We start from the raw sequence: 69,989 nt of genomic DNA on the forward strand, positions 1-69,989 counted from the left end.
TTATCTGAAGAGATATTGCAAAACAAGGCTTTTAGTTTCATTGATAGCAGCAACCTAAAGTCACTCCATGGATTGGCTCTTGTCTCCCTCCCTCCACTTTCACCTTCACTGTCATCCCACTTTATTAGCCTATATTTTTAAAAATTTCTGTGGCATGATGAATGAAACCTTTACTGATAACAGACACACAGAGAACCTGCCTGCCACCATGTGGTAACTCAAGGCCTGGAAGCAGAGAATAAGAGGGGCCAATCCTGACGGATTCCAGAACAACTCCTCCTGTAAATGCGAATTGTCTTATTCCTGCTGAATCAGATCTGGCTTCTCCCAAATGACTCCACTTTGTGGGGCAGCCCCCCAGGCCTCCCTGTAAAGCACAGTCCTGTTCAAAAGGCCCAACCACCACCCTGAGTTTCCTGCCTTCTTCTAGTTCTCATTTGAAACATCACTTTGGAAGGAAGCAGAGAGTTTCAGTCACAGATCAAAAAAAATATCTGTTGATACAACTGGAAACATTACACCATAGAAGATAAAAGGCAGACCTATTCTAACTTTCTTGAATTGTAACACAACACCATCCTGTTTGTTCTATTCCATTCCTCTGCACCCCTGAAAACACTCCTTTCTAATAACCTCAGGTTGACCCTCTGTCTCGATGTGGAGCCACATAGCAGCAGCTACTCATTTGAAATTTAAATACAAACACATCCATTTTAATATTTTCTTCTGGATTTAAATCTCACATGTAAGTCACCTGTAGTTATTTCCATTGAAAATCCCAGAGTCAATGGAAGACTCTAACTATCCCAGCTGGTTTTCAGAAAAATTTCATTTCAATTGGGCCTAAGCAAGGGGCAAGCCAGCCCATGAAATCATATAACCCCCCTCTCCAGCATCAGAGTTGTTTCCTGGTCCTCGGGCCCTCTGTGATCCTGAACTTCTGTCCTGCCTCCAAGCACTTCTCCCTGAATGATCCCTACCTATCGTGTTATGTTACAAGAACAGGGTATCCCATTTTTGTGTTCTGTTGCCCAACCAGAACAGAGAAGAATTTTCAGAAGTTCCTTCAGAGCATTAAGCACTTACGTGAAGCAAACTTTTCTCCTTCCAGTTCTCATTAGAACGAAGGGAATCAACCCATGGTGTGAGTCCCTGCTTTGTGTTGGGCGCGATACAAGCGCTACACTAAAAAATTACTGAAGACGCAGTCCCTGCTCTCAGGCAACTTACGGTTTAGTGGTGGAGACAGATATTTAAACAAGCAGTTAAGAGTTCAGTTGGTAAGTACTCATCAACGAAAAAGTCAAATCCTACGGGCACAGATTTAAAATAGGCACATTTAAATTAGCCTGGAAGGTGGAGGAATGTTGGTCAGGATAAACCAAATCTCAGTGGCTTAACACACATTTATTTCTAACTCAAGCTTTATGTCCCGTGTTGGTTAACAGAAACCTGGCTTTTTGGAGGCTGTCAGAGACTTAGACTGATGGAGGGCTCCAAGCGGGCACCTGCTCTGAGTTATCACAGAGGTTGGAAGCAGATGAGGTGGCCACTCACACACTGGCTCCTAAAGCTTCTGCCTGGAAAGTTTGTGTGATTTCTACTCCCATTTCAATGGCCAAAGCAAGTCACAAAGGCTACCCTTAAGTTCAAGAGGGTTGTGAAGCTTCCCCCAAAAGAAAACAATCAGAAATCTTTGGTGATTATCACTAATGATTTGCAGAGGGGTATCAGCCTTGGCCTCCCAGAGTTACCATGTTTCCCCGAAAATAAGACCTGACCGGAAAATAAGCCCTAGCATGATTTTTCAGTATGCTCATAATATAAAATGAGCTCTACCATATTTCCCTGAAAATAAGACCGGGTCTTATATTAATTTTTACCAGCATCCTGAAAAATCATGCTAGTGCTTATTTTCCGGTTAGGTCTTATTTTTGGGGAAACATGGTAGTAACTTCTGAGCTTACCTTGGAAGATAATAGGCTTTAGGCAGGCCGAGGGTGCTGGAGCAAAGCATTCCAGAGGGAACAGCAAGTACAAAAGTACAAAAGCATGAAGATAAAAGAGAACATGGTGCTTGTGGATAATTTATATTTATACATTTATATAACGTTGGTCTGTTCAAGGTAGGTGCTTTAGAAAGAGTGGCTTACTTCTCATGACAACCCAGTGAAGGACGGTTCATTTATCAGAGGAGGCACTGTGGGGACAGAGCCCCAGAAAGTAGTTTCCAGGCTCTCGGCCTCAGTGGAGGAGTGCTGGCTCGGGTAGTAGATGGCCGTCAGCTGTGGCTGATTGGCCGTCGGCTGTAGCCAGTTAGCCAATTAGCCGCCAATATAACTGCTGCGGCTACGGAGGAGAGGAGAGGAGAGGAAGAATGGGGGCTAGCAAGAAGATGGTGGCTGGGCTGGCAAATGTGGATGGCGGTTTGCGGACAGTGTGGATCCAGCCTCCAGTGAGAGTATAGTGCCGCCAGAGAGAATACAGTGGTATGACTCCCCTACCTATGGCTCCGTGGGTGTTCCTTTTTGGCCTCACCATATCCTGCGTTCTTGTATGGGGAGTGGGAGCAGAGACCCGGCAGGCCGCCCCGCACGACAGGCACTGAGGCACAGGAGACCAGTTCTTTGTGGCAGAGCCAGGATCTGAACCCAAGCAACCTGACTCCAGCATCTATGTGGTTCCCTGGGGGATTCAGAAACGCTGGAACCTAGTGTTCTGTGGGTCCCAGGGCAGGGGTCAGGTGATGAAGGATTTTGTATGCAGGAAGGGGTTGTCTTTTTCCTGAAGGCTAAGAACCCATTAATTGTATTTAAGCAGGGGAGTGACATGAGCAAATGTGCACATTAGAAAAATCACTGGCTCAATGTCAATTCTTTCCGTCTCCCCAACCATCCATCTGAACCCACTTAATCCCTATTTATCAGTGTGGCTCATTGCTCAAGCTAATCCTGCTGCTAAAGGATAAGGCATGTGCAATTTCGGTACGAAATCCAGGCTCCAGGTGTTTTCTTAAGCTCTTAAGTGGCTTTACCGGCAGATTCATGTCCGTATACATTGGTGTCAGCCACTCCACCCATCCCATCAGTGAAATAACTTCACAATTTTTTCTTGAGTCCCAGAAGCTATTGTCTTCTGAACTGGAAATGCCTTAATCCAGTTGCTCAACCTTCAACAATAAATACAAATGAGTTCCTCTAATACTTTTTCGGGAACTGCTCCTACCAGTATCACATTTTTTTTTAATTATTATTATTTTTTAAGCCCTTGTCGGGACAGAGCCAGGAGTGCAGTTTCCAGGCTCTCGGCCTCCCGTGGAAAGGTGCTGGCTCAGGTAGTAAATGGCCATCAACTGTGATCGGATGGCCATCAGCTGTGACTAGTTGGCCGTCAGCTGTAACCAGTGAGCCTTTGGCCACTAATATAACTGTAGTGGCTACGCTAGCAGTGAATGGTGGCTGAGCTAGCAAGCGTGGATTGCAGTTAGCAAGTGGGGTTAGTTGGTTGGCAGAGAAGCCGACGGCCGTTTGCAGATCGTGTGGATCCTGTTTCCTGTGTCTCCAACCCAGCTGCCAGCGAGACTATAGTGGTATGACTCCCCTACCTATGACTCCGTGGGTGTTCCTTTTTGGCCTCACCATATCCTACATTCTTGTGCGGGGAGCGGGACTAGAGACCCCGCATGCCACCCTGCATGACAGCCCTTACTGATGCTACTGTACAAACCCGTCACTAGTATACTAATTTCTCAACATTGGTGTGGCCACTGTGTCTCTGAGGTGATAGGGCAACCACTTTTCTTCGTTGCTTGAAGGCAGCCGTTGTGACAGCTTTCTCTTCTTGGCCCATGTTGGAATTAGTTAGGAGCAGATGGGGACTGAGGAACCAGATCTCCTGTGGCATGGGTCTATTCCTCTCAGTGGCCTTCCCTGCTTTCTGGGCCAGTAAGATCGTTCGTTTTGGAGAACTGTTAAGTGGATTTTCACAGAAAAGGTTGGAACATGTGATTTGTCTGTTATCTAAATACATTTCACCTGCAGACTTACGCTTTTTAAACCTCTCCCTTCCAGTTACCATGTTGCTGTCTTCTGTCATCAGTCTTTCCCAGGATTCTTTTCTCAGAGGACTAGAGGGCCGATTTCCTGTTTCCTTGCCTTCTTCCCTGTGGTGAACAGTCTAAGATAATCCCACCTTCCAGTACTCACACCCTTGGGAAATCCTCTCCCTTGAGTGTGGGCAGGACCAGTGACTTACTTCTAATGGAACACAGGAAAGGTGAAGGGATGTCATTTCCATTACATTACATAGGACTGTAGTGTCCCTCTTTCCAGGAGACTCTCCCCCTTACTGGTTTTGATGAAGCAAGAGGCCCCCCTTTGCAAGGAACTGAGGATGGCCTCCAGCTGACAGCCAGTAAGAACCTGAAGCCCTCTATCCAACAGGTCATAGCAACTGAATTCTATCCACAGTCATGTGACCTTAGAAGCAGCCCCTTCTCCAACTGAGCCTTGAGATGAGACTGTAGCGCTGGCTGACACTGACCACAGCTTTCAGGTGAGACCCTGAAGCAGCAGACCCTGTACAGCTGTGCCCAGACTCCTAATCCACAGAACTGTGAGCTAATGTGTGTGGGTTTAGACTGCTAAATTGGTGGTAATATTGTTACACAGTGACAATGAAAAAAACATCCAGCCTAAGAAAAAGCTTATAAGAGTTTATCTGAGCCAAACTGATGACAATTGCCGGGAGCAAAGTCTTAACGAATTGAGAAAATTCTCTGGAAAATGGCTGTTTTGCTACTTATTTTCCTTTCTTTTTTTTTTTGCACCCCTCCCCCCACCCCTCCCTGTTTTTAAGCTGTTGTTTGTCAGTCTAGTTGTAGGACACAGCTCCCTGGCCCCTGCCAGTATTATGAGTCTTGCGCTCCCCCCCACCCAGGCAGTCAGTCGTTGGTCAGCCGCTCACAGCGGCTCACGGCAGCTCTCAGCGGCTGCTGGCCACTCACGCCCGCTGCCAGCCAGCCCGGCCACCAGCTGCTCATGGTAGCACACGTCTGCACACAGCAGTGCACGGCAGCGCACACCGACCTCCAACTGTTCATGGCAGTGCAGCTCCAGGGACACAGCTCACTGGCCCGTGTGGGAATTGAACCTGAGGCCTTCGACAGCAGGAGCACCACGCTCCAACCACCTGAGCCACCAGGACACCCTTGCTATTTATTTTATACATTAGAATCAAAGGAGGAAGGTTACATGAAATCCATTGGTTGTAGATTAAGGGGGTGGGAGAAAGCAAAGTGGAGGGGTGAGGGGAATCTCTGGGATTGGATAAAAAGCAAGATGGATAGTTAATAGCATTTTACAGCACATAGAGATGGTATTTGGGGAACAAGATAACAATGAGGGATTTTGTAGTTTCCTGGTGTGGCAGGCTGTACCCTGGGGGGGTCCGAAAAAAGGGATTACTCTGACATTGCAAAGGTATGTTATCTTAGATGCAGAAAGGTGACAGACAGGCTCATTTAAGGTAAAGATGAACCTTTGTCAAGGAAGCTACAGGCCAAAGATGTGACTTCCCACCTTAGGAATTTTTATGTTCACACTATCCTATGTGGTTATTTTCACTCTTCTGAGCTTGTCAGGTTTAACATGTAGCCCCTTTTCCATCCACAACAGCGATCAATAAATATTCCCTTTCCGGTCATATCCTCTATCTAGTTAGAGGTATCCTCAACTTCTCTGCCTCCCCTAAATCCACAAGGCTTTCCCTTATGGCACACTTCACTCTATGGAAATTACTCACACTGTGGAAAGTCTGTCAAGAATTATCAGATGGCAGAGAAACTCCTAGCTGTACACCTCTTCTGGCCAAAGGCTCCCCATATCCGAGACATTGGCCTGGATATCTAACTACTGCCGCCAGGGGAGGCGAAAGGTGGCAGTTGAACTGTCTGCTTAATAGCTTGTGCCTGTATCACTCCCTCCTGAGGCAGCGCCCTGACATCACGGGGTTTCCTGGCTCCTAGTCCACAGGGGACAGCAATTTGGCCCTCAGGTCACTGTCTTAAGCTGGGAACTCCTCAAAGAATTTGCTTTCCAAATAGAGTGGTGCCAGTTCAATCTCCATAGATGTATGTTTCCCTTAAGTTTGCTTTCTTTTCTGAAAACTAGCTTCTATCACACAGTAATACATGAATCCATTCCCCGAGTTAAAAAAGAAAAAAATAAATCCTTAGCTTATTTCCCAAGTCTTTAACTTCCATCCGGGAGCCTGTGTCTTTCTCCCATTTGCCAGATAAACTTTGTTATCAGTTTGGTGTGTCAGACCTTTTTCTATGCATTTCACATACATAAATGCATCTGTAGAAAATGCTTATTACCTCATGGTTTCCCTTCTTAAAGCATAACAGGTATCGTAATGTATATGCTAATTTTCAACCTAATTTTAAAAATTCAACAATGTGTCTTGGGGACCTTCCCATTAGCTCATATAATTCAATCACATATTTTGGCGGGGGGAGGGGGACAGGACTTTATTGGGGAAGAGTGTGTACTTCCAGGATTTTTTTCCAAGTCAAGTTGTTGTCCTTTCAGTCTTAGTTGTGGAGGGTGCAGCTCAGCTCCAGGTCCAGTTGCCGTTGCTAGTTGCAGGGGGCGACAGCCCCACCATCCCTTGCGGGAGTTGAACCGGCAACCTTGTGGTTGAGAGCCCACTGGCCCATGTGGGAATCGAACCGGTAGCCTTCTGAGTTAGGAGCCTAGAGCTCCAAACGCCTGAGCCACTGGGCCGCCCCTCAGTCTCATTTTTTAATTGCCTTGTGGTATTCCATAGTATCGATGGGCATGTACATGATTTCCACTTATTCGTTACTATAAACAATACTAGTCTTACCTTAGGTATGTTTTTTTTGGTTTTGTTTTTAAAGATTTTATTGAGGAAGGGGAACAGGACTTTATTGGGGAACAGTGTGTACTTCCGGGACTTTTCCCAAGTCGTTGTCCTTTCAATCTTAGTTGTGGAGGGCGCTATTCAGCTCCCCTCCAGGTCGTTGCCTGTGGTTAGTTGCAGGGGGCGCAGCCCACCATCCCTTGCGGGAGTTGAGGAGTTGAACCAGCAACTTTGTGGCTGAGAGCTCGCACTCCAACCAACTGAGCCATCTGGCCACCTGGGAGCTGAGCGGCAGCTCATTGACTTCATGCTAGTTGTGGAGGGCGCAGCTCACTGGCCCATGTGGGAATCGAACCGGCAGCCCTGTTGCCCAGAGCTCGTGTTCTAACCAACTGAGCCACCCGTCTGCCCTGAGTTTTTAATAGGATAGAATTGCTGGGCCACACGATATGATTGGAATTTGAGAAGATATTGACAAATTGTCCTCCAAAGTAGGTATACCAATTAATAAGTTCAGCAGCGGGAAATGCATATCACTTTCTCAAGCCTTGCCAATATTTATAAACTTAATTTTTATTCATCTGATAGATGGAAAAATGGTCTCTTGTAATTTGCAGTTACTTGGATTATAAAGTTTTATCCTTTTTTTTGGCCATCAGTATTTTTATTTCTGTAAATTGTTTAGATTTTTGTCCATTTTTAAAAGCTGAGTTAATGATTTATAGTTCTTTATAGTTTTTATGTTGATCCTTTTTTATCTCACTTGTCATTTAATTTTGCTTATTTGTGCATTATCATACAAAGTTTTAAAATTTTGATACTGTTCAATTTGCAAATCTTTCCTTTTATGGCTTTTTCATGTCTTATTGAAACTTTTCCTACCCTATGATCACAAACATTCTTATATTTTAATTAATACTTCTCCAGCTTTGTGTTTAACATTTGGCCTTAAATTCCAGAATAATTAATTGTAGTGAGTACTTCGAGGTAGCATTCTATTACTTTTAATTGGTAGGTAATTGTCCCAAACCTATTTATTGGTTAGCCCGCCAGTTTGAAAGACCATTTTTATCACACTAAATTCCCATAGATGAGAGTCTGTTTCTGAACTCCAGTTAAGTACACAGAACCACAGTATTATTTGATGTCTTTACCAGGTCTTCATAGGGGCTCCAGTCCCATGTAACGCACCTGTTCTCTACAACTGTGCAATCTCACCTTTATTTCTAGTTCTTAATCTCAAGGCTTGAGCAAGGCCTGCTAGCCACTGAAAGCGGTTGGGAGGTGGGGGGGTGTCAATGTTGCAGGGACTGAATTCACATCTTGGTAATTCTCCACATACCCTTATTCTCCTCCAGCCTTTACTCCCAAGAGAAATCCAGCTGGACACCAGTCGCCTAAGTGCTATTTATTGAAGAGAAAAGAGCAAAGAGAGAATACAGGCCCCCTACGGGTAGGATGGAATAGTACTGGCCGCGCAAGTCGGCCTCCTATTCAGCACAATTTCTTTTGGCCCCACTGGGCCATCTTGTTGTTGATTGGCATTTTGAAGAAGCGGTCAGACTGCATGTAGGAAGCTATTTTCTCCAAAGCCTGAAGGAAAAGCACACCAAACATGACACTCTAAGGGAGTCCAACAGACCTATGTCAAAACAGCAACATTCACATGCTGCCTGCTTTCCCCTCCCCCTCCCCATTTCTTGTAGATAGTACCTTCAGGGTATAGGAGCCAGGCCCTTCCCAAGACTTAAAGGTTTGGAGGTGTCTAACTATTGATCCCTTTAGGCAAAAGTTGGTGTTAACCACAGTGGGGTCCCTTGGGGCCCAGGGGAGCCTGAGTGTTTTTATAAGAGAAAGGTGCAGGGAACCTCACCTCAAAACGGCACATGAAATTCTTCAGATTTGGAAATTCCTCCAGGCACTTGGGCTCAAACATACGGTTCTGATCTAAGACATCATAGCTGAGGAAATCCACAAAGGTGAGCTAGAGGGACAATAAGACGGTCAGCTCTAGGGAGTTCATGAGCATCTGAATAGACAGAAAGGTATCCCCTCTCCTTCCTTTCCTCCTACCTTTTCCCCTGCAAACCATGAGCATTTCCCTAGGAACAAGGAGAACTGTTTCAGTTGTACAGGTAGCTGTTCCAAGTACTGAGGCTTCAACTTCTCCTGGGAGAGGGAAAAAGAGTGAGAATAGCTGTCATCATCTTCATAGCTAATCAGGGCACATGCCAGTGAGGACACTTAGTGGCCCCTTCTCCAGGCGTCTTCTTCTCACTGCCTTCAGGGCGGCAGGATGGAACGAAAGGGTTTGGAGAGGAAGAGGAGCCAACACCAGATTTATACGACAGACAACTCCCCCAAAAACAAAGGGCTCTGTTTCCGACTCTGACTGACTGGGTTGGCGGGAAGGTAGCGGGAGCAGAATGGAGAATTGACCCGTAGGTTCCTATCTGCTCCCTTCCCTCGATGCCTGGCTGCTAAGGAAGCTCACATAGTCAGAGTTGTAGCAAATCCGTGTCAGCTGCGTGCGGAAATCCATTATTTGGTTCTCCAGGATGTCCACTCGAATCTTTTCTTCTTCAGTCTCACCGCCTGCAGACCAAATGACAAGCACTCACCTTTGGCATCATCCACTCCCAGCCGCGCAGCCAGCTGGTCTCCCTCACCAACCCGATCCCACTCACACATGTTGTGCTTGCGAGCGATGTAGCGCAAGATGGCATTGCTCTGGGTGATCTTGTTCTTACCGTCCACGAGGTAGGGCAGCTGGAAGGGAAAGGACAGGTCAAATGAACAACCCGACTCTCTGGCTTTCCTGCTTCTCACTCCTGGGGAAGGTGAGACTTGCAGGGAAGTGAACAGTAGAGAGACGATGCTGTGTTAGGAGGAAGAAGAAAATTAGTTGAAGGTAGCAATTGGGTCCCCACCTGAATCTAGACAGGGGTTCTTAATCTGTGTGCATGTGCAGGCCACGGACCCTTTCTCAGAATAAGCTTTTCAAATGCATAAAGCAAATTACATATATTTATGTGAGTTATGAAAACATTAAGAAACAAAACTGTAATAGAGGAATATGAGCTTATTAATGAATTAAATAACTCACAATTTCAAAGTCTGATGAATATTTATTTAAAATATCTGCAACATGTGATATGAAAATACCCAAATTCTACTAGAAATTAGACAAAGTCACAGACACGGCTAATAACCAGTGTCACTTATTGCCTATATTCACAATAGAAGGAACTGTTAACTTTAGTTAGTGGAAATGAAAATGGGATTTTTCTGCATTCAAGTTCAAGGATCCCTGAATGCTACGAATTCTATCCAGGTTAAGAACCCTATTCTAGATCCCCCTAGACGAGAGAGAAAGAAGCAAGGATACACTTGTTGGCAGCCTTCCCTTCTGCCCTTCTCCTAAAGCCACCTACGTTAGGAAAGTCCAGGTCTAGCTTGAATTTCACATCCAGCCATTGGCTTTTATCATACTCAGGAGCTGTAAGAGACAGAATGAAGTGGGACCCAACCTCCTTAATCCCACCTGAGGACGGTGGAAAGATCTAACGAAATAACCTAGTCCCAATACCTTACATTCCCAGGCCCCAAAGTTTAACCATTTAATCTCTGGGGCCTATTTGGTTAAGTGTTAAGACGGAGTTGGGTTATGGCACAGGGAGAATCCCAGCTCCAGCCAGATAAAGGATGTCTCCCTCCCAACACAGGACACAGCGGAGGGCTCCCGGGTGACTGGGACACTAGTCCCCCTCCACTTTGGGGTGATGCCATCCTTGGGACACAAGAGACAGGGACCGTTGTGGGGCCAGCTTGACTGAGCGCGGCGGCGCACTGGCAACCCAGAGCGGTCTTACCTTCCCCGCACGTGTACCGTTTCTCCTGGTAGGCTGTATCGGTGAACTCCAGGAGCAGGCGGATCGCGTGCGCCAGCTGGAGGCAAGAGTTCCAAGTCAGCGCTTGCGCAGCTCCCACCGGCCCCCACCCCCAGCCCGCTAACGTCCCCCGCCAGGGGCTCCCGAGACCAAGCACCCTGCCGAGTAGGTCGTTAAACCCCCGAGACCGGCACCAGCGGCTGGCTGTCCTCAGTCCCTGTCTGCGGGGGCCCGGGATCCCAGGGAGCGGGCAGGGGTCGGCCTCCGCGGCCGGGGAACTCGGCGGCGGCTGGTCGCGCAGCGAGGGAGGCTTGGCTCGGAGGAAAGCCCTTTCTCTGGGAGCCCGCTGACCCTGAGCCCCCGGCCGCTTCCGCGTCAGTCTTTCTGACCCAGCGGCCTGGCCGTTGAGAACTCACTCACCCCGCGAATATCCCAGTAACCCAAAACCACACCCGACTTGCACGACGACATGGTGACACCGCTTCCGTGCCTTCGAGGACTGGAGGAAGACGCCGGAACGTCTGGAAATTTATAGCCAACGCAAGTGGGCGGGGCCAACGTGTCCTGACTCCGCCCCCTCCCATCCCTGTTCCCTCGCTTCGCGTAACCACAGGACTGCGCGCGGCGTGACTTCTGCAGTCACTGGGGTTCGGGGCCTGCAATCCCGAGGCTAGAGCGAGGAGGGACTCTGCGCGCGAGATGGGGGACCTGGGGTTGGGACTCTGGTCCGTTAATAGTGCCAGTCAGGGCGGGAAGAGCGCCCACAGCCCAGGCAGTGAGGGCTCTGATTATTCCTGTAGTGTCAGACTAGTGTTGTAAATCCTTTCACTGCGTTAATTGATTTGAAGTATTTTTTTCAAAATGTGTCAAAAATCCACAAAAAATAAAAAGTTGATATTTGGACTATTTTATGCATTTAATAATAACATTTTGAGCTGCTTTGTATATAAGTGACATTATTCTTATTTTAAACCTTTGTTATATATGGTAATACATTTACCATTATGTTGAATTTTAGCAAAAAATACTCAAAACAAATTAAATGGCATCAATTAGATTTAAGTATAGATAAATTAGAATTTAATGGTATTGATGTCATAAAAAATTTATTACAAATCTTACACAATATGGCATACAAAACATCTTTGTTGTTGACAGTGCAAGCCACAGGGAAAACATTAAAAAATCTTGTAAATGGAGAAAAGTCCTTAAAACAGTTTCACACTGAATAACAATTTTACAATAATTACAGTATCTGTATTTTTTAGTAAATACAGTTAAGGTGGTACATTTTATTAAAATGAATGATTAAAGTATAAAAATTTCCTATTATTCATTCTTGAAAAACACAAAAATATAGAAAAATGTACATCTGTCTTCCTAAACTTCCTTCCTGGAACACTGACAGGATTGTTTATATTTTTCTTTTGAGTGATAATTCTCAAAACAAGGAACAACACACATTGCTGGATTTCCAGGGCACATAGCACAATAATACGTGGTTTGTTTTCGTTTGCAAACACCTTTCCCTTTTTTTGCACATTGTGAGGACATAGTGCTGCACACACAGCAATCAGGCAGCTTTTCCTTGTCCTCAAATTGCCTAGGAGAATAGCGCTTTGTCAGCCTAATTTCTTTTGATGCAGACATCCTACAACCCCTCTTATTTCCATCTTTTCTTGAAAAATCCATCTAATAAGCCCTCTATAACTTTTCCCCTGAATTTCCACTGGCTCAGTTTATTGTTAGGGTTTTGAATGTTGTAACATATGCAGCCATTTACTAGAGCCACTTCAATGAGAAAATGCCATATGGCTTGATACCACTTCTTAGACTTCCTATCGAAAGGACAAGTGGCACAGAGTTGATCAAAAGAATCAACTCCACCCATAAATGAATTGTGCAGAATTTGAATATTTGGCTTTGACACATTTCTCATACCCTTTTTTTATTTTACATGCACTTCCCTGACACCACCATTCCCAACAGTGGAGATCATTTTAACTCTCCCTGTGAGCACTGATCGATCATGATTTTCCCGTATCACCGGGACGTCCCCATGCTTCAGCTTGCAAATCCTTATATCTGAAGGTAGTCCTCTCCTATTGGCACACACTGTACCACATGCTCCAATTTATTTCAATCTTAGACTCTCAAAAAGTTCTACACTTGAATAAAAATTGTCTGTATAAACTACCTGTCCCTTGCCTTCAAATCCATTTAGCAAGCTGGACATCACCCTTGCTCCCAACCCAGCTTGACTATCTTGAGATGAGTGTTTGCCTGTATATACATCAAACCACAACAGAAATCCTGCTCGTGAATCACAGAGTGACCACACCTTTATGCCCCACTTTGTACTTGGTTTACTGGGAAGATATTGATTAAAAAATAGACATCCCTTGAATTTCAATATGGGTTCATCCACACACAATTCCTTATTGCTATTTATAGGCGGAAATATATGTATCCTTCACTAAATCTATTATGGGCTTGATTTTTGAAAGTCGATCAGTCTTTGAAGATTCATCATCATTGTTGGAAAAATGAAGGAAGGACTAATTAGTTGATATTTATCCCTTTTAAAAATAGTGTTAAAACCAGGAGTTTGAGTCAACCAACATGTATCCTGACAGTGTGACTCTAATGCTGCCTTGTGCACCAACCCATCCCAATTTCAACAGCTACAAATGCCTTAATAATTTGGTCATTAACATCTTGCCACTTGTTATACCTAGACCTAGGCGAGAGTTTTTCAATCTGAGATAGAATGCTTTCAGCATATCTGTTTGTTTCATAGGTAACAAACAAAAACAGACAAAGGAAAAAAACTTAGTAAAACACCCATATGGTTCTAAATTGTCGAAACCAAGAACACTGTATTTTCCGGTAAAGTCTAGAATAGAATCTAATTCAGGTAAAGAATTATCTTTCATGGGGTGGCTGGATGGCTTAGTTGGTTAGAGCGCGAGCTCTCAACAACAACGTTGCCGGTTCAATTCCCACATGGGATGGTGGGCTGCACCCCCTGCAACTAAAGATTGAAAACGGCGACTGGACTTGGAGCTGAGCTGCGCCCTCCACAACTAGATTGAAGGACAACGACTTGGAGCTGATGAGCCCTGGAGAAACACACTGTTCCCCAATATTTCCCAATAAAATAAAAAAAAAACCCCCCAAAACAGCAATTACTTAAAAAAGAAAAAGAAAAAAGAATTATCTTGCATGTTTCTAAACCTTATGCCAAGATGTCAGGAATGTGATGCTCTGCTTGTAGATGGAGATGGCTCAGCTGCTGTTACATCGTCAGTGGTCTCCTCTGCTTCGTCTTCCTTGTCATTGTTGTCTTCAGAGTTACGTTCGCTATCTTCTTGCAAGCCCCTTTCTATTGCTTCATCATCAAGTTTTCTTTTTCTCTTCATTCCACTCATTTCTGAACTTAGAGGAAAAAATAATTTGGATACGAAATACTTCGTTACTACTGCTACTGAACTGTATATACAGGTTGGACCATTAAGTTCACGAACTCACGCTAGGAAAAGTGCTACATACTTCATTGCTGAATATCACTATGGTCACCTCAAAGTACTCCCCTTGGGAAGCTATGCACCGACGCCAGCGCCTAGTCCACCCTTCAAAGCAATGTTGGAACTCTTTGTCTGGAATGGCCATCAGAGCTGTTGTCGTATTACCCCTTGATATCCTGAATGTCATCAAAATGTCTTCCTTTCAATATTTACTTTATCTTTGGGTAAAGAAAGAAGTCATTGGGGGCCAGATCAGGTGAGTAGGGAGGGTGTTCCAATACAATTATTTGTTTACTGGCTAAAAACTCCCTCACAGACAGTGCCATGTGAGCTGGTGTATTGCTGTGATGCAAGAGCCATGAATTGTTGGCGAAAAATTCAGGTCATCTAACTTTTTCACTCAGCCTTTTCAGCACTTCCAAATAGTAAACTTGGTTAAGTGTTTGTCCAGTTGGTACAAATTCATAATGAATAATCCCTCTCAGATCAACAAAGGCTTAGCAACATCATTGCAAGTTTGCAAACTTAATTGTCAGACCTTGTATATCTTTTGGTAATGGGATGTATTATTACTTCAGTATGCTATGAAATACACATAAAATAAAAACTTACCTAATAAGCAGCAGAGAAAACTAATGTAATGATAAAGAAACTCCAATCTGTCATAAAAATGCAAAATAACTACACCAGCCACCTGGCACCAGAGCACAAAATGCACGCTGCGAGGGTGGACAGGTGACAAACATAAACATGAGTTTCCTGTTCTTATGTGTTGATAGTAGCACTCACAGAGTTCTGGCACTGGATTCAAGTGCTTGGGGATATACTCGAACTCCGCAGTAGAGGGAAAAGCTTTTTGAGTTGTGGGATAAACTTGAACTCTGCAGTCAGCGGATGAAAATATTCATTTGGATATATCCGAATGTTGTCGCAGCAAAAGGGGGGTAAATATTTAGCTAGTGGGGTGGGGGTGGGGGACAGGGGGGCAAGCACCGAAAATTAGACCGTGACTCTGACCAACAGGGAATTGCCACCCCTGGTGTGTGCATTGAGAGTGGGTGGGTAGGAGTCCAGAGCTACTCAGAAGGTTTCTGGTCCAGGGACTCCACAGCATGGCCACTTAGGACCCTGAGTACCCCCACCAACCAGCCTGGGTGTAGGAAATCACATTTCCCCATTAGTCTGGCTGAAGCAAGGGTGGGACTTTTTCAAAGGACATTTCACTAAAAGGAAAAAAGGAAAACAATGCAAATGCACATGGACAGATTAACAATGGCTGGATCTCTCCTCCCAAGATGACCAAAGTCCAGTCACCAATTCACTGGAAGTATAAGACTAACATTTACTGAACACCTATGATATGCCAGGCAAGAGCCTGGGTATTTCATATGTTAGCTCATTTAGTCCAATTAATAATTAAGCTTCGCCACTTTGTGAAGTAGGTTTTATGCCCATCTTATAGGAGATAAACAAGGCCGGATAAGCGAATTGCCTTTTCAAGAGCGAGTACCCATGGTAAGTCACTTAACCTCTCTGTGCTTCAGTTTCTGCAGCTACAAAATGCGGGCAATAATATGATCCCCAACATGGGGTTGCATAGTAGCACGGTAAGTACCCCATAAGGTTAGCTGTTCCCACCTAGGAACCTGATGGCTTGCAAAGCTCTCGCCCTCTCTCAACTGACTTCCTTTGATCCTCACCTGCCTGCCACACATTCCCTTGCAGTTAAACTGTGGACTGTCCCGCTACCTGTGTACCTCATGAATCTGCCTCAATCTTGAAACCCTGCTTCCGTCAGGAGAGCGATGCTCGCCTGGGTGCATGAGCCTGAAGGCTCGGCATGGGCTTCAAGAGGAGAGAGGTGTGGACTTGGCTGAGTTGCCCTGCTGGGCCCTGGAGGCGTGGCATGAGCTGAGTTCCCCACCCCCTGGGCATCCAGGGCAGCGCCTCTGATTAGGGAACCTATGACAGTTACGAGATTGAAGAAGGCTATGGATGCTAAATCCTAGAAGCCACAGATGGTCCAAACTCTTCACTTAACCTTTGAGAAAATAGGAGCCCAGAGAATGAAATGCCTTGCCAGAGTTCACACAGCCAGTTGGTGGATTTTGGACTTCCCGTCCAGTGTTTCCTGTGCTCTGCCACTAGAGACAAGCCAGGGAGGAAGCTCAAGGTTGGCTTACCCAACAGAAGGGGACAAAAGTTGTATTAAAAGAGGAAGTTGCCAAGTATAGAGCCTGGAGCAACAGACGTGCTTATTCGTGTTTCTCTAGCTCACCAGCCAGTGTGGTGATCAAAACCTACCACTGTCAGCCCCAATACTCTTTGCTCCTGGGAGATGTTGGCCCTCCACTCTGCTGGGTGCCTTGGAATATACTGGGAGAAATGGACACAGAAGGATAAAGATGGTGAGCATAACCTTATTTGGGAGTTTGTTTAGAAAGAGAGTAAGCCGAGCTTGGGCCATAATTCTTAAATTCTGACACTCCGCTCCAGGTTGCAGTGGGAACTCGCACTCACATTCATTCTGGTCCAGTGATGGATGTAGAGCTGCTTCTGTTTCATGCCCAGTGTCCCAGCTCTTCCTTCTTCCCTGCCTTTGGCCCAGAAGGAGCTCAAGAGAGGCACATGACAGCTTAAAGATGCTTTTATTGGGGAGGGAAGGGACTAAACAGAGTCCTGACAAACGTAAGCATATGTGCTCAGGCTCAGGAGAGAGACAATAAATAGGTGGTAACTGGGGAGGGATCCCAACACAGCAAGAGGGGGCACTACTTGCTCCAATCTCTGGGCTTCCTCGTCCTCTTTGCTGTGTGAGCTGGGTGTGACGCTTGCTGCAAACTGGGGACATGAAAGAGGAGTTCTCGGGACTCTAAAGAGTATCAGATCCTCTATCTTGCTGGTGAGAAGGCATTGGTCTTGGAGGTATCTGAATTCGTGCCTACAGGCTCATCTGAGGACAGCAAAGGATTGAGATGAGGCTGGTGCTAGGGGAGGACCCCTCCTTCCACCCAGAGCTCATGTCAGTACTTAGCTTGGAGCCTCCCGGCATGCCTGAGGACATGAAATCAAGCCCCTAGGGGAATAGCTTGTGCCCAGTACCTACCACACTCAGTTCCACCCCAGGGTTGGGCCTGCTGGCTTATCTACCCGGCACACCCTCTATCACCCAGGGAGCACCCCACATTTCCAATGGGGTTCAGGAACACAGGGCGTCCTCACCCCCAGCGTCCTTCTGACTGCCTCTAGCCGTGCCAGGACCCGTGGGGCCTCCTGTGGACACAACATCTGTAGCTCCCTGGGTTTCATATGAAGCAGCTGGGTTCCCATCATGGACCCGAGGGTCTTCACAGTGCTGGGAACAAAAACAGAGAAGCTGTCAGTGGTGGGGCAGAAGGACCTGGGCCTGAGTAATTGGGCGGAAAAGGGGCTGTTTGGGCCTGGAGGCTGGGGTCACAGGAGAATTCATGGAATAGGGTATCTGGAGGTGAAGGAGGAAGATACACATTTTGGCTTAATCCAATTTCAGAACTCATGGGTTTGAAGGGAGAAGTGCCCTGGAAGAGACTCTTGTGGTGGGGAGGGGTGGCTGGCAGCCAACGTTCTTCCTGAGTTCCCCTGATCCTGCTGCCTTCCCCATGGCAGGGGCTCCCCACTTAGTGCTCTAATGGAGGCATGAACACATCTCTTCTGCTCTCTTTAACTCAGCGGCGGCAGCACTGTGACAGGGCAGCACCTATGGGTCTGTTGTGCAGGTGAGGCTGTACGTTCTGGGGCTCTGGGGCTCCTGGATTATTGTCTGAACCCTTTGCAGAGGTTCTAGGCACTCACAAAGTGGAGAATTTCTCTGCTTGCAGCCAGGCTGTAACCTCCTCAGGCCTGGAGCTAAGTCGAAGCATTGGAGTCTGGAATTGAGGGAACTGGAAGTCAGAGGCCATCTCATCTCAGAGCCACCCACAGCCCCCATGATGTGGGACCCTTCTCGGCTGCCATCACATCACTTGTCTCACACCATGCTTTGCTTGCCTGGCAGGGACCAGCCTTGTCCTCTGCTCTGGCCCCATGATAAACTTGGCACACAGTAAGCATGTGATAATACTGATGAAATCAAGCCAGGACCACCTCCTCCACTTGTCATTGAAGCCTCCCCCCACTCCCCGCGACCCAGGCCTTAGAGTTTCTGGTTAGTCTAGGCTGCATAGTACCCGAGGGGGTGACTCTTGCTGGTTCCCGGGGGACCGCGACTGTAGGGGCTCCAGGATGTTGCTGGGAATGTAGCCGCTTTGTCCTGTCTCATTCTTCACCAGCCACCACCGCTTGCTCTGGTCCAGAACCTGCCAAGAGCCACTAACTTAGTCACAGGAGCCTCTGTGCAGCCAGCCTCCTCCTCTCCCACAAGGCTTTCTCCCTTCCCACGTTCCTTTTCTCTCTCTAGACCAGCCACCCCAGTAGCCACATACCCACCCACACCACCCACCCCAGGCTGCCTATAACTCCCACCATCCACAACCTCTTTTTCTAGGCTCGAACCCATGCCTCACCTCCAGCACCTCTCCCTGCATCACCGTCAGTTCCTGTGGGTTCCTGGCTTCAAACTCATACAGAACTTGCATTCTCATCAGGGCTGGCTTGACAGGTCTGGGGCTGAGGGGCACGAGGTTGGGGTCCCCAGCAGGAGGGCCATGGTTGTGTGTCTCCTCTTGAGCCAAGTGTGAGGTGCTGCCTGATCTAGAACTTCCCCCCCACCACCCGGCAGAAACAGAGTTAGGATGGCTGGAAAACGGGCCTCCAAGATTGAGTCCCTGTCTCAGCCCCAAAGCCTCATATATCTCCTGCCTAGAGTCTGGAGGTGAATTTCGTGTTTCCACGGAGTTTAATGGCAGGTCAGTGTTAGGTGGGGCTTGAGGTAGGGGTTTCTGCAGGCAGGAGGGTCTGAAATGTAGCTGATTTCTGAAGACTCTTCCAACAGTGGCCTTTCCTACACCTGAGCTCTCCTCTGAGCACTTCATACCTGAGCTCAGGGAATTAGAGGCGTGTGTGTAGCATCGCGAGAAGAAGGGATTGGAGCTTGGGAAGGAAAAGACCTGCTTTCCACCCAAGGCAGGGGAGGGATGTGCTTGTACACATATGTGTCGGGCTAAAAGAGAGCCCAGAGTGTCTCTGAGACGTGGCACCCACAGATCCACAGCACCAGCCCCACTCCTCCCTCCCCACAACCATTCAGTCCCGACTAAGCCCAGGGCTTACTGGAGGGGAGTAGAGTCCTGGTATCCTGAGGGTGCCTGTGGGGGCAGAAGGAAGCGAGTGAGAGCTGCGAGTCAACCAGCATGGAGGTAGGAAACTGGTATCAGACCACAGACCCACTCGCACACAGCTGCCTCATGTCCCATCCCCTGCCTGCCCCCCACCCAGATATGGGTACCTGCATGAACCCACCTGCTACTCAGTTGCCATGTGACCATGGACTGGACCGAGAAGGCAGAAACTAGCCAGAAGCCAGGGCTAGGAGTAGGATTCTGTACTGAGCTCCCCTTACCTGGTTGGAAGGTTCTGGGGGCTGCCAACCATCATAGAACGTGGGTTGGTAGGGCGGAGGCTCATTGCCTGTCCAGTCGTCCCTGGGAAGAGAACAAAGCTGAGTCCACTCTGTGCCAAGCTGTGGGGTACGGGGAGGGAGGAGATGGCAGAGCCTAGCCTCACGGTCCTGTGGGTAATGGAGGGCATGGCCCATGTGCACAGATGGAAGGCCCCTGAACACCCCCCAAGGAGCAAAGAGTTAGGCATGAACAGACCCCACAGTGCGGGTATCCGTGGCCAGCCTCACCTGTGTCCCTGAAGTGCAGATATGTCAACTCCATAAGAACACGCTGGATACTTTATTGCACTGATTGGGGCTTCATATTAAAGTGGTGAGGACAAAGGTGAGTGTTTCCTTCTTTGCTCTGTCGCTGAACTTTAGACACCCTGGATTATTGCTCCGCTCACACTGGACTGCGCATGACTCTTATGTGTCTGTGTTTCTGACAATATTGAGCTCCTTGAGACCTTGTTATCCCGAGGACAGTGGAGGGCACGTAGGCGGCAATTAATAAATATTTATTCAGTGGGAACAAATATATTATTCCCTCTTCTGACGCTTTTTAACTGATTCCTTCTCTTTTCCCCTAAAAAAACATACTCATCTTCCCTTGATCCTGTTTCTACTTCTTTTAAGCAGTCATTCCATTACCTTCTCTTTACCAAATTTTTGAGAAAGTGTCTATATCCCCTGCCTATGTTCTCTGTCTTCTGGTTCTTTCATTATTTCTTGCAACTGGATTTTTACCTCTGCCATTACTCTATTGAAACCAGTTCTTCTAAAGTCTTGATAATCTCCTGATTGCCAAATCCAATGGCCTTGGATGGTCTCTGTCTTTCTGGACTATAGCATTTGGTGTTATTTACAGCTTTGGGCCAATTTGCCTAAAATCAAGTCACCTAAGTATAATTTGCCTGAAATTCAACTTTTCTGCATGTTTTTACATCTCTTTAGTCTATTTTCTGTATTCTTGTCTTTTCATCCATTTACGCACTAATTTTTTGTTGTTTTAAGAAATTAGAAAACATTTTAGGGCACCTCTGACCTAATTCTGTATTTAAAATAATAAACAGACAGATAGTAGCGTAGAAATCACTAAGGACTGGGGAGAGGGAGGAATTGGCACAGAGTTTTGTTAAATGATGTACGGGTACAGAGTTTCTGTTTGGAATGATGAAAAAGTTCTGGAAATGGATAGTGGTAATGGTTGCCCAACCTTATTAATGTACTTAATGCCATTGAATTATCCTCTTAAAAATGTTAAAATGGTAAATTTCCTACCACAATTAAAGAGATAGTTTACATTGAATTATAATTTATGTCTTCAGATGAGTTGGACAACAAATCCTTTAATGGGGCTGAATTGAAAAGAACTGCTCTCTGGACAAACAACGCACTAGAACAACTGGCTTATTTCCTGGTGGACTTCTTTTTCTGAAACCCTCTTCTCTCTTGGTTTTTTTATGCCTCTGCTTTTTTGTTTCTTCTTTTTAACTCTTAGGAATTTCTCTTTGCCTCCTTAAAACTTTTTTCCTTTCTCCACCTACGCATAGAAGTTTCCCTTCTTCTCTCATAGGCTAGAGCAGATCTTGCTCGTTCCGGTGAGTTCTGGGGCTCACCACGGGACATCTCACCTCAGGGCTGGGCCAGCCTGTCTCTGTGGAATGTTCCACTGACACCTCAGCTCAGCGCATCCAAGCTGGTTGCAACCCCCACTCCCCATGGCTCTCATCGGTTTGGCTTTGTCGTCCAATGGCCCGTTTCAAGGTTACACAGACATGCAATCTCTCTTTCTCTTAGCTCCTCGGCTAGTTGGTCGCCAGGTCTTACTGGTGTTAGACTTCTAGCATATTTTACGTCAGTAATTCTTAAATTCTGGGCTAGATTGTGAAAACTTTGTCCTTGACAACGATGAGAAAATATTTTGATAGAAGGTTGCCAACTCTACTTTCTCGTGAATTCTCCTCCTCTTCCTCCTCCTCCTCCTCCTCTTCCTCCTCCTCCTCCTCCTCCTCTTCCTCCTCCTCTTCCTCCTCCTCCTCCTCCTCCTCCTCCTCCTCCTCCTCCTCCTCTTCCTCCTCCTCCTCCTCCTCTTCCTCCTCCTCCTCCTCCTCCTCCTCCTCCTCCTCCTCCTCCTCCTCCTCCTCCTCTTCTTCCTCCTCCTCCTCCTCCTCCTCCTCCTCCTCCTCCTCCTCCTCCTCCTCTTCCTTCTCTTTCTCCTTCTCCTTTTCTGAGAGAATGCCTTTCCTTCAGTGGTGGGTGATGGCAAGTGGTGATTTTACAAAGAAATTATTCGCACTTAGCCTAATAAAAAGTTGGGAACTCCATGTAGAGTCCCACAATTTGTTTTGAGATATTCTGGTTGGTCACAATGTACAGCCGGCCACATCCAGTGTCCTGCCCTGTGCCCCCAATCCAGTTCAGGCCTGATGTTCACTCACCGACTGGTGGTCCAGGCCACACCCAGCTCCTTCCAGAGGTTACCCTCGGGAGGGCTTAGAGAGGACTGCAGCAGGTCGATGGCTTTGGGGGTGAGGAGGGGTGAGATCACTTGGGCCGCTAGGCCCTGGTAAGGGCACTGGGACAGGATCTAGAGGAGGGATGGAAGGTGTCAGGAAGCCTAGGATCCCACAGAGCCCGACTGGAGTGGGAAAGGGCCTGGAGTCCATGGCTGTGTCCACTTCTGCAATGCCCACTTCTGCGATGCCACGTGGCCTCAGGCCTGCTGCTCCTTCCCGGCACCCTCAGAGCCCTGGTGTCCTTGGCTCCGACCCCAGCCCCCCTAGTCTGCCCAGGGGTGTTGTACACAGTAGGGATGGTGCCTTGGGGTAGAGGAGGGTGTGTTGGGGGTGAGCGAGAGGCAGACCCCCCCTTCTGCCCCCTGCCTGCCCCCTGCCCTCTGCTCTGTCTACACTTCAGCCTGTACCTCTTCACCACCCTGTTCTCCCCCAACTCACGTAGTCCAGCTTTTCGAAGATGAGGTGCACATACTGAGGGGCACTCGTCTCCTGCAGGTGCATGGACAACTTCCCCTGGGGACACAGGGCGATGGCATCATCATCCTTCATCCCACCCCACCATCACCAGAGAACCCCAGGGCCTGTAATTGTTCTGGGGCTTGGTTGGGAGCCTGGCACTCTCCAAATGTCCGAAGAGAGGGCAGGGAAATTTCCAGGGGGGAGAAGCTAGAGAAACTTGGGATATCTATGAGACCAGAGTGGGGGTGGGGGATTGCTGGGGACAGGAGGGCTTGGGAACTTGTGGGGAGCCACATACCAGAAGGTTGAAGCTACACTTGATCTTCTGGAAGCAATCGATGTACTGCGCCTGGGTCACCCCTATGGGGGGGGAAGGGGAGAAGGCGGTGGGTCACAGACTATCCCGAGGCCCCCCTGCCCTTCTCCCCTGTTCCTCAGCACTCACCTCTCTGACCCTTGTCCTTTTTCTTCCCCAGTTTCTTCTTCTTACGATGGGTGTTTGCCTTGGCTTCCTTCAGCTGTCCCACGAATAACCCAATGTCCCTTAGGACATGGTTCAGCATCTCCTGGACCACAAACAGTTTGTGGCTCTGAGTGGGCAGTTAGGCTCACCCTGGAACTCCCCAAACTGGCCCTGCCCAAGCCTCCCTGACTGTCTTCAGCCCAGGGCCTGTCTTGGCCATCCTGGGACCTGGTCTCCTGGAGGGAGGGGGAGGGTTGGTGTCCTCCCTTCCACCAGGCTCAGAAAGCCTCAGCAAAAGCCCGGACATTCTGCAGTTACCTCATCCCTGACTGGATCCTCAGGAGATGGGGGCCGCCTTGGAGGAGGTGGATGGAAGGCACTTGGTTCTCGGGTACTGGAGTGACGTGACAGGTTCCTCGGGGAAGGTGGTACATCTGCAATATAAGGGGAACATGGCCTCTTTGATCTTTGATCTAAACCTTTTCTTTTTACCTGTCCCCATGCCCCAAACTTACTGCGCTCTGGTGCCATCCAGCGGGGCTGTTCTGGAGGGGGACCCTGCACCGAGGGGGGTGCCTGCTCCTTAGGTCTTTCCAGAGGAGGACTCCTCCATCTGTCCTGGCCTTGGTGAAGGGCTCCAAATCGGGATCGGCTGAGCACATGTTGGGGACACAGCTTTGACAGGGTTCTTGGGACAGAGGCTCTCCCCACACTTCTCTGGATCTCCACCTGGACCCTTCCCTGACTCCTTCCTGCCTCATCTGTCTACCTCTGGGCCCTTTCAAGCCCCATGTCAGGCTCTGGGGATAACCTCTAATGTTCCCTGGGCCCAGCCCTGGCGCCTTCCTCATGCCCATCTATGCCTTGATCCCAGCCTGGCCCCTCCCCAGCTCCAGGCCCAGGGTCATTGGGCCACAGGCTCCTGGGCTCCCCCAGATGTCAGGCCAGTGTCTGGCCCACCTGGGCCTGAGCTCCGAGGTCCTGCAGCTGGGCTGGGGCAGAGGCTGCCTACCTCTGCTCCAGTTCCTCCTCCAGGGCCTTCTGCAGGCTGGTCCTCAGTCGCTCTGCCTGGAGGAAGCAGCAATTAGGCAGGTTGTATGTGTGTGTTTGGGGGGGTGCAGGGAGAGAGTGATTGTTGTTGGGCCTCAGACCCACTCTATCCTCAATCCCACCCATGGCTACTCACCCCCACTTCTTGGCACTGGAAAAGCATAGTGCTGTTGCCTGGCAGGCCCGACTCCTGCACGGTGATGGACAGGACGGAGTTGTAGGAGCAGGAGTTAAGCGCCACGTCCATGGCCTGGATACTGTCCAGGCGGTAAGAGTCCAGCTCCTCCTGGGCCAGGTGGAGAGGTCGGCTGTGAGGTCACCGAGAGCCAGGGTAGCTCCTGGGAGCTTCTGACCTGGGTTGCCCAGCCCTCCAGTGACCTGGGGCTGGGTGTCATCACCCCTGACCCCTGGACCTCTGTTCCCTGTCTCTTCCTAGGCCTGGGTGTGTTTTGTATATGGGGAGGGGTGGCTGCTGTTTGGGGCGTGGAGGGGTGGAGTGCATGCCTGGTGCTGGCTTTTCCACAGCCTGGGTTAGCTATGACCCATTGCGGGGCACGGTGGGAGCGCTGACCTTGGTCTCGATGTCCAGTAGCTGGAGCCAGCCATCTTTGACCTGCAGGAGCAAGTCCTGGCTCCATACCCGGCCCTGAGCATCCATTTCCTGTAGCTTCTGCATGGCGTCCTTGGGCTCCCGGACTCTCTGAGTGCCCAGCTTACATGTCATCAGGTGCTGAGGAGAGAAGAGGAAGCCCAGGAAAGGGAGCAGGTTTGGCGAGGGGGATCACAGGTGGTGGTGGGCAGGGTGGGGGGAAGGCAGCAGCAGAAGAACACATGGCCCCAGCCTCCTGTGGGGGAGTCCCAAGCAATCCCAGTAAAGTAGCCTTCAAGGGCCAGTGTAAGGGCCAGAAGCAGTCGAGCGAGGATAGGGCCCCCAACTTGGGGTCTGATGGGCTGTGTCTAGGACTCTGGAGGAAGGACCTGGCCTTTAACTGTCCAGGCCAGCTGAGGGGGCTGGGTAGTGGCTTCAACCACCACCAGGTAAAGTCTGAACTCCTCTGGATGGGATAGAGCACCCTCAAATTTTGTCCCTGGCTTCCTTTGCCCCCTTCGGGAATCTACCATCCCAGCTTGGTCCTTCTGCTCACTGACCTAGAATTCCTGACTCCATGCCATTGCTCATGCTGGCCAGCCTACCCAGAATGCCTTTCCTACATCTGCTCATCTATCACCTCCCACTGTTTCAGGAAGAAGACCAAGCCCCCCCTTCTCCCTGATTCTTGCCCGGTGAGGTCCATAGTGATCTTAGCTCCACTGAGGCCTTTGCCCACGGCCAGTCTGCTCATCCCAACAGGTTTTTGCTGTTATTGTCCTTTCTCGAGGCGACCCCTCCCTTCTCCCATCCAACTTCACAAGTCACAGTCCTACCCCTCCCTGTCCCCTCCACGCCCTCGTTGGGGGAACTGTCTGCCTCCTGCCTCAATCCCACCACCCTGCTTTCCGTATAGCTCCTCTCCAGGAGCAGCTGCCATATTCAGGGGCCCCTGACATCATGAGGAAATGCCCAGGCACCCTGGACATGCCTCTTCTTGCTCTCTCGCCGGCTGGGCCTAAATGAAGCCAGTTCCCAAACTCTACCCCCGCCACGAAGCCCAATACCCCTGGCCCCAACCCACTGGCTCGGGGACCCCTATCTCTGCTGCCCTGTGGAACCTCCAGACTATCAGCCCAGGTCCCTTCTGGCTTCTTCTCCATGACAGCCCTACGTCTGCTGCTGCCCGGGACAGTGTCTACCCGGATGCCCCAGCCTGGTCAGCTGTACCCTCTCCCTGCCACACCCTCCACTCTGTGCTTTCACCGCCATTCTGTTGACAGCCCTGCAGGCAGCTAGATGTCACAGTGCCAGTGTCCTCCTCCTAGGTAGGGCCAGAGCCCCATTCTAGCTTCCAAGCAGCTCATGCCAGCCTTGGGTGCTCATGCCCAGACAACTCCCCTCTCCTCCCTCCTCCTGCCCTGCCAGATCCTTGGCAAAGAGCAGTACCCTGGGGACTAGGGTGCAGGGGCTGGGTCAGGACATAGGTGGGAATGGGGGGGGTGCAGTTGCCTGCGGACCCATCGCTCTACTACTTGTCCCTGCCTGGGGATAGGACGTCCACCTCTAGCCCGCCCTCCCTGCCGATGCCCAGCTACCCAAGAAGTGCTAAGTACTTCTTGGCACTTAGCAGATACTCAGCTCGGCTTGTTGGACCCAAGCCCATCTGATTTAGCTGGGTCAGGCTTTTGGCTTCCCTGGCAGGGCCTTGCCTGGGATGTCTGCTTTTCGGCAGGGTGCTGGGCACATGGAAAATCTTGGGTTGAATCAGGGCTGTCTGGGGCCCCAGATTACTTACCTCCACCCTGTGCTGTAGGTGGGTGGGCTCTGAGGTGAGGCTGTGTGAGTACTCCTTCCGGTGCACTGCGGGGGTACAATGCAAAGGCAGGGGAGGCAGAGAACCAGGTGAGACATTGGCAACTGCAGGGCATGGTCAGCATCGGGAGGGAGAGACCAGAGAGCTGGGGTTCAGGAAGCCCAGGGGGAGGGAAGAGAGAGGGGGCCAGAGAGAGAGCTTACTGTAAATGGCTCTGCTGCTGGGCCGGGACATGGTGACACTGCCGAGAGGAATCCCTAGAAGCCAAAGGGACGGTCAGGGCTGGGAGAGGAATTCCAGGGCAGAGCGGGGTACCATGTTGCTATTGCAGCTTGTCCCTAACCCAGCCTGAGACTGGGACCAAGCTCTCCCCTGGGGCTTCCAGGACAAGAACCAAAGCTCTGGCTCTAGGTGCCTTTCCGGAACCATCCCCAGCCATGCTTTCCACTGAGGAGCCGTCCGTCTTGGCTGGGACTGTGAAGCCCCAAGGCAGACTCCTGGCCTCCCATTATTTGGTCATTTCCTTGAGCTCAGGAGAGCTGTGTGGACAGGAAAAGATGCCAGCCGGATGGGCTGCACCCAGCTTCTGTCAGTAGTAAAGGCATTAGATTCAGCAGCCTTTCCTGCCAAGGCAAACCGCTGTCCAAGCCTGTTTCAATTCTGCATATTGGGAGGAGGCTAATGTTGGCGCCTAAGCTGGGGACCCATTCAGGAGGAGTGTGTGAGTGCACACAAGTGCATGCATGTTTATGATGGGGCTATATAGGATTTATCAGTGATCTGCACTCCCCTAAATGTCTTACTAAGTCTCCTGTCTCTTTCTTTGCCTTTCCATACTCTGAAACCTCTGCTCAGAGCCCTTCCCAACCAACCCTAAATTCCAACTCAAGCATCACCTCCTCAGTGAAGCCCTCCTTGATTGTCCCACTCCATCCTGACCAGAGTGCCCTCCTAATGCCACACCAAACCTTGTCAGTTCCTCTCTAACAACGACAGCCACCCTGGTTTGGGCTGTGAGCCTGGTGCCAAGCCCCTGATGCACATGTCATTGAATCTTCACTTCCATCTTCTTGTACTTCCTTGGCGCTGTGTGCCCAGTACTGTTCTACAGACTTTACCATCAAAACCTCCTCGCCAGGTGATACTGTTATTATCCCATATACCAGATGAGGACACTGAGGCTCAAAGAGGGCAACAGGCCTGAGGTCACAGTGAGTGTTTAACAGAGAACAGACCAGCCCTGTCTGGCTGCCAACTCCATGCTTCAATTGTTTATATATGTGCCTCTGTCACTGGGCTGTGAGCTCCTAAGGACAGACTTTTGCCACAGCTGTTTTCTCAGTGCCTTCCTGGCACAGAGGAGTCTGGAAGACATAGATATTGAAATGAGATGGAGGCAAATGAGGTGCGTGTGTTCGTGTGGGGCGGGGTGGGGGTTAGTTGAGTCTGTGGGTCAAGGGTATGTGTTATTTGAATGAGGTGTGTGTGCGTCATGGGTAGGTGTCAGTTTTGTGGATGGCCATTCATTTCCATGGTATTCCTGCATCATACAGAAAATCTGTAATATCCTGGGCAAAGTGTCAGAGAGCAACCCACACCCATATTTATTAGGACTGTTATGAAAACAGCCAAGGACCTGATAAGACGACACAGTGATGAGCAAATGAGTTGCTAGTAAACAATTCAGGGATGGTGGAGGAGGTGCTAGGCCTGTGTTTTCCTTGTCTGGGAGGACCCCTTTCCTCTCCCAGGGTGAGGGATGCTAGAAGCCTGTTCCTCCGTGCCCCAGCCCCTCCAGTAAACCCCCCCCCAGCTGTAGTACTTCCTGTTTTTAGTTACAGAAGAGAACATGAGCTCTGCCTCAGTCAGCACCGCTCCCCACTCCCTCCTATGGCAGGATGGTTCCTGCTGCAGCTTTTGCTGCTTTGGCCTGTCTTGCCAGGGGTGTAGGTGCTGTAGCAGTCTAGTTTCCCCCACTCACCCCTAAATAGGGACTCAGAACAGGGGCTCGCAGTGTCTACATCACGGCCACTGGGACAAAGCCCAGAGACGCTTCTGGAGCCCTGGCTCCGTGCCCAGCTCCCCGGCCAGCTAGCCCACAGCTGAGTCCCAAGCCCTTCTTGGGGCTGCTCCTCCTGGCTACAGCTCAGGGTGGGCTGGAGACCCTGGCCGGGGAAGCCACTGAGCTGCTCCCACCCCCTTGGGGGTCCCCTGCTGCTAGCTGGGCGCTGACATTCTGAGGGCCAGGACTTACCTGGAGTCCTGTGAGGCCTGGTGGCTGGTCTTCCCAAGGGGTCTGGTGTGTGGGTTGGTGACCGGGAGCTGGTGGTGAGAGGGCAGTGGCTTCTCTGCTAGTGGCCACAGGCAGAGGCCTTGTGATCAGGCGGGTCCTGGGTGAGCAGGAGGGCCTTATGGTGATGACGCCAGACGGCCACACCTGTGCTCTTTGGACTCTGATGGGTGGGGAGGCCTCCTAGGCCACCACCTAACAACACCGAAGCCTGCACCTGTGGCAGAGCATGTGCCAACAGGTGTCCCAAGCTTAGCCAGACCCCTGCTTCCCAGCTCCCTCCTCTGCTTGCCTCTGGTGTTAGGGTGTGGCCCCCTTTCCTCTGCCTTTTGGGTACCTCTTCTGAGACCCCAGGTCAGCCTCAGGCAGCAGGACTGGGATGAGAAGGAGAGGGTACCCATGTCCCAGGGGAGTCTGGCTTCTGTGGTCAGGGGACGCGCAGCTGGAGGTGGACCCCTCGCTTTGGGGAAGCTGTGGGCTGGTCTGTGTGCCCATGTGTGCACATATTACACATGCTGCACATGGGAGTGTATGACTGTGTGTGCCCAGCTGTTGTCTGGGGGCAGGACATGGATCTTGTAAGAGCAGGTGGGGACCGGGCACTGGGACCGCCATGGGCATTACGTGGAGGGCTGAGATTCCTTTCTGGGTAGGGCCCACCTCATTCTGTCCTTTATTCTGTCCCCTCCCAGCTGGCAGGGAGCCCCCCAACCCTCAATTCTAGTTCTTCCTCTCTCTTTCCTTCCCCAACCTACCCTATGCTCTCTGAACCCCTGGCGGATGTCTGCCTGGCTTGGGCAAAGATGGGAAACTGAGGCCTGTCTCTGTTCCTCTTCATGAACCTACCCAGCCCCTGTGCTTCATTTTATGTAAGAACCTTCCTTGGCACCCAAGGTGGGCCAGGCTGCCTGTCCTCTGGGAGTTCACATTCTAACAAGGGAGGCAGGATGTAAAATCAGAAACCAAGGGAGCCAGGCAGGAAGGAGATGCCAGCGTGATGGTGGCCTCGTTGGCACAGGGTCAGGGCCCTGGTGGGTGTGAGGAGTGTCCTGTGGTCTGAGAGCACAGCCCTGTGCCCACCCCCATCATTGGCTTCTCTGGGGCCATCCCAGGAGACTGCAGCCTCCTCCCCGGCCCCTACCCCAGCCAACTCTGCCCTGGATGGCCTTGATGCTAGGGGTTGGAGTCTGGCCACAGGCCTTTCCCACTTGTGAGTCCATTGGGCAGCTGCTGAGGGGCCCAGGGGTAGGTGCCTGCTGGGCCAGCCCCTGGCCGCAGCCTCATGGGAACCAGCCCTTCTCACCTCCCGGGTGGTTCTGTTGTCTGGGTCTCTGCTCTTGGTCCTTCAGCCCCTATCAGGACAGGACAGTCTGTCCCTTCGTTTTCTCCCCCAGTCCCAGCCCCAACTTCCTCAAGGCTGTAGCTGCATTTCTCCCCCAATCCTGGCCCAAGTGTCCAGCCAAGACCGTGCCCCTGCCCAGCTCAGGCCAGGCCCCCTCCTTGCCACAGGCCTCTCCTCCGTCAGTGCGAGCACAGCGGGCACTCTCACGGAGGGCTGGTGTTGGGGCACATCTTCCCAGGGGCACATGAAAGCTTTGGGCATACCCCTTGCATTGTCAGCATCTTGCCCTTTGCAGTGCCCCTGGGAGTGGGTCTCCTCAGACAGGAACCCTTTGCAGCCTGGGGCTTCTTCAGTGCCAGACATGGTGGACACCTGCTGGCGTGGAACCACTCCAGGGCAGAGGGGCATTAGGCGGGATGGAGAGGCCAAGCCACCTACCCCTGGGGATTTGGGGGCCATAACTGATGCTTCTGCACAAAGGAAGCTTCAGGTGTCATGCTTTGACAAAGTCATCCTAGCTGGGGCAGCAGGAGCCGGGGCTCAGGTGGGAAGGGAAGGAGGTGGGGACTCAGAGGGCATCTCCTTGAACTGTGAGCCTCTGAAGGCTGTTGGACCTCATTCATTCATTCATTCATTCATTCATTCATTCATTCATTCATTCATCCATCTACTCCACAGCTGTATATTGAGGGCTTTCTGTCTGCCAGGCACTGTGTTAAATGTTAGGGGACACCTTGGAACTCAGCCTGAGTTCAGTATCTCCTTCCAAACAACCCAGCCTCTTCTCCCACGTTCCCAGCTCAGTGAAGGCACCAACACCAAGCCAAGTGTCCAAGCAGGGGACTGGGACCTTCCCCAGGCCCTTCCTCAGCCCCCATGCCCAGCCCATCACCCATCCTGAGTCCCACGTCCTCAGTCAGTCCCTACAGATCCACCTTCCTCTCCCCCCTGCTCTGGCCTGAGCTCAGACCTTTGCCAATTGTCTGCCTGTGACCCTGCGGCAGTCTCCCAACCTGCCTGCCTCCAGTCTTGTTCTCATTGGTCCTCCCTCCTCCTTATGGCAGGGGATCTTCCGGAACTGGAAATCTGATCATTCACACCTGTGTAAAACCCATCACTGATGCACATGTTTATTAAAACTTTGAAGATATTTATAATTTATTAAATTCTTATTAACTCTAGAAAACCGAGGAGTTCCAGACATTGGATTTCAAAGGATTTAGAAAGAATTCCTTAAAAAGCTCCCATATTACATTCCTTGCTAATTGGGACTTGGGCTACTTTTGGCATCATTTCGCCCCTGAACCATCGCCTTGATAAATTGGTCAGCAGTGGCACATGAACTCATGGATAGACGAGAGACTTCTATTCACTCTTATATCTCAATGTCACGAACGGCGCCGTATTTCCTATTGAATGAACCAGGAATTTCATGAATTTGCGGCTCCTGCCTCTGAGTCTTGCCTTATCTCCCTCAGCTTCCTGCCCCTTGTACTTTATACTCCATCTTATGATTCCGAGGAGAGTCATGCCTCAGTACCTGGGTACCTGCTGTTCTCTCTGTCCCTTCCTTGCCCATGGGAAACACCTAAGATGCCTGCCTGTCTACATGGAAGCCCTGCATCCTCTGGGAGCCTTCCCACTGCCCAGGCCTGGTGGGTTCTCTGGCCCTTGGCTCCTAGACAACGTGTACACGTGTCCCTCCATTGCTGCACGTGTTACATTGAGGGGCATGTCCCCATCAGACTCAGATCCCTGAGGACCCAGGGTAGTTGTTTTTGCCACAGTCTAGAGGAGAGAAGCACTTGTAAGCAAATACGTGTACTGTGGCGTTCCAGGCACAAAGGATCATACTCAGCTCAGAAAAGACTTCCCACCGGAGGGAATGCAGGGGCCAGCGTGGCAAAAATCACACAGGTGTCCCGCCAAGAGATAGCGTGCAGAGGGAAGCCCAGGTGGAGGGAGCAGCAGTCCTGCTGGATGGATGGGTGAAATCACACGGTGAGAAACTGGGTATGGCCCCAGAGCGTGAAGTGTGTGTGCGTGTGTGTGTGTGTGTGTGTGTGTGTGTGTGTGTGTGTAGTGGGGAGGTGGTGGCAGGTGACAAGCAAGGGATATGCGTGTCTCCATCATCTGGCGGTGAGTGGAGTCACTGAACGGTTTTACACAAAAGTATGACGAGGATGTGGCTAGTCTCCTGCCTCTTGGGAACGGCCCTGACACTTGCTGGTTCTCAGGGCAGAGAGAGAGGTGGCTAAGGATTGGGGTGGAGGGGCAGACCCAGCTGCACAGGTTTGGGGCTGAAGGGGCCAAGGCGCCCATCCAGGCGACCCTGGCCTGGCCCAGGAAGCAGGCCTGGGCCCCTTGGAAGCTCCAGAGCAGGCCCTGGTCAGTGCTGGGGAAAGAAAGCCCTGCTTCCATGAAGGGCAGCGAGGGAGGCAGGGCAGGGCAGAGCTCTGGTATTTGTAGAAAAAGACCTGCTTGTGGCTGAAAGGCCTCCAGGGATGGGCAGCTAGGGCCAGTTAGGAGCACCTCAGGTTCATGGAACCAGATGCCAGCGCAGGGTCCAGCCAGAGCTTGTCCTGCTGCACCGCATGGGCGAGGCACAGCCTCTGTGTCAGAGCAGAGGCTGGGGCCTGAGTGGTGGTGGTCACGGCCAGGGGCTGACACTTGGCCCCGGGGCTGCTGGGCAGGCACAGAAGCAGATCCCATCTGTGCCGCTGCTGCCCCCGGTCCTGGCATATGGCTGCAAGTTGTTTCTGCGAGCCAGGCAGAGGAGTCAGCAAGAGAGATGATGTGTCTGCACGTGAAGCTTACATCCTACAGGTAGAAAAACACAAATGTGAAGATAAAGGTAATCGAAGCCCTGATAAGTGACAGGAAGGAAACCAAGAGGGTGATGTGATTGGGGAGATACTTTGGATTTGAGGAGGGGCTGTTTGGACCGATGGAGGATGGGAAGGAGCCAGTGTGTGAAATGTCACCAGCAGGGGAGCAGCGAGACAAAGGTCCTACCGCTGGGAAGGAAGCCAGGGAGATTGGAATGGAATGAGGGGGGGAGGAGGGAGAGGTGGCAGGGATGGGCAGCGGCCATGGCACATAGGCTCTGCTGACCACAGGGCCAGGATTTTATTCCAAATGCAATGGATTGGAAGATACTGGGGGTTCTAAGGTAAGAAATGGCAGGATCTGACTTGTGTTTTAGACACATCCTCCTGCTGTGGAGGGGAGAATAGGTTGTAGAGGGAGTGGGGTTGACCCGGGGGACCGAGGAGCACCTACTGTAGTGATTTGGGAGGACGACGGGCCTGGGCGATGGGAGGGCAGTGGGATGGAGACTCCCACCTCGGCAGAGCAGGTGGGAGGCACTGTGGACTGCAATGGGGGTGAGGGGAGAGAGGATTTCAGGAGGACTCAAGGTTGGGCTTTCTGCATCCCACCCCTCATCCAGGGACGTAGGTGGTCCCAGGGGTCCAGATTCGCCCAGCCCCATTTGCCCAGACAGCCCTGGAGAAAAGACCCTCAGGGACATCAGGAGAGCCCTTCACCAGAAGCCTGGACCTTGGACTATGATTCAGGGTGAGCTCATAGGCAAATCAGGCTAAAGAGGACGGTTGGCCAAGCTGGGAAGGGCTGTAGGAAGGGGCCATCCCTGGGAAGGGCTTGCACTCAGTGATCTCAAGGGAGGGGCCCGACCTGGGCTCAGCTCACATCTGTTCCATCTCCACAAGGGCCAGTACTCCGGGTCGCCTTCTCTGGGCCTGACCTGCCAGACTGCCATGGCTGTGCAGGGGCTGGGGCTTGACCAGCACCCGCCCATGCACATATGCTCCTGACTACATTTCAAACCACTGCAGCAAGGCAACCACGATGCAGCCATTCAAAACCTTGTGTCAGAGACTATTCAGTGATGTAGGGCAAAGTTCACCATGCAGCATTAGCTGGGAAAGGCAGGCTACAACATGGTAGTTAGTTACCATCAGATCCTAGCTTTGTGAAATAAACAAATAAGAAAATTGAAATCATTTAAATGGAAACATAAAAAAATCTAAACAAAACTCGTAATCACATGAATCTAAACAGAAATACATCGCAGTCAGGTAAATCTAAGTACAGAAAATGGTCATGATGTAGTAGTCAGTGAAAGCAGCTTGTTACAAAATGGTAATCCTCAATTTTGTAAGAAAAAGTGCAATCACGAAAATCTAAAAATAGGAAAAAAGTCACCGTGTGTGTCTATTTATTCAGCTCCTGTTCTATGACAGTCACTCATCTAAGTGCGCGGAATAATCACCGCAGCCCTTTGAAGTAGGTTCTGTTATTTTCATCTCCAAGTTACATACGAAGAAACTAAGGCACAAAGAGACAGAGAATTTAAATAATTTGTCCCAGGTCACACACACATAAGTAGCGGGAGTGTGATTTGAACCCAGGAGGCCTGGCTTGAAAAGACACTAAAGCAAAGCAAAAAAAAACCCAAGGTCAATTATCTCTAGGGCTGTATGGGGGCTTATATGTCGTTTTACTTTCTTCTTTGTGCTTTTCTATAGTTCCAACTTTTTCTAAAAGAACATGTTACTTTTGTAATCAATGCCTCTCACTCCCACTCCACCCTACACAAAATAAAGAGCAATTTTTAAAGTAACAAAACAAAACATAAATGTCCCAGGAAGTTACTCCTCCTGCAACCTTGGACTCTAGCCTGCCCAGGGGTGGCTGTTGAAGGCTGAGATCAGTGGCCGGGGGCCTGGGAAAGCCAGTGGGAGGCTCAATTCTCCCCCTTGTTCTCTGAGGCCTTTGGGGGGAGGGGGGCGTCTCAGGGGTCCTGGGCTGTGCCCCTGAGGAATCTCAGGTTTCCCCACTGAGGTCACACAGGTCTTGGCCTGGGGCCAGGCCTCACTCTGATTGACCCTGAGAGGTGTTGGACATGCAGTCCTGGCCTTCCCTGAGCCTTGGGGAGGTGTGTGTGTGTGTGTGTGTGTGTGTGTGTGTGGTGGACAGCGGGAGCACAGAGCCAGACAAAGTGTATAGAAGCCTCTCCATGGTTTCTTGGCCTACACACCCTCAGTCCACATTGTTTGGCCTCCACGCAAAGCACGGTCCCCCTCAGCAGCATCTTGCTGCTCTTGGGGACCTCTGCGTGACCTGGTGCTCGCCACCTCTCCAGCAATGCAGGCTGGAGAGTCAGGGCCTCAGAGTCAGAAACACTGTTTGAACCCTGGCTCTGTCTCTTAGCTGTGTGGCCTCGGAACCAGAGTTGTCTGAGCTTCAGACTCACCATTTGTCCAAAGGGCTGGTAGTGACTGCAAAGATTACGCAAGACAACAGGGGTCTTGGAGGGTCCCCATTAATATGCTCCCCAAAGTCGGCCTCCCCGGGAGCCCTTCCTGCTGCTTCCGGCTCTCCCTGTGGAGCCACAACAGATTTGATCCCACCCAGGCATCTCTTCCCCAAGCCGCTGTCCCCAGCTCCTTCAGTCACCTCGGGTTGCAGAGTGCCGTCTTGGTCTCTCTGGAGCATTTTCTCAAATACTGACTCCATGGGAGTCCCTAGGAGCCTGTCTGAAAAGGCAAAGTGGTCCAAGAAGGAGTTCCACATTCCATATTTTACAGTCTCCCCAGGGGTTCGGATGGGAGCTAGTACTCCACCATTCTCCAGTCGGCAATGTCTTGACTTAAGTGTGTCACCCAGAAGTGACCATTGCTAGGCTGTTCACTGACCAGCTTGGAGCTGAGAGGCTGTGCCCTTCTGACTGCTTCCTGCCCTCCCCACTCAGTCCCCTGGGTATTCCTGCGTCACAAACAGGCATCATCCCTCCAGCATCCTGCTCTGCTCTGCTCTGCAATTGGGCAGCGGCTACGGCCAGGAGCCCTGGCCTCTCCAACTCTGACCTTCTGTGCCCAGAATGTTCGTCCATTCTGGGCAGACAGCCTTGCAGGGCTCCCACAAGCCTGACTAGTTAACCTGTGGCTCCACTGTCCTCAACAGGCTGGAGGGGTCATAGCTCCATGAACATAGCCCCAGTTCACCAAAGACCCTGCTCTCTGAGAGGCCTGATCAGGATTCCAGAACAATCCCTGAGCAGGAGGGGCCCGCTGTGGAACAGCTGGTGGGTCTGGGGCTCGGCCTGTGACTAGGACCCAGAGGCCTGCAGAGAAAATGCCAGGTCTCTCCAGTCCAGAGGCTGACCATGTCCCAAGAAGAGTGTGGACAGCCACGAGGCCCTGGATGGGGCAGTGGCCTCTGTGACTCAGGAGAGACACTCACTGCTCCTGACCCTTTAGTGCTCTCAGAATGTGGCCACTGGGCTGAAGGGGGTCTGAGATAGTCCCACTGTCCCTTAATTTCTGACTCTCTGAATCACTCCCTCGGACAGCATGCCACAGACAGCCAAGACAGTCCCTGCCCCAGCCAGCCAGCTCTGACAGCTAGAACATCCTTCCTTAGGCCTGTATCCCTGGAACATCTACCAAATGTGGACCACTTTTAAGGCAAGTCTTCAGGTATTTAGAGACAGTATCATGACCTCCTGGAGCTGCCGATATCATCATCAGTGCCTGAACCCCTGGTTCCGATTAAACTCTTGGAACCTCAATTTCCTCATCTGTGCAGTGAGGACAACCACGGCTACTTCTTATTGAATGCTGGCCCCTGGTCAGGCACTGCACTAAGCCTGTCACATGACCCGCACAGTGGTAATTTATACGAAGGTTTCCCAGCCCTTGACCAGCCTCTTCCGTGATGGCCCCACGCGGCGTGGGAAGAGGTACGGGCCCCCTCTGCTGGACAGCAGGTGAATCGCAGGCAGGAAACCAGAGAAGGTGGAATCACAGGCAGTCCCTGTGGGAGGGACCTCAGAGGTGGCTTGTCCCAGCCTGGTAGTTTACAGATGAGGAAACTGAGGTCAGGGCGGCCACCTCATTGGATGGGCAGCTTGAAGTTTTCCTGCGTGGCCCCCGTACCAGGGAGTTCCCCTCACAGAGGGGAACTAGGCAGTTCAGTCCTAATGGACTCCCTGACCCCTCAAACCTCCTTGCGGTCCTATCCCACCTCACTCTTCTGAGCTGCCCTTCTGTGGATGCACGTGGGAGGTGCAGGCACATCTAAGTCTTGCGTGGATTTGCTCATCCAGCTGGTAACAAAATTGGTGGGTGGAGACCCAAAGGGGCTTCCCGTCAGAAGCACTAGCAGACTTGGAAGAATCTGGAAGTTTTATAGCTTCTCTGTGTTTGCTGTTCATGATAGCAGCTTTCATTTATTGAACGTTTTTGCCAGGAGCCTCGTGATGTCCTTTATGGGTATTACTTCCTTTCCTTTTTTTAAAAAAAATTTTTCCCCTTTCCTTTTAATACTACAAAGTAGGTATGAATAGGGCCATTTCATGAATGCAAAACTGAGGCTTGGAGACATAAAGAAATGGTCGCCTATCTAGAAGAACTCATGTTCTCTGATGTGAACACCTTTCCACTAACTGCACCAGTTTGTTCTTGCCTCCCTGTCCCATCAGCAATTAGTTATAGAACCTCAACAACAAATAGGACCTTCCATCTCGACCGACCTCCTCTCCTTACCCACTGAGCTGGGCGACAGCATCCACTCCTGCTTCAGCCACGGTCTGGGAGCGGAAGACGCCTCCGCTGGTGGCTCAGGCTCCAGTGTCTCTGCACCTCCGATCCAGCCCCATGGCCATCTCTTGGTCACTTTTGGCCAATGTTCCCCAGACATTTCAAGTTCACTGTGCTCTCAGCTGAGCCTGCTCTCTCTATAGTCCCCACCTGCTCCTCTTCCTGTGTCCCCATCTCAGTCTGTGGTCCCACCATCCACTCCCCACCTCCGGTCACTGAGTCCTGTGTTTTCTTCTTTAAATCTCCACTCTGCTCACTTTTCCTTCTCTGCTGTTCCTGCCTTAATTCAGACGTTCCCCTACGCCTTATCCTACCACAGCCTCTCCAACCTCCCATGTGATGCCTCCTTCCCAGGGAGTCTCCCCTCTGATTCCTCCCCACCTCTGCCCAACAGATCTTTCTAAAATTCAGATCTACACATGTCATCCCCCTGCTTACAAATGCTTCAGTTGCTCCCATTGCTTTAAGAAAAAAAGAATCTCACTCCTTAGCTTTGCTCGCGGTACTTGAGGTCTGCCTCTGCCTCTTCTCCAGTTCACACCCTTCCCACCTGAACCCAGCTGCAGAGAGGCACCCGGAGCTCCAGACCGAGCCAGGCTTCTTCCTCCCCTCCTGCTTGTCCTGGCCTCTTCATCCTCCATCTCACCCCAAGCATGCCCTCGGCTGGAAGGCACCTGGACCCTCCTTGCCCTTCGGCTGGGCCAGGGGTTGTGATCTGAGATGGTACACCCGCTTATATCTCTGTCAGAAGCCTTAATGCGAGATATTGGTAAAGATCTCAATGTTCTCTCCCACTAGATGATGAGATTCTTGAGAACAGGGTATGTCTTTCTTGTGTAACGCAAGCCAGTGCCTAGCACCTCATATGTGATCACTGAGTGAATGAATGAATGGATGAATGAATGAATGAAGAAGGTAGATAGAACCAGAAGTGAGGACAGCAGAAGTGGTGGAAGAGGAGGCAGTGGCCCATAAGTCTGTTCTGAGGAGGAGGTTGGCGTCCCTTGGACCCATATTTCTCCCATGTCACAAGTTCCGGGAGGGCAAGGGGCTGATGGGGGACCTATACATTGAACTGAGACCATCCTTCTCCATCCCAAGGGACCTGCCAGGCTCTCCAGGGTGTTTGGGCTGTTGGGAGGAATGCAAGCCTGAGGTTCTCCCCCCCCCCCAGGAACTGATTAGTCACTGTGTGCGGGGGCCTGTGCTGCACCCCAAGCTCGTGCACACTCAGTGTGACCATCATTTGGTCCAGGTGCAAATGAGACTGGGATGGGCACGAGCTAAGGAAAGAGGATTGAACTCTGGCCAAGGGCAGCAGGGCGAGGATGCCGGGAGCGGGGCAGTCAGTCAGGAGCTGAGACTTGAGTCATGGAGCAGAGAGAAAAGGCAAGGGCACTGCTGAAGAGGGGATAGCCTGGTAGAGGCGGGAGGTCAGGGCACACAGGCAAGTGTGTTCCAGGGACAATGGATAGTTACTTTTCCTGGGGCCATGGGTTTTGGGAGGGAATGGTGGGAAATCAGTTGGGAAAGTGTTATTGGAACCAGGTCCCTGGAGCTTCGCCTCCAACCTCACCAGTTGAGGGGCCATTCCCTCGGAGACCAGCAGGGGGCAGGACTGATCCACCATGTTTCCTTAGCCCAGGTTTGGGGTAGAGTGGCCCTTCTGGGGCTTGGGAGGAACTCCAGGCCCGATGGGAACAAGCCAGCTGTGCATAGCTGGACGCTAGCGGCAGGCTAGCTCCCTTTTTCAGAAGGTCAGAGTGTGGCCAGTGAAGCTGCCAGGTCAGGCCATCTGACCTGACAGCCCTGGGGTGGGCGCCCACCCTTCCTGGGCAAACATCCCACCCCAGTCAGCTCTCCAGCTGTGCCCCTTTGCCTTTAGTATTCCAGCCCCTCTCTTCCAGTGGAGGGAGACCCAGCATCACTGGGTATTTGAATTGGGCCCCTCAGGGCACCCTAGCACCTTGGAACCAAACCAAATCCAAGGATGCAACTAGGTATAAAGAAGTCCCATTCCCTGAGCCAACTCGCTTCCCTAGTGAGGCTGAGGCAAGGTTGTCAGGATAGGGGTGGGGGTCATTCATGTGGGTATTTGACAAAGATCTATCCAGCGGTCTCAGTGCTAGAGACAGGGACACAGGATGGAAGGGCAGCATTCCAGCCCAGGGACCCAGGGCACAGCACGAACAACTCCTGTAACTCAGCCAGTAAGCACTGGAAGGGCCGTGACAAGTAAGTGCCTAGAAACTCTGAGCAGGACAGCTTCTTCTGCTTGGCCAGGGCTGCAGAAGCTTTGACAAAGGAGGTGATACTGGAGCTAGGCCTGAAACACGAGTAAGATTCTGCCGGATGGAGGGGTGAAGGAGGGGTATTTCAGACAAGGAACCAGCCTGAGCAAAGGCACAGAGGTGAGGCTGTGTTTAGAGGATATTGATGAGCCGATATAGTTATATATGCTTCCGCCTCAGCTTTATTGAGATATGATTGACATGAATGCAAAACTTGATGTAAATTTAAGGTGGACAACATAATGCATTGATATATGTATATATTGCAAAACGGTTACCACCAAAAGGTTAGTTAACTATATGCTTTTGAATGACAACTTGTTGCATGGCAAACATTGTGCTATATATTTTATTTACATCGTTTCTTGTTCTCACATCAACCCTCAGGGTGCCACGATCTCCACTTTGCAGATGAAAAGACTGAGGGTCAGGGAAGCAAAGTGACAGCTCCAGCAAGGAGCTGACAGCTCATCTAAGGACCATGTGACCACACTCTGCCTCCACAGGACTGGATTTAAGGTGGGGTGGGTGGGTAGGAGGAATCACACAAAGACCAGAAAAGTCTTCCTCTCCCAGAAGAGCCCACCCTTGGCTCCAGCATCTCTGGCAAGGCTGTAAGATCGTTTGGTCAGAAACCTGTTCTCAAACAGCTCGCTATCTGTGGGCCTTTTCACATTTTCTTTTCTTTTTAGAAAAGATTTTGTGCAGGCCCTGTTCTCATGGGTCAGAGATTTTGTCCAGTCCTGGGTCAGAGAGAAAGAGATGGGGGAGCACTGAGGAGGGGTGAGAGGAGAAGAGGCTGGACCAGACGGCCGGGCAAGTCAGCCTGCCTCTCCAGGGCTTGTGCTGGTATTAAAGGGTTGGCTTCTCTCTCCAGTCTTCATTTGTCTCCTGTCTGAGTGGGAGGGAGGTGCTGAGAGGGCAGGCCTCCCTCCGTGGACCTCCTCTTCCAGATGAAAGAGAGGCCAGCGCTTACAGGGCTCCTGTCCTCTGCAGAGGACCCTCCAAGCCTCCCCACTCTGGGCCTTGGGACGGTCATCCCTACATCCTCCCATGGCTCCTCCTTAGTGACATCCAGTCCTTCTAAACTGGCGCTCTCATCTTTTTCCTGCCAGGGGTCCCTTCAAAAATCAATTTATATACAAATATCAAATCATTTTGCCGTATACTTGAAACTAGTATAATGTATATGTCAATCATACCTCAATAAAAAATCAATTTAAAAATAAAAGTTGTGGTAAATAATATCACAGCAGAGAAGGACATATACACATTAAAAACATTCTACCCACCCCTTTCCCTTGTCCCATCCTGGTCCCCAGGGAACTGTTCTTAACAATGTCTTGTTTATCTCTAAGATATGCTCTTTATAAGACTAGTACACGTAGGTACAAGTCACTATATGTGCTTTTTTTTTTTTTTTTTTTTAACACAATGGGACCACACTATAATTCTATTTTACAGCTTGCTTTTTTTTTTTCACTTAATGTCATATCTTGGACATCTATATTTGTCGATTAATTGCCAGCTGCCTAAAATTTGAATATATGCTTTCAAATTGCCTTTCAAAAAACACTGTAACAATTTACAGTTCTACCAATAGTGTATGTGAACACCCATTTCCTACGTCTGTACCAACACTGGTGTTAAACTTTTAAATCTCTGCTGATTTGATAGATGAAAAACGATATGTCATTGAAAGTTTTAAATGCCTTTAGGAGTGAGGCTGAGCAGATTTTCCTGTATTTGGTAGCTATTTGATTTCTTCCCCTCCCCCCTTTTGTGAATCCCATGTTATTGGCCTTTGACCATTTTGGGGAGGGCTATTCATCTTTTCTTATTTATTCGTAGTAGCTCTTTGTATATTAAGGAAATATACATCTAAGATCCCTTTTATTATTTCCTCCACTACCAGCTCCATGTTTGGAAAGATTTTGTGAAGTAGCAGTTATTTAGCGATTACTTCTCTCTCCATTTTCTTAATCTGATACTTGTACACAGACCCTCAGAATGTTTATCAGCCCAAGCTGGCCAGTGTTTCTGCATTGCATTGATGTAATTCCAGCCAAAAGCAGAGCCTTGGAATTTTTTTGAATCCCAGAAGACTCACCATGGCTAAATGTAAGATGTCTGTTGATTTTCTGAAATATTTGAAGTGGCCTGAGGAATCCTGGAGGGCTGGGGCCCTGGAGTGGGTGCCGCAGCCCCAACTGGTCCCTTCAGTATAGCTCACTTGAGCAGCAGTGTGGTCTGCACCTGTGTGCGTCCCTCCAGCTGTGGATTCTTCCATTCTGTTGAGTGGGCTGAGTGTTTGCATAGTTTTCCCTTTGTTTACAGGCACTGCCGGGTGTGGGTCTCTCTTCCCTTCCAGAAAGTCCCTGAGGCAGGACCGAGTCTGCCCCCAAGCCAGCCCTACTGGGACTTTACCGGTGCTGAGTTCTGGGGATTGAGGAGGAGAGAGACAGGAAGAGCCTTCCTGCTGGCCCTGACTGCTCTGGCCTCTCCACTTCCTCAGGGAAATCTCCCAGAGCCATGTCTCATTCCTTTGAGGGTGGGTGTAAGTACCGGGGCAAGATGAGAGGTGGTTTTCTGAGCCTCAAGTTAGGGAACGGGGTGCTAGACACAAAATATAGGCCTGTGTGTCTTAAGGAGGAAAGAGGGGCACAGAAGGTAGTGGAGTGGGTGCAGAGGGGGAGGGGAGGCCCTGGGTTGTGGGGACAGTTTCGGGCTTCTGGGCACCCACCTCCAATCTAAAGGTGGTTTCACTTGGGTGACACGGTTCCCTCTTGATTCTGGGATGTGTGTGTGTGGGGGTGACTCTAAGATCCCAGTGGGGGTGGGGGACAGGGTGGAGGAAGGAGGCCAGGAATCTGGTGGAGGCTTACTGCTGGCTGAGAAGCCTCCAGGTTGGTTGGTTTGACTTTTATGAGGCGGCCACATTCCTGCCAGATGGAGTGTGGGGTGATGAATGCGTCGGCTCTGATACTGGGAGCAGCATGGGGCAGAGTTGGAGGAAGCCAGGAAGAAACTCTGAATTGACGTCCCTAGAGCCCCTGGTTCCCAGGGCTGTGTGGGCGCCGGGGGGACTGGCACCTCCATTGAACCCAGGATGCCCACCTGGGCTGAGAAGGAGACCTTGGGCTGAGGTGGAGTGTTCTTCTGCCTCTTCCCACTAATGCCCCCCAGCCTTCCAGGGCGTGAGGGCTTGCTCTATTCTTTGCCTGGAAAGCGGACAGGACTGAGGCTGGGAGGGGGCACAGCCAGGGCAAAGGCCAGAGGCTGTTCTGGAAATGTGCCTGGGGCAAGTGACTCACCTGCTAGAGAGTGAGCTTCCTCTTTAAAACAGGGCCAGAAGCTCACATCCTGGCTGGCTCCACTCCCCTTAGATGTTATCTCCTTGGCTCCATCAGCCCACTGGAGTCTCTGAGGGGCAGTGAGAAAACACCACCCTTTCTTCCAAACGGTTTACTTTGGTCTGCAGGAAGATTATGTCACTAAACATATAAATCTACCAGGACAATGAATTTGAATGGTGCTCCCATGTACAATGCAACCCAGTAGGTGATGATGGACAGCAAGTGATGACGGACGGCATTAGGAATGTGGTGGTGAATACGGCTTCAGGGCCAGAGCTGGACAGACAGGGGCAAATCCAGCCGTGTGGGAGATGGCTCTGCGGGCTGGTCCCACATCTGCCAAGGGGGCTTGGCAGGACCGATCACTCTGGCTGCTGTGAGGGCTAGGTGGCAGCTGGCATGCTCAGTGAAGGGCCAGGGGTCAAGGGCTCTTGCTCTCTGGTGGCCTTTCTCCCTCTCCTGGCCCGGCCCTGCCCACCAAGCCCCTCTGAGTCTGACTCTCTTGGCTGATGGTTATCTGTAAAATGGGTAGGGCTTGAAGTCCCTTTCAGTTCTCAAGTTTGATGACCAGTCTCTACCAGTAGCTCGGCCGGCACTGTCTGGCTCCAGGATCCATTTAGTAGGCTGTATTCAAGGAGTAGGCCTAGGCCCAGAACTCAGGACACAGCTGATTTGGTGGGAGAGGGGTCAGGAAAGGCCTGGAACATGAGGGTGGAGTAAGGTCCTTAGCTGGAGGTGAGAAAGGAGGTGCTTGGTGGTAGATGACATGGGACATGTATGTACATGTGTGTATCTGTGACTGATGTTAATGGGCACGTGTGTGTGTGTGTGTGTGTGTGTGTGTGTGTGTGTGTAGTGGAGTCTCCAAAAATAACATTTGTCCCATTTTCTTGAGCTGGCCCAATTGAGGCAGGATCTGTCCTGCAGCTGCCTGGGCACTGTGTGTTGGGGGTAGATGTGACAAAACGTACCCCTTGATAAGGCCACAAACCTAAGGATTCTCAATTTGTTTGCTGTGCTTTGGGGATTTGGGATTTTTTTAATGCCCCTGCCACCTGTGAAATCAAGACCTTCTGTTTAATTCATTCGTTCCTTTAATTCAAGGAACGTGCTGAGCTCAGCCCAGGACACTGTACTCTAGGTGCAGAAACAGGCCTGTGGTCCCAGAGAGAAAGGGGAATCAGACGTGATTTCCATGGCCCCTGGGCCCTAGCCCGGTGGGGCAATGCAGAGAGCAGGGAGATGGCTTGGGCTGTGGTGACACAGAGGGCTGCTTGCTCTGCCTGGGATGGGCCGCAGCAGACTGCACTGCCAAGGTGCCCTTGAGCCTACGCTGGAGACCAGATGGGCATCAGCCTGGTCCCCATGGTGGGGACAGGCCCCACAGGCTGAGGTCCCACTGTGCAAGCTCTCGGAGGTGGGAAAGAACACAGGCAGTCAGAGAACTGGAGCTCAATAAACACATAACTCCAAAGCAACTTGTGCCCCGGAAGGTTGTTTAACGGGGACCAACCTTGGGGTCAGGGAGGTGTTCTCGAGGAAATGGGATTTAAACTGAAGGATGGGGTGCCAGCTGTGAACAGGGCAGGGAAGGGGCCCCCAGGCACAGGGCATGAATGAAAGGCTTTGGAGGGGGGAACATGCTTGGGGGTTTGGGGAGGGGGCTGACTGGGCTGGGCTAGGCAAGGACTTGCAGAAGGGCACTAGTGAAAGATTTCGTTTGAGTGACCTCACAACAATAAAACTCTTTCTCTAGTTCTTTTCTCTTCGACCTGAGTTCCTAGAGCTTCTCTTTGCCTTCTTTGCCCTCGGTGTCCATTCTGTATGTTGAGAACTGGGCCCTTAGAGGAGGTCTCAGGCTCCTGCCCCCTCCCAGGACCAAGGGGCAGCTGATTAAAAGCAGATGCCTTTCCCTGGTGGGGCCCTGCCGGGAGTGGTGAGGCCGTGGTGGGCCGGCTCCCCACTGCTGACCTCAGACTTGCACCGCTGGCATGTCCAGGCCGCAGACTCTCTGTCAGCAAAGCCGCATCCGTCCTGCAGAGAGACGGTCACTGTGGCTGCCCATACCTCCAAACCATCAATTTCCCTGCCATGGTGAGAAACCTCCTGTGCTCCCCGGTGAGGGCTCAGCCTGGAGACCCGGCTGGAGGTGGGAGAGATGCCAGGTGGGTTCTTGGAAGGCACAAGGCTGGGCGGGGTCTCTGTCACCCTTACCTGGTTCCTCGGTACACCTGTACCAGCACAACAGCAAAGGAGGCCATCATTATCCTATGTGTCATGTGGTGGGCTCTGTGCTGAGTGCTTTACGTCCTTCCCCTGAATCCTCACAAACAACGCCATAAGGTCCATACTGGTGGCAAGGTGCAAGACTGAGGCTCAGAGTGGGTACTTTATCATGCAGCTGGTAGGTGGCAGCACTGGGGTTTGAACAAGGTCATTGGGCTCTAAAGGCTATGACCCCAGTGGCCCGCTGCAGTTGCTCTTAAGGGAGCCCAGGTCAGTTCCAGGCTCCTCAGGCCTCAGAGGCCCCTGGAGGCCGGAGTCTTAGCACTGAGATGGACACAGAGAATGGTGGAGCAGCCTCTGGATGGTGGGAGGCCCTTTGTCCCGCAGCCTGCATTCTGGACACTGTCAAGGGCGGTATGCTTGCTGTTGAACTACACCCAGGAGTCCCTTCACAGAGTGGAGTTACAATTTTGATGGTTGTCTCTGAATCCCTCGGGGAGCCCCTCCCTCACTCCTTCCCTTGTGGGGCTGCTGCCTCCACTAGGTCCTGCCATCATGTTCCCCAGCTCCCACCATGCACCTGAGGAGTCCAGAGTTCCCTAGGGTTCTCCCAGAGATGCCTCCCGGGTCTTTCAGCAACACTAGTGCTACCCTGACTGTCCCTCACTCTCAGGCTGCCCTAGAAATGCATCCTCTTTCCTTTGCTCCCACAGGCTGCCCCCCGCTTCTGGCAGACCCATCCGCTTCCCCACTCCCTGGTTTTCCTGGTTTATTTTCCCTCTTCTGTGCAATCTGGCTTCTCGGCTTGATCCCCTCCTTCAGATAGATCTTTGTGCTCTCAGTCACTCGGCCAGTCAGTCAACCAGCATTCATCGAACCATATGGACATATTGGTGGAGCTCAGGTTCTGGCACCAGGCGCTGGAGGTATCGGAATCCAACCCTCTCACCCCCGTTCCAGGTGCTCACATCTGTTGCTCCTGGAACATAGAGAGAAGGAGGCTCCACTGCTGTCCTGGCCTCAACTTTGCCTTCTCCCTGCTGTCTAGTTACTGAGAAGAAAAGGAGTATGGCAGGATGCCCCACCGGGGGCCGCTTCTCTGTTCTTCCCCCCTCCCCTTTGCTCCCATCTCCCCCACCCCCTCTGGTTCAAGCCTTTGTTTTCCAGTCTAGTTGTGTAGGATACAGCATCTTGGCCCACGCTGGTATTATGAGCCTTGCACTGAGGCAGTTGGTCGCCAGTCGTGTAGGCCGCTGGCGGGCATGGGTGCCAGCAGCTCAGCGGGGCACCCACGCAGCACACAGCAGCCCAGCTCCAGGGAGAGCTGCTGTTCACCATCTTAGCTGTAGAGGGTGCAGCTCACTGGCCCATGTGGGAATCGAACCGGCAACCTCAGAGTTAGGAGCACCGTGCTCCAACCGCCTGAGCCACTGGGCCGGCCCACCCTTCTGTTCTGTGTGTGTTACCTTGATGGTCTGTGGGAAGGTGAATCAGTACTGAGGCAAACTGTCGAGGGCGGGTGCTGGGGGTGGCCGAGGTGTACAGCTTTCTGGGGACTTTTAGACACAGAGGAATAGTGAGACTGTTTGTGCTGTAGGGTCTGGAAAGGAGAAGTAACCCCAACCCCAGCGTGGATCCTGGGGAAGGAAAAGGGACTCAGCCCTGGGAATGGCCACATATGGGCATGCATGACCATGTGTGTGGCGGGCCTGAGGGCAGCCTTCGCCATACTTAGAGTCATCCCCCTGGACGTGGCCTTGTGGGGCTCTGGGTTCCCAGGGCCAGCTTCCTCTTTCTGACTGTGTGGGAATAGTGTCAATGGGCAGCAGGACTGGTCAGAGTTCCAGTTCTCCTGGCCCTGGGGTGGAAGTTGGGCCCTCCACCTCCCTCTTTTGGAGCACATAAGATGTGGGGTTCTTGGGAAATTCAAAGGGATGGGAAGATTCAAGAGGATGGTATCGACTTACTTCAAGTCTAATTGATTGGGTCCAAATGGTTTAATTAAAACTCAAAATCGAAGAAATGCGGTAGCATTTGCTCCTCCATGTTCTGTTGCCACTCATAGTGGTTACTGAAACAACAGCTTGTATTTATTGAGAGCTCATTGTGTGCCAGATACTGCGCCATATCTTCCATATACATTATTTTATTTTGTCCTTGTCACAAGTTAGGTGCTTTTTATCACCATTCTATACATGAGGAAACTGAGGCACAGAGAGGTTAACTAACTTGCCCAAAGTCACACAGCCAGGGAAGCTATTAATATGAACTGGGCTTATAACCCATGTTATCTCTCACTCCAAAGTCCTTCAACCACAGAGCCCACCCTATAGCTGCATCCAGGGAGTCCCTGCATCTGTGGGGTCCCAGGAAATATGGGCCTGCAGGGAGGAGCCCTGAGGTCTGGAGGCCTGGGACCTGAGATGGTGGGGCCACCATCAGGTGCCTGTCTCCCACAGCAGCTGGATCCAATTACAGTGTGGATGGCGGTCTTTCGAAAGCCACCTTCTCTTGGACTGCGAAGGAATATGGTGACCACAGACAGTGAACCCCGGGGCCCCTCGAGTTCCCACTGCCCGCCCGACAGGGTTTCACAAACCCGTTGACGTTGACAGGGCAGCCTGTGTGGACAAGGCAGGAAGCCTGGAGGCCCTGTGGTCTGCCGGAATTGCTCAGAGTTTCCTGGGCTGGGCTCCTCCTGCGGGGCCATCCTCATGGCTCTGCCAGCCCAGTGCCCCCTGTCCTGAGGCCTTCCACTTTCCTGTCAGGAATTGAGAGACAAACCCTACTTAACCCAGGGCCTCTGAAGGGCCAGGAAGGCCCCATCTTCTGGGTACTGAGCCTGGGGGAGTTTTGAGATTCTGGTGATGGCCTCAGGGCGTTGAAGGTCCCCAGGGACCAGCACTGTGAGGAGGGGCAGTGAGGGCACCACCTACAGTCGGAAAACCCAGGCTCTACTGTCAGGTCTAATGCAGACCAGGGCTGTGACCTCAGGCAGTTTTTTACCTCCCTGAGCCCCCTTCCCTCATCTGCCTTATAGGGGTGTATAAAACCCCCAGGAAGACAGAAAAAGGCTCTGCCAGTGCTGGCGACTTTAGGAGGGTCATGACCTGACTTGGGGTCTGCCCCGCCATTGGTCTTCTCTTCTGGAAACTCTGCCCAGGCTGAACTTACAGGTTCTCACAGAAGAGGCTAAAGGCATCCCAGATACAGAACAGCCTGTGCAAATGTACAGCCAGGAATGAACACACACACACACACACACACACACACACACACACGCACACACACACTGAGGTCCTTGTGCCAGGAACTGTACTAAACAGCTCACGAATATTATTAACTCATCTACCTATCTCAGCATCCCTGTGAAGTACGTATTAGCTTGCCCCCATTTTACAGATGAGGCAATGAAGGCCCAGAAAGGTAACTTGCTCAAGGTCGCACAGCCAGAAGTGGGGAACCAAGATTGTAACCCAAGCAGCCTGCAGTAACAGCATAAGTGGAGGCAAGGATGGTGGGTCTAGAAATGATGGGGAAGATGTCAGGGATGAGACTACATCTGCCTTGTCCATTGCTGTGGGACAAGTGGCTAGTACAGAGCTGGGCACACAGTTGGTGTTCACAATGTGTTCCTGAAGCATGAGCTCTATAGAAGGTGTGGCCAGCTTGCTTGTCTGGGACACTGAGGGTTTGCACTCAGGGGATGCTGGAGTTGCTGGGTGGGGGGCAGTATATGGACCCAGGGCTGAAGACTCCTAGAGTGCTTCATGTCCTACTTGGCTTGAGATTTGGTCCCTGCCCAGGCCTGTCTAAGGGCAGTAGGCTCCTTCCCTACCAGGCTGCTGGACCCCCACTGGCAGGAGGGCCTTCCAAGTGGCAGACCAGAATTTTAAATAGTTCCTTAATCCCCCCTCTGGCCCCCTCCCCTAGGCCCAGCCTCTCCTCCCTTCCCTCTGGCACCGGCACACAGCGCTGTTCAGCTGTACTTTACCCTAAGCTCAGGGTCTAGGGTGGGCTGGAGCTCTGGGGGGATACACACAGCCTGGGAGAAGAGTGTTTGCTGCCGGCAGAGGCTGCTGAGAGACCAGCCTGTGTGCAGGGCTGGGGACCTGCGGGCCTGGTGAGAAAGCAAGTTTCCATACTCTGTGGCACTCAGACCCCACTAGGAATGTGGCTCTGGGCCAGGATCCCTCTGGGCAAGAAAGGATGACTCAGCAGAAATAGCATCCTGACCCCACAGGATAACTGGAGCCGCTGCCTGGGGGGTGGGTGCCAATTGGCAGGGCTGGTAAGTTCATGACAAAACTCCCTCATCAGCCTTCCTCTCCCCCTTCCTCCAGTCTTCTACTTTTTTTTTTTTTTAATTGGGGAATATTGGGGAACAATGTGTTTCTCCAGGGCCCATCAGCTCCAAGTCGTCCTTCAATCTAGTTGTGGAGGAAGCAGCTCAGCTCCAAGTCCAGTCACTGTTTTCAATCTTTAGTTGCAGGGGGCAACTATCCCATGTGGGACTTGAACCAGCAACCTTGTTGTTAAGAGCTTGTGCTCTAACCAACTGAACCATGTGGCTGCCCACCCCCAGTCTTCTTTTAGATGCACTTCCCTGGGCTGGGGTTTTAAGAGTCTTAGAGTAGCACCTTTCAGACAGATGTGGGAGGGGCCTCTCGCTGCCATGCTCTTCCCCACTCCAACGGATGGAACTCATAAATGATCAGGAGGAAGCAGTGTGCCTTTGAGCCCCCCCCACCCCCCGGGCCTGGCCAAGGGCAGGAGACCAGAATGATTGAGGGTGGGGGGCACTGGGCAGTGGAGAGAGCTGGCCTGGTCTGGGCCCCGGGGGAATTCCAGCCCAGGAGAACCAATTGGAAACACATGTGTTTAGAGAGGCAGGAAATCCACTTCTCCATTCTTTGAGCCCAGCTTCTGAAAAATGAAGGATCTATCACCAGGAACCCTGGGAAATGTGTCCCTTTGTCACCAGAGGCCCTCATGGCATGGGGCAGTCACCAATGACACTCCAATTGGCGCCAGTTTCCTGCTCACTTGCATCTCAGGCCCTGAGCGGAAGTGGATGTAGGTAATGCTGAAAATGATGATATTGTTATAACTGCTGCTACTGTTAGCAATTATCAAAGTATTTCCCACAGATCCTGCTAACCACTTTTATCTGTTTACTCTCATGCATTCTAACCACGTAGTAGGTAGGTACCAGTCTTGTCCTAATTTTTAGAAAGGAAATAGCACTGCAGAAGATGAAACAACTTGCCTGAAGTCACGCAGGTAGTGAGTGCAGAAGAAGCTTCCAAGGCTGGGATACTAACTATTTGTTTGATTCATGACCTCCTTCTTCTGCCCCTTGGAGGAAGGAGGAAGGCAGAGTGCTTGTGGCTCTGGTCTGGTCCCCTGGGTGCCACATAGTGACCAAAGGTTACCAGGGTTGGCCCATGGAAACAGTGACCCTTTCCTGGGAGCCGTTGCAACACCCGGCGGTTTCCTGTACAATGTGTCACAGGGTACTTGGGGTCTGGTAAGCAGTGAAAATCTTGGGATTTGGGACCAGAAGCACGAGTCTGCCTCCTGACTTACTAGCTGTGTGACTTTGACCCTTCACTTTGTGTCTCTTGACGTTGGCTCCCTCACCTGCAAAATGTGAGAGAAGAACACGGCCCTCCATTACCTACCCAGAGAGATAAAATGTAGACCATGACATCACTACAGCCAGGGCTCTGGCCAGATAAAAGCAGAGGGGGCTGGTTGGGGGGTTGAGAGGGGAAGAGGTGGTGGGAGATGGCTGGAAGGGAGTGTTAGGCTGGCATTACACTGCTCTACTCCCAGGTCAGGAGAGTGGCCAGAAGACATAAGGATTGCCTTTCCTGATAGATGACAGGTAATTTGCACTAACCCATTTACCTGTAGCAATCACCTAAAGGTGACCCAGGAGCCTTTGGTGAGGACACAGGGCAGAATGGCTACATCTTCCCAGGAAAATCCCACAGGCTAGGTGCCAGATGACAGCCAGTTGTCTGCAAGTGCCTTGTTTGCTGACTTCCCTGTTGATGGAAGCTCTTCCCTGCTTTATCCTGGGCTTCTCCTGGTTGGTTCCTGTTGCTCCAGCTGCAGAGCAATAGTGGAGGTGGCTGCAAACGGCTACGTTAACTCAATCAATTGTTGCACGCTGGAACTGTGCCAAATGGGGGTGGTTACAATTATGATAGACTTAGTCATTGCCTGCAAATATATATGTGGTTGAGATGGTCATAAACATGCACAGAATAGGCAGATAATAGGCTCCCAACAAATCCATCTTGGTTTATTAAAGAACTTTTGGAATCATGAAGATGTTATATAATTTCCCTTACAGTTATATCACTGAGTCTATTTTATTATATTCAAAACCTTGGCCAGCCAGTAATTTCCACAGGCTATGTATGGCCAGGCTACGTCCTGGCCATCCCATCCCTCAGCTCTTTAGAAGGAGTTATCAGTAACAGTATATTTGTTTTACTTGGCCTGTGCTTACGGCTCTGTCCTGGAACATTTTGTAGTGGTTATTTTTTTGGAAACACCGTTTGATTCATTATCTCTTAGCAACAGAAGTCTGAGGGCTACCGGCCGAGGGACACTCCCAGAAGATGACGGTGACTCGTGGGCAAACCAACCCACAGCAGCCAAGCTGTAGCACCCTCTGATTACGGGTTTAATTGTTTTAGGTCATCATACGTCACCAGTACCCACCATGGGTCAAGCTTGCTTTGTTATATGCTTGAGAGCATTTGCTGTGGCAGCCACACAACCGGGGCCTGGCTGCCCGAAGCCATCAGATTCCTCTCCTCCTTGGTCCAGGTCCAGGTCCCAGAGCGTGTGTCTGACAGGGAAGAGAGGAAAGGCAGAAGCAGGGACCTCAGGCTCTGTGCATGCCTACACATTATGTCCTCACAACCTCCTGTGTGACAGTCTTAGGACAGTCCTGCCGTGTGACAGCTGAGAGTGGCAGCTCAGGCAGGTGAAGTCACCGCTGTGCTCACAGGCTGGCAGAAGCCGAGGCAGGATCGAAATCCAGGCCTGCCCAAGGCCCCAGCCTCCACTCTTTTTCTCTTTTATTATTATTATTATTTATTTTTTACAAGAGTTAATTTTACTTGTTCAAAGTAAACAAGAGTTAACGTTTACTTGTTACAATATTACTCATATTGTAGACATTAAACCAAGCATGGGCTTTGATTCTGTGGTCACTAACTCATGTACCTAGGAAGATAAAAGCAAACTGTGATCCGTGTACATGGATGAAAGCTATTTGTGGCTGAGATGGTCATAAATGTGCACAGAATACATGGGTAATAGGCCTCCAACAAATCCATCTTGGTTGCTTAAAGATCTTTTGGAATCATGAAGACGTTATATAATTTCCAGTGGTTAATCACACTAGAGTTTTTGAATGTCTACAGCCTAGAACTTAGAGGTCAAAAGTCTTTTTGGTCCATCGGGATATCCCACAGGGTGTCTGCGCTTTTCCTGAGTTAAGCGACCTCATCACCAGCCTTCTGCTTATAGCTGATAACACTGGTTAATCCCCAAGCACTCAGGATCCTTGGAAGGCTTAGGAATACTTAATTCCCAGTGCCATACGTTCCCTTCACCATCGCGGACACACAGTGAATCCTGAATAGATTTTTCAATGTGGATTCCATGAGACCAGTCACGCTACACGCTGTAGCCCGTTGGTGTATCCTTTCGGCTTGATGACTTCATCGGTACTTTCAATACCATCTTATGCAGTTCTTTCCAATTTTTACTATCATTTTCTGTTCCCATTTCTGGATTCAGTTCCTGGAGAGAAGCGCCTGCCACATTCACGCCGTTCCACACACCACACTCGAGATGCCATGTTCTCCCCAAATCCGTCCATCGCAGCTGCTGGGATGAATGCCAAGTTTCCATCCATAAAACAGCGAAATCTTGCGGATTCCAGATCACACCCACTTCTAATCACACGGTGCGGGGATGATCCACTTAGTTTCCAGGTAACGTATGTGAGAACATCCTCTGGGTTGGAAGCCACAATTACAATGCAATCAGGACTGTAGGATCGGAGGGATATGAACTTGAAGACGTTAACTTTCCTCTGCAGCAGGCTGAGAGGACTCTCCTCTCGCTGGCGGGCACCTGCCGTTACCACCACAATGGCAGTCACACAATCGTCTTTATCTGTCACAGCTTTAGGTGTTTGAAGAAACAAGGCCCCATGCTGTCGATGCATCATTTCTCCTTTGAGTCTCTCTTCCAAAACATCCATAGGGACACGTTCATCTGCCGGAGACTTTTCCAGAATGCTGATGGCACATGCCACGTCAACTCGTCCAACACCCACTGCAGTGATCTCATTCTTTGGGACTGTTGCCTCTTTTGCAACCCAGCGCCACTGTGCACAGTTGGAATAGGTGGGTCTTCACCGGATGTGTGATTTCCGTAGGTTGTGCCCCAGAGTGTAGCACACGAGGGCTGTTGCCACAGACCCCACAGAGGTCAAAGGCCACACACATAATGTGGACATCCTGGAACCACTGGGCCCAGCACTCACAGGCAACGTGGGGCCTGACAATTCTCAGGACCCACAATCCCCCTCTTATTCTGATTCTTTCTGACCCTTCCGCAAGGCTGCGACCATTGTTGTCCATCTGTGTGGAGTAGGAACACAAATTAAAATAATAGTCACCACTTACTGCTATGAGCCAGGAACTTTAGTTCCATTCCTTTTACTTACTCCTTAAAACCTTATAAGGACACGATATTGTTTTTCCCATTTATAGATCAGAGTAATTGAATGACTTGCTCTAAGTCACAGAAAACAGGTTCTTTTTGGGACACCCACGGTCACACGCTTTCCTTCCCAGAGTTCTATTACTCACGCGCAGAGATGGACTTACTGAGAAACTGGGCCCCCTCACTCATACCTGCCCTGTCCAAGGCCCTAGAAATCTACTTATATGGCCACATATTTTTGTGAAGTTTGCAAAAATAAGACATTTTTATATTCTTTTTCTAAAGGAGAGCCCCCCAGATTCCGCAGAACCTGGATTACCCTGCTCATGAGTATATACCTTAAACACCCTATCTAAAAATTTACCTCTTCCTTCTATTTCTTTCCCTGCTTTACTTGTTCTCCTTGGCACTTTCATTAAAACACTGTGTACTTTATGTATTAATCTTATTTATTGCACATCATAGGCACCACTCACTAAATGTTTTTGGGTGAATGAATGCAGACATTGTCCTTATGCTTAAAGCGTTCACGTATAGTAGGTTTTTTCCACATCGTAGATAAAGACAAACATGAGAAAAGTGGCTTGCTCAAAGGCACCTATTTACAATTCCAATCCTCTTTCTCCTGCTCTGAGCTGACTTTGGACTTGGTCACGTCTAGATTTGCTTTGGTTGTGACATCACAATTTGCTCATAGACCAGACATCATCTCACTGGTGTTTCATCTCTGACTCCTCTCTCAACAAGCTTTCCTTACCCCTCAAATCCTATCAGCCACCTCCCACATAGCTCTGAAACTTAATCATTTCTCTCTATCTCCACAGCCTCCACTACAGATGGCATCTCCACCAGCGTCCTGGTGGTCTCCCTGTCCCTAGTCTGTTCCCCGCACAGCTTCCAGATGCTACCCTGGTTGGGTCACTCTCCTGGAGTGATCCTGTGAATTCTCATTTCTTAGACATCATATTTGAACCCCTTAGCCTGACCCACAAGACCCACATTGGCTCTTTTTTTTTTTTTAAATTCACCTTTTCCTTCCTAACTCAGAGCCTTTGCACATGATCTACCCACTTCTGGTGCCAGAACATTCTTCCCCTCCTCCCTCCCTACCGTCCTACTTAATTTCTACTCACCCTTCTAGTCTCAAAGCACCGCTGTGAGGGGCTACCTTCCATGTCCACCCACACTCGGAGTCGCTCTGAATTATTTTTACAGCTCCCTGTATATCTTTGCTTAGAACTGTTTACCACTGGCATTAAATAACCAATTGCATAACTTGGGGTGGGGATTGATCCGTGTTGGGACTTCTCCCTCCACCTTCCTCCCCAGTCAAAGGGACCATGACTGGCTTGCTCACTGCTGTATCTCTGTTGTGCTTGTTTGAATTAAAGAATAAAGACATTTAGTCCTCTCTCACATAACCCTTGAGCTGGCAGCAGTGCTCCATGTGGTCCTTTAGGGACCCAGGTTCCTGCCATTCTGTGGCTCTGTCAGCATGGGGAGCTGTCAGCAGCACAGTTGAGGCTGGGTCATTGCGGCGTCTCGGTCGGAGCCAGCAGGAAAGGGGAAGAGTTTTCTAGGCCTTGGTTTGGTTCCAATTATCTATTGTTGAATAACACACTACCCCAAAATTTAGTGCTTTAAAACACCAACCATTTCATTATCTGTGAGGAATGGTGGGGAATTTGGACAGAACACAGACTGGTTGGCTTGTGTCTCTGCTCTACAATATTTGGAGCCTCAGCTGGGCAAACTCAAATGACGGGGTGACACAAATGGTTGGGACTGTATCATCTAGAGGCATCTTCACTCACTGGTGGTTGGCTGGAACAGGGCTCAGCCAGGCCTGTACCAGGCTACCAACACGTGGCCTCTCCAACTTGGTGGCCTCAGGGGTGTTCGACTTCTTTTATGGAAACTCAGAACTCCAAGAGCAAGTGTTCACAGAGAACAAGGTGGAAGCACATAGCCTTCTATGCCTTAGTCTCAGAAGTCACCTCACTTCCCACTGTGCTCTCTTTTGAAGACTGCCTAGGTTCAAGTGGAGGGTCATAGATACCCCCCTCGTGACAGGAAGAGGGTTTGAAGAATTTGTGTCATATTTTAAAAGCATCATAGACAGAGGGACACATAGCAGGCTCACTCACATTCTCCTGGTGTGAATGTAGTCATATGGCCTTGAAAATATGGCTGGGAAACTCTGTGTCTAGTTAGGCAGCCATGTACCAGCTTCAACTCTGTTACAATGGAAGACCAAGAATGGATTTGGGTGGACTGTTCACAGTCTGCCACAGTCTACTTCTCTAGCCACCAAATACGTGTGTACCCTTCTTCTCACATGTGCAGCACACTTCTCCTCAGGGGAAAAACCAAAGTTCCAGTGATAGTACCCACTGCTGCCCATTTGCTGAATGACTGACTGGTTGTTTGCAGAGCACCTGTGTCCAGCCGCCCATTATGGATGTTCCATTTCTCAACCTAGAGCCTCGAGGTGAGACAGTACTAAATGAGATCTGTTAGGAGTGGAGAGAAATCTGCTTTTTCCTTTAGCTTGGTACTCATTCAATCCATTTGCAGGGTAGGAACATCAATACATGTTAGTTGAAAAGAATATCTATCTTACTCTGCATCTAAAATTAATGCCAGATGGATTAAAGGCTCAAATGTAAAAAAAAATAAGCCTACGTAACACGAGGGAGCACACAGTTCACAGAAGGAGTTAAACAAAAGGCCGATCACGGTACGAAGAGATGTGTTCTTGGGTATGAGGGAGATAGGAATTTACGTCGTTGGCTGGTGTTTAGGTTGATTATTTTTAGAGGGAAGATTTGGCAGTGTCTTTCAAGATGCCCAATGTTCAATCCCCTTTTGTCCAGAGATTCCACTTCTAGGTATTCATTCCACAGGTAAGAGTATACAGAATTCCCACAATTGAGCAAAACTGTATGTCAAGAATGTTCATGGCAGGCTTGTTTAGAAGAAATGTTGTTGGAAACCACCTAAACGTCCACCCATGGGAAATGATTAAGTAAAGTGAAAGCCCATGCATAGAGAGAACACAGCAGACTCATTAGCCCTCACATGGAAAAAAGGCCAAGTGGAAACAAGAGGCAGAGTGGAGAAGCGTATGCATAGTGGAAGTTCATTTGTGTTCAGAAAGAAAACAAGCTCCCGCAGTTCGTATGCATAAAAAATACCTGGAAAGATTTACAGGAAGTTTTCACAATGGTTACTTCATGGGGAGTGTTTCAGGTTGGGGGAGCGGAAGGGTTTTTACTTTTTGCTTGATGCCCTTCTTCACTGTATGGATGGTTTTGATTGTAAAACATGTATCACGTTTACAGGAGAGTTGAATTCAGAATAATTCCCATTCTAGGAATACTTTCCCATTCCAGGAATGGGAGAGAGGTCAGAGGGCTCTTTCACTGTATGGATAATATTAGGTTTCAGAAAGAAATTGAAAGGATTAAAATGATAAATTTTATGTTAGTATATTTTACCACAGCTAAAAGAAAAAAATGCAAATTTGGCAACATGTTAAGAATTGATAAAATTGGTTGGTGGGTACCAGGCTGTCCATTATATAATTCCCTATGTTTTTTTCAAATATTTGACACATTTCACAACTCAAAAACAATTTTTTAGAGAAAGGATTCATTCACTATAACAAGGTGAAATAAATGAAAAGATAGCTAGAAAAATGAAGCGAAAGGAACATAAGGGAAGTAAAATAAACAATGTTACAGCCCTGACACTGCAGTCAATAACCTATGTATAAGCAACTTGGTAAATTTAATCAGTCTCTCTCATAAGAGATACGGAAATTTAAGGGTTTCCATTTTGAGGTCTAGGATGCACCTGAGATGTAAGAAGCACTAAAGATAGTGATTTAGGACAAGGAAATGTGCCAGTGCAGCACGGAAGCTGGATGAAATGCAGGCAAGAGCTGGAAAGGGCTCCCGCTGTGTGGAGAGGAGGCCCAGCTGGGAGTTACCTGAGGCCCAGAGGGCCTCCCTGGATAGAGGAGGTGAAGAAGGACCCACCAGGAGTGGGCCCTGGGTCATCTCTCAACCTAAACAGCAGTAGAGGCAGCCCTGCCTCTTCCTTTCCCTCATTATTTCTACAGAGGGAGACTGAGCTGTACCCCAACCTCACCTCTGGGTCCTGAAGAGCTGGGCAAGCAGCCTGCCTCCTACCCACATAGTCACACCCTTCCCTGGTGCCCCTCCGGCAGGACCATAATCTGATGACTCTTCATTTCTTGATCCTTTTTGGTTTCCTTCCTTTGAAAAACCTGACCACACTGCAGTCCTGACTCTGATGCTTTGAAAACCCCTCTTCCTGTGAACTTGAGATGCAGGTGATAAAGAAATAAAGGGCAGAGGCTTGTGGTTTTCACCAGGGGCCTTTGTTACTGGCACTGAAGTAATATCACAGACAGGCAGATGTGAAGTCTGTTCTTGAGGCTTCTACGCTGGGGCTGTTGGGGCTCTAGACCAGTGGACAGGTGGCTACTTTCTGATAGCCAGGCCACCCAGCTGCCCTGGTTGCCCTGTGGGGTGGGGAGTTCCCTCCCAGTTGCTGCCAGGGTCCCACCTAAATGGCACATGTCTAAAGTGCACAGGGGGCTTTTGCACTGGTAGGTGACTAGCGCTGCCAAGTTTCCTCTCAGTTGGACCCACGATTATAGGCAGAGCTGGGCTGCCTGGTCCTGTAGCCCACCCCTCCACCCACCTGAGATATCTCGAGTATAGACCCTGAGCTCTGGGCAGGCCTGAGGCTGCTTCTCTCCAGAGGTGCTAAGAGGCTACAGGCTGGGTGTGAGTGTGTGTGAGTTTGTGTGCCCCTCAGGCCCCTGCAGAGAGAGAAAGGGTTTCTGGGCTCCAGTCCTGGCAAGGCCTCCAAGACCTGCCGGGCGAGCCTCTCACCGGTGCGTTGTTCAGATGTCCAGGGTTGCTGTGCTGGCGCCTGACACCTTGGTGGCTCTGACTTTGTTTTCTTGTTGCTGACGCTGAAAAACCAAGGGTTGGCAGCCAGCCAACACATGCAGAGCCTCGAGCTGGAATCCTTATATACATAATGGCATTTCAAATTCAGAACGATGTAAGCATGCTCACTAGCCCCCTTTTGCAGAGAAAGAAACTGAGACCCAGGCAGATTGAGTGGCTGGTCCAGAGTCCCCAGCTGGTGGAATTAGGATAGGTTTCTTCTCACTTCCAGGTCTGCTCGCCAACTTCTCCACCCTGCTCTGTGCCCTGTAAGTCTTGGGTACCCTTACTCTCTGCCTTGACCCCAAGGGGAGCGCCTACAGCCTTCGAGAGCCAAAGAGTAGAGAGTTCAGGGAACTTATTTGCCGACACCCCTTGTGTATTGCGGGGTTGCCACAGTCTGGCTACATCCCTTAACTGCCACAGTTCCTGTCAGGTGGCCTTTTCCACTCTGACCAGTTCTTGTCATCTCCCCTGTCTCATCAAGCCTAACAATGGAACAGACTGTTGCTACTGGCCCAGGTTCCTGCATCCCTTTCTTGGCCCCTCCCTTACATTTGAGAAGAATCTCTTTGTTGAATGTTTCTCAAATCGCCCAGTTTGAGCGTGCTGTCTGCTTCCTCTGGGACCCTGTCAGCTCATCAGCAAAGGACGCTTCGGTCTGCTGAGTCATCACAGACTGAAGCTGGGGCCAAGTGTGTGTGAAGGGGTGACCCTTTCTAATTCCTGCTCTTCTCTCTGGCTCTGCTCATAATCAGCACCCCCCTCACCATCCCTCATCTGCCCACTTTGTCTCTTCCCCCCACCAGAGCTTCATCCCCTGCCAGATGTTTGGGGATGTTTAGGGAATGAGTGTCACAGCTAAGCCACTTCCACCCCAACGCAGAAGGAGGGTGATTTCACATTACTGGGAGACTCCTTTTCCCTGGGGACTCTTGACCAGGAACGTTCACCCACTCACCCACTCAGTCATGCACTTGCCATGCAGAGGGGCTGACTCCCCACAAGGCCCACTGCCAAGGGACCTGCATGTCACTTCCTCGAGGAGACTGTCCCTGGCCTTGGCCTAGGCTGGCTGCACACCACGTGCTCCCAGTGCATCCCATCCCTCCTTGTCCACTGCCTACATCCTCCACTGTACCCTCCATTCCCCCACAGCAGGCACAGTATGTGTGCTGCACCCCATTGTATCCTTAGCACCTGTCTCAGTGCCAGGCACACGGTAGGGGTGCAACAGATTGTTCAATTGCAAAATGATCCTTCAATCAATACCGTACAGATTACTCCTCTTGCACCTAGGTGGTCACTGAGAGAGCCATGACCGCATGGCAGGCTGTGTCCTGGACAGAACATCGACCCGAGGAGTCTGGAGACTGGCCTGTCACCCCTGCTGTGCCTGGTGCTAATCGTGTGACTCTGATCAGTCTCTGAGCTTCAGAGGTCCCTCCTCTGACAGATGAGGGACAATACTTATTTGAGTTTCTATTGCTTCATAAGAAATAATCATAAACTGAGCAACTTAAAACAGCACGTATTTGCTACCCAGTGTCTGTGGGTCAGGACTCTGGGCCCAGCTGAGCTGAATCCTCGACAAGGTTGTAGTCAAGGTGTCGGCCAGGGCTGGCTTCTCATCCAGTGGCTCTACTGGGGATGGAACCCTTTCAGGCTCCCCCAGGCTGTGCGCAGAATTTGTCTCCTTATGGATGTCGCATTGAAATCTTTCTGGCTGTTGGCTGGCGGTTGCTTTCAGTTCCTAGAGGCCTCCCACCATTCCTTTCCATGAGGTCCTCCTCAAAGGCTGTCTCAGGACATGGCAGCTGACTTCTTCAAAGTCAGCAAGAGAGGAAGTCTCGACACCAGTCCGTCAGCCAACCAGGTCTTTATAAAATAGTGCAATCACGGGAGTGACATCCCACCACCTTTGCCAATATTGGTTATATACCGGCATACTGGTCATTCTATTGGTTAGAAAAGGTCACAGGTCCTGCCCACCTGCAAGGGGAAGGGATTACACAAATATGAGGATACAGGGCTCATGGGGTCACCTGAGAGTCTGTCTTACAATACTAATCTCTATCTCGTAGAATTCTTGAGAGAGTTAAGTGAAAGAATGCACAGAAGCACTTCACACAATGCCTGGCACTTAGTAAGAACTCAGAAAACGTCATGAAAGGCAGCCTCCTTTGATATATTGGTCCGCAGGCCTCAATATGCCCTGTTGGCTTCCACGAGGCTGCTTCAGCCATTTACATTGTCCGCCTGGATGCTGAAGGCAGTTGAATTTGCAATGTGGTATTCACTCAGGATTGGTAGGTGTTCTTACCACTGTCATTAAAAGTTCTTGGAAGGTGAGGTCTGTGTCTTACAGATTTTTCTAGCTTCTGGGGCTTAGCTTGTTGGGCTTAGGGTGTTGAGTTTAGCTTGGCGATCCCATGAATGTTGAACCACAGAACCAACCAGAATGAGTCCAGAGCTATAGCCCCAGGGGACACATGGTGGTTGGTGGGGAAGGAGAGAGCAGGCACAGGTTGGATGGACAAGTGAAGAAGGCGCAGGAAGAGTCTTGGCAGGTAACAGTGCCCAGCCCTGCTATGGGAAGCCCCACAGTCCTTGCTGCCATGTTTGCCCACTTCCCTCCAGGCTTTCTTTCTTTCTTACTATTTAATTCCCTTTCCACCAACCCCTCTGAGCAGGGTCTCCATAAGATCTTAGCATGGTGGGCCCTGCCAGTTCTAATGGGGGACGATATGGGTTCTTTCAGAGACAGACCCCCTGGAAGGGGTCAACCACTGTCTCCAGGATGCAGGATGAAAAGCAATGTCTCTCTTGTGCTTACTCATGCCTCTGGACTCTGCACTTCACTATTTTATTTCCTCTGTTGTTTCAATCTTCAAGGTGGATACACTGAAGCTCAGAGAGGGAAAGTGGGTCCTCCTGGTCACACAGCTGCTGGGTGGCAGAGTCAGGACAGAACTCAGGTACCCTCAGCTACTCGTCCAGGATTTTCTCTCTGTAACAGCCCTGCCACCCAGGCCTGTGGGCCCACTGGTGTTGAAAAGGCACACTTGCCTCAGTCCTAGCCTAGTTCTCCATACAGGGCACTCTGGCAACCCACCCTTGCTCGAGAATCTTCTTTCCTTCCCTCTACCCCTGCTTCCAGCACTTTCTCCCATCAGGGAGCTCCAGGGTCTGGCTGACTCTGCAGCACATCTTTCACCCTCAGCCTGGCCCCATACCTGCCATGGCAGAAAATGAGCATAGAGACCCCACGCATAGAGAGATTCTTTCCCAGTAGACGCAGAAGCAGTTTGAGGCTTGCACATCTGAACAACTGTTGCCCAACTCTGATTGGCGGAAGATAAACCTGAAGGATCATTTCTATCATTTCTGGACAGAGCCATGGTCCTGGGGTCTTTTCAAAACGGAAGTGGGCCACCTCAGCTGTGCGAGGCGGGGTGGTGAGCGAGGTTCTTGCCAGGGTGGATTCACCTCTCAGGGGCAGGGTGGGTCCCTTTAAGGCAAGTTAGACGGGAAACTCCCCCACTCTGCTCAGGTAGAAAAGTAGAGGAGGTAGGTCCAGGGGCCAGGCTTGTAAGAGCTTCTAAAAGCTGAAGCATTTTTAAGTCCCTTGTATGGGATGATTTTGTTATACCCTGTGTGTTCCCTGAAGGATTTGGTGGTAAACCCCTTTAAAGTGCGGTCTGAGTGATTAAAAAAAAAAGAAGAAGAAAAGCCTTAAAAAGAAAGCCATACAAAACCCAAAGCAACAACATTTTCTGCACAAATACATACATACAAAATAAATAGCTGGATAAAAGCGAGTGGGAAAAGAAGGGCAGCTGGGTGTCTCTGTCCCTTTTGTACCTAGATTAGGCCTGGGGACGGTTGGAGCCATTAGCCAGGACCAGGAGAAGCTGGCTGTGCCCCTGCAGGGCTGGGAGGCAGCCTGGGCTTGACTCAAGGTGCCGAGACTGTGTTAGCACTGGGAGCCAGCTCTGGGAGGGCTCAGATGGGCTGGCATTGTCCCAGCCTAGCTTCCAAGAAAACACCCTGCAAGCGGTCAATGCCCCAGGGGTAGAGAGAGCATCATGCAGACCGGCTCCATCTGCTTCCTTGCGAGTCAAGATGGGCACCCCTGGGGTAGAAACTAGAAAAAGGGAGAGGACACAGCAGAGACACACACACCGTCCCTCGCCTACCATGGAACAGAGGCTTCAGATCCCAACCTCCTTGGGCCTGTGCCTGGGAACACACACGGTCCTGAAGCATCACACGAAGCCCACCCATCACATGCAGCCACCCAGAAACACGTCCCGTCACACACTGTGGCACTCGGCCGCACACAGATTCACACAAGTATGCACTCCCAGGCCAGGGCCCGGTCACACAAGGTCACACACCTGCACACAGTGAGACGTGGCCGCATACAGGCTCACGCCCCCATTCATCTGCACGGAAGCCCATGCAACTAGACACTGATACGCAGGGATTCTGAGTCACAAATGCACACATCGCTGCACACAACCACAGTCACACTCAACCACAGGCGTCGGCACATGAGAACAGACTGTCGTAGGCAATCGCACATGACTGCACAGGTCACAGGCTGTCACATGGGACATGCCATCACAGGACAGGCTGCGAATGGTTTTATCACAAGCAGTGGGGGAGGGGAGGGGAAGCCTTGTTCTCTGAAATGGGGGTTGGTGAGGGCCTGGCTGTGACTGTGTCAGGGACAGAGGCATCCACTCGGGCCCTCAGACAGCCCACTTCCTGGTCATCCCTTCAGAGCATCAGAGACTGGGCAGTTATGCCCCCTTTCCGCCCAGCAGAGCATTCCTGGGTCCTGATGCAGTCTCCTCGGCCTCCTCCTTCCCGTCCCTCTGGCCTCAGCGGGGCCGGGCTGGTAGCAAGCTTGGGCTGCAGTGAGTCAGCAGGAAAGGGCTCAGGGAATGTGGGTGGGTGACCATCAGGGCCTGCAGTTCCTGAAGCTTCCGAAGGAGGAGCGGCTGCCATTGATGGTGAGGGGCTGCCCGATGGAGGTCCCCCACCCCAGGGACAAAGAGCTACAGGCATGGGACAAGGTAGTGGTGGCCCTTTCTCAGCCAACCCTGTGTGCGAGGAAGCAGACGTGAGGGGCCATGCTCCCCCCATAGGCTGAGCTCAGGCCTCCTTTATCTGCTGTGGACCTCTGCCCCCACATGGTCCTCAGCCAGGCTGGACCCGCAGACAGCCTGGCAGCCCAGCACCGCACCCCTCTCTCCATCATCACTGACTCATTCATTCATTCATCCAGACATTTGTGGAGCCCCTATGACACCAAGATGCATAATCTGTGCCTTCCAAAGGTGAAGGTGACCTAAAAGATGATTCCAGAGCAATATGGACATGCAGGGACAGAGATGTACACGTGCTCTTGTGGAAGCTGCTGGGGTCGGCTGTTTATGAGCACTTGACCTCTAGCCCCAGCCAGGGGGACCAGGATGGCTGCTGATGGCGATGTCCTTCCCTCAGTGTGCTCCTGACCTCTGACTTTTCCCTAAAATAGCCAGCGGGGCCCTCCCAGGGAAAGTACAATTGGGCAGGATGGTTGATAATAGAGCTAGTTTCATTTTTCCAACAGTCAGGAAATTCCTTTTACCGATCTATAGAACAAAATTTTTAATGCCACGTCTGAAGGAAATCTTTCTAAAATGACTTCCTGCCTCCTGCCTCATGGCAAACTTCCCACAAGATTTCTTTTTGCTGTTTCAGAGTTATTATTATGTACTTCCATTATCACGAGACCAGATATGGTGATCCTTGCTTGGGCTCAGAGTAAGGAGTCAATCAATACTTACAGAAGGAACACACACTAATGAGTCCAGACTTCTGGGCGGAAAGACTAGAAAGCAGGTGGTAAAAAGTACAGAACGCTCCCTCGTATGGGGCCTGGAGTGTGGTGGACTTTGCTTCTTGAATTCCACTCAAGAGAAGTAGGAGTCTTCCTGCCCTCCTTCCTTCTTTGCTTCTCCTCTTCTGGGCAGGGCACCCCATCCTCCCAACATTGTCTAAGGACTGCATCCTAGTCTCCCTTCAGCCCCTTTTCCTGGAAGTCCCTAAACTTGAAGATAAGCACCAGCCCTTTTTCTTCTAATCCCTTCTAATCACTCCATGGAAACAAGATGTTAACAAAAATCAAAGCCATGGGAAAGTTACAGGGGCTCTGGAGTCACAAAATCCTTACATCCTAATCAGCCATCCATTTGAAAAACACAAATTCATCCCTGCCCCACATGAACAATACAATAAAATACATTCCAGATCGATGAAAAAATTTAAACATACAAAGAAACCACAGAAGTCATGATGTGTGTGTGTGTGTGTTTGTTTGTGTGTGTGTTTTAATTTTCTTTATGGAAAAATGGACCTAAAAAAAAAAATATATATATATATATATATATATATATATATATATATAGAGAGAGAGAGAGAGAGAGAGAGAGAGAGAGAGGTATTTCACTGCAGTAAACTGGCCCCATGTGGCAACACTCTGAAAAAAAAAAAAAAAGAAACCAGAGAAGTCATGAAAGAAAACATGGGTGGCCATTTTTTTGTTGTTGTTATTGTAAAGTGGATAAAACCTTTCTAAGCAGAAAACCAGAAAAGCCTAATACATTGAGCCACATAAAATTTGTAAAATTCTGGACAACAAAAGCTCCCTATATAAAGTCAAAACAGAAAGGAGAAGCTGGGGAAGATATTTGCAACAGATTAAACAAAGGGTTTGTGTCCCTAATCTACAAAGAGCTTTCACAAATCAATAACAAAAACGATAAACAACTCAATAGACTAAGGAACAAAGGCCATGAACAGATAATCCGTAGAAGAATTATAATTAATTAATAACTGTATGAAAAAATGTTCACTCTACTTTATAGTTTTAAAAAATCAAATTAAATTTATCAAGATGGCAAACATTAGAAAGATAGATAATATTTAGTATCGATAAGATATGAGTTGGTGGGCATTTTCATAGGCTATATTGTTGGAAAGAGAAATGGGTGTAAAAACCTTGTTGGAGGGTCATTTAGCAATATCTATTAAAGTTCGAATATGCAAATCCTTTGACAGGGCAGTTGCTTTTCTAGGAATTTATCCCAGAAAAAGGGTGTATACTCACACCCCAGGATGCTCAGGCTGCGTTTTTGGGAGTCAGTGTGAACTTGCTCCTTGTACACTTGTGTTACCCCCTTGGGTTGCTGCATGCACAAGTGTGTGGGGTTTCCACAGTCTGGAAAACCCCCTTGCTCTTCTCTAAGCAGGGCCACTTCCAGCCCCTCCACCCTTAATGACTCTCATGAATCCCCATTGGTTACTTCCTCACTTCCCACTCCTCCCTCCTTTCCTTTTCCCAACCTCCTAATTGTTATTGGAAAACCCCTCTGACTTTGGGAAAGCCATGTGCACCTGTAACTCCAGAAGGGGAGCACGTGGCCTAGACAAAGTCTGTGAAGACATCTCATCTCCCCACCACAATGAATGTGCAGTGGTGGGCACATGACCTAAACTGATCCAATCAGGGTGCATCTTGGGAGTTTTGCTGGACATCTAGGACAAGCATTGTTCTTTTTCTATGGATAATGCCATAAGTGGATGTGGGCCCTGAACTTCTCTAGCTCTTTTTACTACAAGGAGAAAAATGAGCCTGTGGGCAAAGCTAAACCACAGAGCAGGTCTGAGCCAAGGGAATCACAGAAAAATGAAACCAGAGTCTGATGATATCATGAACCCCTGGATCAAACCACACCTGAATGCTACTCAGTCCCCTGGGCTTTTCTGACGCAGAAGGCAATACATTCTCTCTATTGTTTAAGCCAGTCTGAGAGGAGGTATTTGTGTGCTTGCAGTGGAAGCCTTCCCATAAACACAGAGCCCTGCCCCCTCTTAGACAATTGGGTTCCTTGTCTCTGTGAGGCTCAGCCTTGGAAAAACAAAGGCCTATTAATTTTTCCTGGGAGCTAGGGATGCCCTGACTTCCTTCACCCAAGGCTTGATTGCTTTGGGTAATTGGGGTGGTGTATGGAAGAGAGAGAGAAATACATCCCCATCTTTGTGAGCCTCCTATCGCAATGTGAGCAAGTCAGACACCCTGTTTCCCCGAAAACAAGACCTATCCGGAAAATATGCCTTAGCATGATTTTTCAGGATGACATCCCTTGAACATAAGCCCTAATGTGTCTTTTGGAGCAAAAATTAATATGAGACTCGGTCTTATTTTTGGGGAAACACGGTATTAGTATCTCACTGAATTATCTCAGCACATGTGTTTCAGCTGAAAAATTAGAAACAACCCAAATGCCCATCAATAGGTTAACAAACTAACAAACTAATCATCGTCCATCCACACAGTGGATTCCTCAGCAGCCTTTAAAAAGATGGAGAAAACGCTACATGTACTGCCTTGAAAGGCACCCCAAATATATCATTTATTGAAAAAAAACACAACAGGTTGGAGAACAGAATGTATAGTATAATTCCAATTTCACTTTTAAAAATATTAGTATGGTTCCATCTGAATATAGAAAGATCTGGAAGATTGCTTTATACAACAAATTTTTTATTACCTCTGGAGGCTAGGATTCTGAAGAATTAGCATTTTCTATTTTTCCATTTCTTTATTGAAGTTTTATGATGTTAAAAAAAAAGGATTTTTTTCTAAAGTTTTTGTAGTCCTAGGCTCTGGTTTTTAGCTCATTTCCTTTTGTGGCAGTAGCGGGAGGCCTCAAGGGAGCTGTCATTGCTTGAGTGTGCAGTCCACCCCCCCACCCCCCCCACTCCTCCCAGAAGCTCCAGGCCTATCCTGTTTGCAGGTCCATACAAGACACTTCCAGGGCCGGCAGGGCCTTGCGGTCAACGCCATGTGCTCAGTTGTCCTTACCCTGGTGTGTGGTGCCAGGTAGAGTGATGGAGCAGTACACCAGAGGGCTGAATGGTGACCCACTGTCTGGTTTTGCTGGAGGAAGTCATTGGCTTGAATAGTGGGCTGAATGATGATTCCCCAGATATCACAGCCTAATCCCCTGGAACCTACAGATGCTGACTTATATGGGAGAAAGGTCTTAACAGGCTTCAGATTAAGAATCTTGAGAGGGGGAGATGCTTTTGTATTATCTAAATAGGTCCTAAATGCAATCACAAGTCTCTCTACAAAGGGAGGGAGACTTGACACAGATAAAAGAGAAGGCCGGGGAAGCAGAGGCTGGAGTGAGGCGGTCACAAGCCAAGGAATGCTGGCAACCTGCAGATGCTGTAAGAGGCGAGACATGGATTAGATTGTCCCTTAGAGTCTCTGGAGGGAGCAGAGCCCTACTGATACGTTGATTTGGGCCCAGTGACAATGATTTTGGACTTCTGGCCTCCAGTACCATGACTGAATAAATTCCAGTTAAGCCCCCAAGCTCATGATAACTTGTTATAGAAGCCACAGGAAACTACTACAACAGCTCTAGAAACTGAGGCATGCTTGTGGTTGTACAGATGTCCGTCCCTGCTGATTCACTCGCTGACTACGCACTGCTCAGGCAGAAAAGAAAATGAGGTCGCTTTCACTAGACACCCTTGAGAGGGCCTCAGTGATATCCAATGTGCTCTGGCACATGTGACGCGGGGATGTGAGCCCACCCTTGGCTCTCCACTAGGCTCCCGCTGGGGTGGGAGGCCAGAGGGGTTGCCTAGCAACCACAGAAGCATGGCCAGGCTCCCCACTGTGCCCTGATTTCTCCTCAGAGCAAGTACATGCCTGTATTGTTAGAGTGCAGAAGCGATTAAAAAATAACAAACACCAACCCTCTGCTTAGAATAACTTCCCAGTTTCTAAAAATGGAATTCTGCTCACTAGTAACATTTCTCACTCCCACAATAGTAAAATTTCTCACCCCCTCGTGGTCTGTAGGTTTGTGACTGGCGCAAGAGGGAACTACTATTAATGGCTATTTCCACCTAATATAAGCCACCCGCCCATGGAGGGTGACAGACAGTGCCTTGTATAACAGGCCTCCTCCCTCCTCCCACGAAACCTCCATGAAGGCATTGGGTTTTTGCCTGCTCTGATATCTATAGTCTGTCTTGGGTCAGGGAATAATAATAGTAACAATAATAGTCATAATAAGCTAACTACATATTTAGCTCTTACAATGTGTCAGGCCTTGTCCTAAGCACCTTACATATATTAACTCATATGCTTCTCATGGCTATCCTATGTGGTAGGTACGATATTATTGTGCTCACTTTAAGGATAGGAAATCTGAGGCACAGAGAGGTTAAGAACGTGCCCAAAGTCACACAGCT

At 50.2% G+C, this 69,989-nt stretch overlaps 2 protein-coding genes and 1 pseudogene across 3 annotated transcripts; all 3 read right to left on the bottom strand.

Moving 5' to 3' along the window:
- Nucleotides 1-8,281: 8,281 nt before the first annotated feature.
- GSTM3 (glutathione S-transferase mu 3) lies at nt 8,282-11,323 on the bottom strand. Its single transcript, XM_019730564.2, has 8 exons — nt 11,199-11,323; nt 10,761-10,836; nt 10,323-10,387; nt 9,576-9,657; nt 9,383-9,483; nt 8,962-9,057; nt 8,762-8,872; nt 8,282-8,481 (listed from the first exon to the last, which is right to left on the bottom strand). The coding sequence occupies exons 1-8, from the start codon at nt 11,247-11,249 to the stop codon at nt 8,383-8,385; spliced, it is 681 nt and encodes a 226-aa protein (XP_019586123.1). The 5' UTR covers nt 11,250-11,323; the 3' UTR covers nt 8,282-8,382.
- Nucleotides 11,324-16,942: 5,619 nt separating this feature from the next.
- Nucleotides 16,943-29,165, bottom strand: EPS8L3 (EPS8 signaling adaptor L3). 2 transcript variants are annotated; one of them, XM_074318808.1, is made up of 19 exons: nt 29,034-29,165; nt 26,983-27,036; nt 26,762-26,826; nt 24,946-25,104; nt 24,511-24,660; nt 24,337-24,392; nt 23,840-23,976; nt 23,643-23,758; nt 23,307-23,427; nt 23,160-23,221; nt 22,841-22,915; nt 22,325-22,473; nt 19,842-19,923; nt 19,553-19,587; nt 18,847-19,039; nt 18,511-18,639; nt 18,137-18,210; nt 17,528-17,660; nt 16,943-17,258 (listed from the first exon to the last, which is right to left on the bottom strand). In XM_074318808.1, exons 2-19 carry the CDS (start codon nt 27,011-27,013, stop codon nt 17,247-17,249), a joined length of 1,779 nt encoding a protein of 592 aa, XP_074174909.1. In that variant the 5' UTR covers nt 27,014-27,036; nt 29,034-29,165; the 3' UTR covers nt 16,943-17,246. The 2 variants fall into 2 exon arrangements, with proteins under 2 accessions (XP_074174909.1, XP_074174908.1); XM_074318807.1 differs by lacking the exon at nt 16,943-17,258 and having other exon boundaries at nt 17,275-17,660.
- A 23,578-nt stretch (nt 29,166-52,743) lies between these two features.
- On the bottom strand, nt 52,744-54,352 carry LOC109446796 (L-lactate dehydrogenase B chain; annotated as a pseudogene).
- Between the last annotated feature and the right edge of the window lie 15,637 nt (nt 54,353-69,989).

This window comes from Rhinolophus sinicus, linkage group LG14, assembly GCF_036562045.2.
Source record: "Rhinolophus sinicus isolate RSC01 linkage group LG14, ASM3656204v1, whole genome shotgun sequence".
NCBI lineage: Eukaryota > Metazoa > Chordata > Mammalia > Chiroptera > Rhinolophidae > Rhinolophus > Rhinolophus sinicus.

Bases quoted from the DNA above. Each gene is read 5' to 3' on its own strand.
- GSTM3 (XM_019730564.2), bottom strand. From the start codon at position 11,249: ATGTCGTCGTGCAAGTCGGGTGTGGTTTTGGGTTACTGGGATATTCGC. The intron at 9,658-10,322 runs GTAGGTGGCTTT...TTTCCCTTCCAG, and splicing joins TAGACCTGGACTTTCCTAAC to CTGCCCTACCTCGTGGACGG. The intron at 9,058-9,382 runs GTGAGCTTCCTT...TCCCTCTCCCAG, and splicing joins TTTGCTACAACTCTGACTAT to GAGAAGTTGAAGCCTCAGTA.
- EPS8L3 (XM_074318807.1), bottom strand. From the start codon at position 27,013: ATGTCCCGGCCCAGCAGCAGAGCCATTTACA. The intron at 18,640-18,846 runs GTGAGGCATGGG...GGCTCTTGGCAG, and splicing joins TGCAGGGAGAGGTGCTGGAG to GTTCTGGACCAGAGCAAGCG. The intron at 17,661-18,136 runs GTGAGTGCCTAG...TTTTGTTCCCAG, and splicing joins GCAGAGAAATTCTCCACTTT to CACTGTGAAGACCCTCGGGT.